Source organism: Bicyclus anynana, chromosome 8 (genome assembly GCF_947172395.1).
Source record: "Bicyclus anynana chromosome 8, ilBicAnyn1.1, whole genome shotgun sequence".
In the NCBI taxonomy this organism is placed as follows: Eukaryota; Metazoa; Arthropoda; class Insecta; order Lepidoptera; family Nymphalidae; genus Bicyclus; species Bicyclus anynana.
Genome location: NC_069090.1, coordinates 16097260 through 16169348, shown reverse-complemented (window position 1 = coordinate 16169348; position 72089 = coordinate 16097260). Strand labels below are relative to the sequence as shown.

At 36.5% G+C, this 72089-nt stretch overlaps 2 protein-coding genes across 3 annotated transcripts; one reads left to right on the top strand and one right to left on the bottom strand.

The window, feature by feature from the left end:
* The first annotated feature begins 6873 nt into the window (after nt 1-6873).
* Nucleotides 6874-11044, top strand: LOC112045900 (uncharacterized). The gene has a single exon (XM_052882762.1). It carries the CDS (start codon nt 6874-6876, stop codon nt 7384-7386), a length of 513 nt encoding a protein of 170 aa, XP_052738722.1. The 3' UTR covers nt 7387-11044.
* Nucleotides 11045-13716: 2672 nt separating this feature from the next.
* LOC112045923 (rho GTPase-activating protein 9) lies at nt 13717-70038 on the bottom strand. Of its 2 annotated transcripts, XM_024082314.2 has the most exons (13): nt 68537-70035; nt 41432-41560; nt 36253-36385; nt 34538-34752; nt 33280-33426; nt 31774-31886; nt 30760-30874; nt 29832-29946; nt 22712-22849; nt 20095-20270; nt 18751-18889; nt 18168-18273; nt 13717-17705 (listed from the first exon to the last, which is right to left on the bottom strand). In XM_024082314.2, exons 1-13 carry the CDS (start codon nt 69665-69667, stop codon nt 17504-17506), a joined length of 2859 nt encoding a protein of 952 aa, XP_023938082.2. In that variant the 5' UTR covers nt 69668-70035; the 3' UTR covers nt 13717-17503. The 2 variants fall into 2 exon arrangements, with proteins under 2 accessions (XP_023938082.2, XP_052738721.1); XM_052882761.1 differs by lacking the exon at nt 22712-22849 and having other exon boundaries at nt 68537-70038.
* Nucleotides 70039-72089: the final 2051 nt, after the last annotated feature.

Sequence of the window (72089 nt, the reverse complement as noted above, 5' to 3'; positions counted from 1 at the left end):
CGCCTCGGCTGTAATTTTCAACTTACCGCACTTATAATAATGTATTATCATATTAATGATAATGACCGGGACCACCGCCTTAATTAATGAATTTCCGTGGCACGGGTAAGACACCTTCCAATTTCTGCACTCTGTGTTACTAAAAGACAATTACCTAAAAGAAAGAATAACTCAACTCAACTTCACAGCTCAAACCCAAGACCTAGTGAACCAGAACCACAGGCTTCCCACTGGACGCACGAGGTAAATTTTCATTAGCAGCCCTTACTCGTAGTAGAATCGCGTCAGTCGCGTGCTAAGAGGACGTTAGCCGGTCCCGGTCGCGATCATTTTGGTAGAGATCGTAACAAAGTCAAACATTATCGCCTTAAGCCCTCCATTGTATCAGTGTGGTGGAAAAACCACCACACTGATACAATGCCCACAAACATCAGTTTTGATTAATTCAAGAAGGTTTAGTTTCTTAGTGTCTCAAAGTAGACTTACAAACACTTTTGTAACGTCAAGTCTGTCTATTTTACTCGAAGTAGGCTTATAAGCACTTTTATAACGTCAACTTTGTCTATTTTCGTCAAAGTAGGCTAGCAAGCACTTTGTAACGTCAAGTTTGTATATTATTGTCAAAGTAGGCTAGCAAGCACTTTTGTAACGTCAAGTTTGTCTATTTTTGTCAAAGTAGGCTAGCAAGCACTTTTGTAACGTCATGTTTGTCTATTTTCGTCAAAGTAGGTTAGCAAGCACTTTTGTAACGTCAAGTTTGTCTATTTTTGTCAAAGTAGGCTAGCAAGCACTTTTGTAACGTCATGTTTGTCTATTTTCGTCAAAGTAGGTTAGCAAGCACTTTTGTAACGTCAAGTTTGTCTATTTTTGTCAAAGTAGGCTAGCAAGCACTTTTGTAACGTCATGTTTGTCTATTTTCGTCAAAGTAGGTTAGCAAGCATTTTTGTAACGTCAAGTTTGTCTATTTTTGTCAAAGTAGGCTAGCAAGCACTTTTGTAACGTCATCTTTGTCTATTTTCGTCAAAGTAGGCTTACAAGCACTTTTATAACGTCAACTTTGTCTATTTTCGTCAAAGTAGGCTTACAAGCACTTTTGTAACGTCAACTTTGTCTATTGTTGCCAAAATATGCTTGTAAGCATTTTTTGTAACGTCAAGTTAGTAGTGACTGTACCACCGTATCTATAAGTACTAATATTATAAAGATGAAGAGTTTGTTTGTTTGATAATACGATAAGATATATTTTATTCCCGTATTCCTACGGACAAGGGATGAAACCGCGCGGCGTCGACTAGTATAAATATATATTAATCACTGGAATCTTTATTAAATGATAAAGATTGTCTTATTTTGGGAGAAGGCCCGCCCTGTAATACACTTTTAATCTATTTTGAATGATGATGATGTTACTGGTCTTTAACATATCTACTTTACCTCAGACAGTTCGTTTGACTTTGGCTAAAGTTGCAAGATTTTTTTTATTTTTAAGAAAGAATACAATAAGGAACTTAAGCTAAGTTATCCTAAAAACAAAACAAATCACGCCCACTTGGAATGGTGGCAAGAATGTTGGCTGCATTTGTAGATAGAAAACACTAACTACAGTTCGTTTCGTATAGCATGGTGCGGGTGACAGTTCGTTTCGCCCTTTGAAGTTGGCCGCTTTTCGCGATAGTAGTACGTATTAGGGACGTCATAAGGCAACTGTCACCGTACCTATGCTAATAAACACTATGAAGGAACGTTAGCATAACAGGAACGCGTTGTTAAATTATTGTTTAGAGCGATATAGATGTAGAAGTGTAAACACTTATTCACGACACAAAGTGGTTTAGCAACCTATAATTCAGTTACCAATCGGCTGACAATGATAGTCAATGTTTTTTAAAAGAATATTTGCCATATTTTTTATAATATGACCAGTATTACCATTGCCCTTCAACTAGTCGGGAAAGACTGTGGTAGGAGTGAGTACTACAATAGACCAACCGGGCGGGGATCGAATCACCACCCGGTGATGAGTCCAACCGCACTTACAGTTGAGCTATTGAGGCTAATACGGTATTGGTGATTGTCAAGTAGACAGGCCACCAGGAGAGAAAGTCGTTCAAGAGTAGGTACATCAAATAAGAAGCAAACGGAGCACAAAATCGCCACTTAGCGACTCTTCGCTGACAAAAGAATCCCCAGACGGCGGCTCTGTAATTGGCTGTTAATGCCACTTAAAGTATTTAAGCCTCGCTTACAAGGGGATAGTTTCTTTAGTGGCTTGTCGCGAGGATCGATATTTCGGTATATTTACTGTATGCAGATGACTAGACGTGATAGCCCAGTGGATATGACCTCTGCCTCCGATTCCGGAGGGTGTGGGTTCGAATCCGGTTCGGGGCATGCACCTCCATCTTTTCAATTGTGTGCATTTTAAGAAATTAAATATCACGTGTCTCAATCGGTGAAGGAAAACATCGTGAGGAAACCTGCATACCAAAGAATTATCTTAATTCTCTGCGTGTGTGAAGTCTGCCAATCCGCATTGGGCCAGCGTGGTGGACTATTGGCCTAACCCCTTTCATTCTGAGAGGAGACTCGAGCTCAGCAGTGAGCCGAATATGAGTTGATGACGACGATGACTAGGTACGAAGGAAGAGGTTGTTATCACTCATGTGGCTCAAAAAGTTCACCGGTGTACCAGATCGGCGAAGTAACATTTGAATCTGTATTACTTATATATGGCAACTATAATATAAGTCTTAGAAAAATGACGTAAAGCTAAGACTGTATAAGACTGTAAGGTCAGCGATCTTTGGGGACAAATTAAAGATGAATTATAAATGTCGTAAAATATTGTAGTACACTTTTTTTGTTATAGTAATGATTTCATTAAGTCTTGATGATGAATTGTAGAACTTGATTTTTTTTAGATATCAGTATATTGCCGGGTGGTAAGGGTAGGCCAGGGCCGGGGATGGGCTTTCCCTTCATTTGTGAGCTGTCTGGCTTTCCCTCTAGGCTTCGTAAAAGTTGGTTTTGTCTATTACAATTTAGTTTATGGCAAACAAACGTCTTAACGCACTCTCCGAGGCACGGGAATGTACACCATCAACTTACCAACTACCCAGTTCTTCTATAGCTTTAAAACCCCCCTTACACTTACGTGTACCTGAAAGTAAAATAAATAAAATATAATCCACAATCTCCTTTGGTTTGAAGAACCTATGAACTCCCGTATTCTTATCCCGTATTAGATTCTTCAAACATCTATCTTTTAAGAAATCTTTACCCTTCATATTGGACCCCCCAACTAATTTTGATCCAAGGCAGGTTACGCCACTGGCCTGACCCACGAGCTCGTGATCCAATAGGCCCACAAGCAATTTAATATACTAAAGTAGGTATGTTTTTAATAATATTTTCTATTTCAGTGAAAACGGAATTGCTGTTGATTTACTAACCAATGTCGCCCGAAGGCAATTTCCTGTAATTTCCTCTGAATTTCCCGACTGTCCAAAACAAACGAACCCGCCCGATATTAGGTATGAAAAACGATTCACTGGCGAGTTGCCAACTTGTAAAATGATGTGGAACTAAAAATTGCAGCGAACTGACATAGATTGATTTTAATTGGCAGTTTTGAGTGAATGCAAGATCTAAACTCTATTTTAAATTACTAAAGTTCTAACTTCTAACTGACTACATAACCGAAGTGCTAATCTAACTATGGGTTAGGATAGAGTTATTAATGAGGACCGCTTAGATTTTATATGTATAGTTAATTAATTAATTTTTTGTGTCGATGTTCTTTGAAACTAAAAATGTCAAAGGTTTCTACGCGAGCGAAGTCGTCGGCGTTTTGTTAGTTTAAACTGCAATTAAAGCATTCCTCGATGACGCGTCTCATTAGAATCTGCCGTCCAAGCTTCTTTGTGCACTTCATACATGCAAAAATGCACTGTTTATTTCATATATCTCCCACTGTACTCATTACATAAGTACTAGAGAAGGTATTTTCCACTTTGTACAATTCAGTGACGATTAGCTATAGTACGTAGTATCGTACCTAGCGTTACATTATGGTCACGGTAACTCGATCGACACGTAGTGTAGTATAGTAAAGTATAGCCACGCTCGGAGTAGACTACAACCAATTTTCAAAAGTACATCACCCATAACCAATTATTTATCACAAAATAAATAATATCTGGCTGACCCGTGTGTTCCTTTTTAACCTACTTCCAAAAAGGAGGAGGTTCTACGTTCGGCTGTATGTATGATTTTTTTTGAAAATATTTTTTGGCTGTTTACAAACACTGTTAGAAGACCAATTTGGTAAATAATAGGATCTAGAGAAGGTCCCACAAATAAGTGTTCGAAGTAAACAAACAATAAAATACTTCTTTATTATCAGAGATCGAATCACTGCCGTGACTCGAACGTTTCGCTGGGACAGGCTTCAGATAAAAAGAAACCATAAAGTTCACTTCTCACGAAAACGTGACATCGTAAAATTAATCCCCTAGTACGATTGCTACGTCTTGAAACGATCAAAGTTTTCGAGACGTCGAAATTCGTCGTGCCGTCCAAAGGTTAGCTTACCGATTAAGCTATCCTTTGGACGGTATGATGAATTATGAAAGGAATAGTCTGCCGAGTTCGTTGATGACATGATATGCGGGCGATGGGGGAAAGACCACGCGGGTGTGAAATCGTGCGTGTGGGGAAGTGATCAGTCGTGGGTTTTTCATTCATTGCTACATGCCCCGCGGGCCATCGGGAGTGTTACGAACAAAGTTGCCAATCTATAATTCATGTCCCGAGTCAAACTAATATTCCAGTATCTTTCTGTGGGCCTTAGATGCGTGTAAAAAGCTAATATTGTCTACGTTTGTCTACATATGGCTCGCGCTTTTGTCCTATCGCAACGAGAAAGAGATATTAACAAAAATGTTTTATAATTTCTGAAAAAAGTAATTTGAAAATATTACACCAATTTCAAAATTGTTAATTTAATAACCGGTCAAGTGCGAGTTAGACTCGCGCACGAAGGAATCCGTCCTCTAAAAACGGCAAAACTTATTGGGCCACTAATTATTATAGACCTAAAGATTTTTAAAAATCTACATAAAATAATCTCAACAATTTTATAGAGGTTGGTGCCAGCTAAATAAATATAGGTTGTAACGCCTCAAATAAATTCAGAATTTTAATTCATTTATTTCAGCTAAGTTAACTTATTTTTCATTCATTTTTAAAACGTCAAGACTTTAAAACGTCTGACATTTCGGTCATCGGTCGAATTGATAACCTCCGTTTTTGATGTAGGTCAAAAAAAGTAATTCAAAACAATGATTCGTGCTAGGGTTACTGACGTTATGATGTAACAGGCCGCGCATCGTAGGTACATTTGGCGAATTTTATGCCAATCTCAGCGAGACAGCTACAGCGGTACATAGAGCCCATCGATCGGCCGCAGCACGCTACACCATAAATTACTTTTTACGCTCACTCCATACAATACTATTTTCGAAGAAAGTAGTGCATGATTTGCAGACAGTCAAATCTCGGTCGCGGCTCGCTCGGGACGGTTCGATCGATTCGCTTTATAAAGACTTCGACAGTCATGAAGAAAGAAAAACCCGATGCCCCTTTGAGAGCCAAGAGTGTCTGCTTAGCTGAGCGCCCCAAATCCCAGTACGGTCGAAATATTCGTAGCGCTGATACCCTCCGCTCGCGCTTCTCCGACAAGCAGTACGTCCACAGGCAACCCTCGACGGACCGGGTTAAACGGAACTCCAAAGCTAACGTTATTGTTAAAAAACAAAAGCGGACCGTCGTAGAGAAGATCCCCTGCGCGGTCTCCGTGCAGACCTTGTCGATACCGATGTCGTACGACGCCCACAAACATCCAACCTCCAAATCCGTAGGGAGCTCCAAGAAAAACGATAACCTAACCAAGTGTAATTCCAAACAGGTCGAGAGGAAGCTGTGCCACGCCGTGTGCGGGAGGGAGACGGAGAACAAGCTGCTGTTGCAGATCAGCGAAGCCGACCAAGTGTCGGACTTTGAAAGGATTCTTAATTCCAATGCAATACTCTTAGAGCGCGCGCGACGGCAGGTGTGGCGCGGCAGCGTGTCAGCGCAGCCCCCCTCCGCCTCACTCCTCCCGCGGCCCCGTTCCTCTTACTCCCTGCGCGCGGTCAGCCAGGCCTACCACACTCTGTTCCGCCAGCACGAGGAGTCCCTCCAGCAACTCGTCGACCGCCAACGCGAGGAGACAGCCGATCACAAGAAAACCACATCGAGCTTACTAGACAGCAATTGGTTCGAGAACCTCCAGGGTCTCACGGAGTTCTACGAGGACGATCCCACGCTGCAAGCGGAAATCGAAACGATCACCGATCGCATAATAACCGACGCGGCTCAAGCGCAGGGCGGGGCGACCGCGCGTAGCAACTTCAACGTCAATTTAGCCGGACTGATCAGCTTGCACGTGAGCGGGGAGGGCGTGTCCCCGACCTTCCGCGACGACCTCGCCCCGTCCCCCGAAGTCGACACGTTTTACAGTTCCGACGACAAGGAATGGCTCTCACCGATTATGAGTGCAAACTCTATTGATCGACACCTACAGGACAATAAGAACGTCGACCGTCTGGCGCAGGATTTGAACACGGTGCAGATCGACTGCGATGGGAAGGTTCCGACGATAACCTTCAGCAATTGTTGCGAGGGCCGCGGCCAGGCGGACAATCCCAACAATAACGACGTCGTCATTCATCTCGCCGTGCCCTCGGCGGAGAGCGTGGACGAGGCGCGGCCGCCGATGATGTGACTGCCTCACGTCCGACTCAGTCGCCGCGTTCGCTCGTAGAAGCCACGATGATCGCTATAGAGGCGGAGCAGCCGAAGGAGGAGAGAGTGCCGAAAGTGGAGCCTTCGAGCTCGCAGCGAACGCTCACGCGCTCGAGTGCGGTGAGCCAGAGGTCCGTCGACTTGGTGGTCCACCCGGAGAACTCGAACAACCCTCTGCACAGGTCCAAATTAGCCCCCGTCCGCTCGTCGTCGGAATCGTCTTCGAGCAAGAAAATGTTAAACTTAAGGAAGACGAAGAACTCGTCGATAGAGTCCACGATGAGTTTGCCGAATCAGAAATCTCTGGAGAAGAAACACGGGAGCCTCCGGCATCAGAAGTCGATAGGCGCCCACTCGGACGTGACGCTGAGCACGCAGCCCGTGATTTCGGACGACCGGAAGGCTCTGAGGGAGGCCTTGTATCAGGGTATATTTCATAGACATAGACGGACAATTTTCGCAGTGGGCTCGTTCCTTAGGATGCTTAGAAGCAAAACGTCCAACTACGACTCGATTAGATCAGAGTCGGACGAGATTTAGCATTCTTATCGTAAGTTTGTAAGTGATCGTTTTTAATAATAATTCGGTAGTGACACCACAGACTGCGAATGTGCTTTTTATATAACAAAACAAATGTTATTAGATTTAGTAATTTGTAATATGGTAATTGTTTTAGATTAAAATGTTCCTAAATTTAGTTCGGACGTTTTAATTGTTGCCGTGATTCCTGCTTGTCCCGTGTCGTAGACATAAGAATCACATCGATATGATTGTTGCGTCGTTGACGTGCCGTTACAGAATAATATTATGTTAAATACAAGTGTGCCAAATTACATACCTACCTATACCTATTTAATAAAAGGAAATTCTATTACAACTTTGTGTTATAAGTAACAAGAACAATTTGGATATAGTTGAATTAGGTACGACATTGATTTTGTTTTTCATTATGAGGACTATAATAGCTAAAGCTTACGCACAAGTGTGTGTAACTATGTGTATACATGTATGAAACGAACAACAGTCAAGGAATTAGTTTACAACAGCGAACACGCAAAATGGCGCTTACATCCGCTTGCTATTACTTAATAAGCGAAATAAATAATATTGAATCGCTTTGTAACCACTCCGGTTACATGATTCGGATTTGTTCTCTATTACGGCATCGCGTGTCAAGGCCCAAGGACAGTCCTTGATTGCTGATTACCTTGACATTATAATGATAAAAAAATATTTTGGTACTTAGCTTCGAAATTATTGGGCTTTCACAACTTCAGGACTTTGTCAGGCTACGAGCGAAGCTTTTGAAAAAAAAACGTTATTCAGTGAATTAAAAGATGGATTATTTATCGATCATTCCTAGTCTACATCTACACGATTTAGAGTCACGATCTAGTCTTTCTTGGTCAGCAATCTAGAGTCAGTCGGCTTACGATCCATTCACTCTTGGTCTACGATCTAGAGTCACTTTTGGTCTACACTCTACAGGAATCTATCTCTGGGATACTAGAATCCCTCTTGGCTTATCTTATCCAAATTCTTTTGGTCTACAATTTAGAATAATTTCCGGTCTACGATCCAGTCAGTCTCGGACCTCAGTCTACGATCTAAAGACACTCTTGGTCTACGACTTACGTCTAGTAGGTATTCCAAATTTTTCAAATATATATTTTAGCGGCAGTGCTTTGTAGATTTTTTGTCATCTCAACGAAAAATAATTCGTAATATTTTTTCAATAACTTTTATTTTTCTAAAAATTATCCTATTTGTTTCGTGTAAATTGGGAGGGTAACCATGATTTTAATTTTTTGTTAATTTATGTTTAAAATATTTTACTGTGAAAAATAAAAATCATAAATAAGTGTTTTTTAATTTTTTTAATTTTTAAAATTTAATTTTAATTAAATTTATTATTCATTTATTATTTTATAATAATTTGATATTATAGTGACAATAAACATTATATTAAATGTCATTGTATATTTGAATAATGTTTTTCTGTAAAGGTGCTTATAGGAAGTATATTTAAGCGTATCATCGTAACACATGATTATGTTTAAGTTATAATGTGTAATAGTTTGTGAAATAAATAGTTTCTTGTTTTATTCTTTATTCGCATTGTTAGATTTAGTGTTTTAAATGGATTTAAATTAACTGTACCGCTGTAAAATTGCGATAACTTCCATCCCATCCCATCTGTTCCCTATTTGATCGCGAATCGTGATGCTAAATATAAATATGTATAATGATAACGAATATAGAGCTTAGATAACATAGTTTTAATATACATGTATTCGTTATTTAGTTTTTACATAAAGCAACGTGTTTTTTTATTTCATTTTCTATACAAGTTTTAGTCATGGATGCTTACCTATCTGTCATAATAATTTAAAGAATATAATTGTAGTAAAATGACAAATGCTGTAAATTTGCAATTGACTTAGACCCTCAAAAAAACAAGCTTGATTACTTGCTAAAATTCAAAAGATAATATCAACCGAATTTGACATTACCATTTCATTATGAAGTGATTTAAAAAAATATTTCAAACGATTTGAGCTTCTTTTAATTTTTGAATGCCACTGAGTTAGCGAATATCTATTCAGATTAGATTACCGTTTGCATGTTTACCATCATTGGAACATCAAGCAAAAGACGTTGCAATTCTTCAGAATCAAAATTGTGTATATTTGTTGCTAAATGTAAAAAATGAATGAATGATTCTTTGGGTAGTTTTAATACTTGTTTTGCGAAGATTTATATAAAATGAAATATAATGTATTAAAACATGGTAGATGGATTGTTGAGAAACACATTTTTGGAACGTTTTATGCACTTTTATATATTTGTACATCTGACGTTTTTGTATATTATGCTGTTGTAAAAATAGGATTAAATAAATAATTAAAATAATACAGCTGCTTTTATATAATATAGCAACAATTATTTTTGAACCATATAAATTGTATTTTCTTTTATGCTTAATAAACATTTCATATTATATAGATAAAAAAATATTATACGAGTATATAAATATGAATTACAATTTATTCCAAATCATTGAAAGAAAAAACTTGGAACAATATTTGAAATATACAAAAAATAGATACCAGGTCATGTTGATAAAAGGCTTAAAGTGTATAAAGAATTCTGAATTTTTTGTTTGCGAATTTGGTTAACCTATTTTAAAAAAAATATAAGCAAACAATTTTTCTGCAGCCAATAAAGATTTTTTTAACATAAAAAATTGTATAAAATTTATAATACGAGCTTCGTGTTTTAATTAATTAATTATTATTATTAGAAATAGGTTTTAACCAATATAAAACTTTAGTCAGTAGATTTTGTTTTCATTACTTTAAAATGTTTCCAATAATATACGTAACTTAGCCTATAAAGTAATAATAGTCATATTATTTGTACATCTATCTGTAATTATACAATAGTTAAGTGTTAACGAAAGCTAAACCTATTATAAGTTGTTTATATTTATTTTGTTTATTTCTAATCAACAGCGTTACAGATTATTAGAATACATTTACTTATAAATAAGATCACAAAGATTGTAGTATTGATTATATTGTAAAGTTTTTGTATTTTTTTTGTTTTTTTATTATTTAAAAGTTTGTAGTAAGTTGTAGATTATATCTTTTGGCCCCACAGTTAAAGGCCGTTCAGAAATTTATTCAGTAGGAACAAGTTCCTCTATATAAAACATCTACTTAACCTATATGAACTTGGTTAAAAATAGTGAATATACAAACATATTCGCGGACATGTTCTTATAAATTATTTTTGAAAAAAAAATACCTTGGTAGGTTTGTTTTTAATTTTATGTATTTAAAAATTTACGTTACTATTAACTTACATTAGGTTTAGATTTTGTGAATACAAATTGACTATTGACATTGTGTTATGTTTATAAACTATAGTAAACTTGTTAATGTTGTGTAAGATTTTCTTGTTTTTTAACTTTTTGAATGTTTGTTTTGAATAAAATTATGATACTTAGGTACATTCCTAAATATATTTGATATTAAAACACTGTCCGAAAAGAATTTACTCGTAGTAAAAAATAAGACTGCGTAATAATAATAAAATAGCAGAAAAGAATCCTATTCATCTGTAAAAAAATCAGTTCGTTTATTGAATACATCATACTGGCGTAATTAAATTTGTTTTTATTACAAAAAATAAACGTTTTTTTATTTTCCCAAAGGGAATTTCACCAGTTTTATTTAACTAGATAATGCATATCAACAAAAAACGAAAAACCCATAGGAAACAACATATTATGTATGTATTTGTAAAAACAATTGATTTTGATGAACTTTGTCCTCAAATTTTAACACGAGGTCGAGGCCACCCTACCTTAAGTTAGGTTATAAGACAAATTTTAGAATGTCAAAATTAATACAAGGAAATATTAACAATAAAAATATTCAGCTGGGTATCTCTACTTCCAAGATGAACTTACTCGTACTAATTTGACTGCATCACAGGGGCTACTAGAGTAGTAGGTACACGTAGCGCCATCTGTGATTAAAAGATGTATCGATGAAGGGTTCTGTTTCAATTTGGATATTCGAACACATACAGAAAGAAACTGTAATGGCTTGGCAGTATCAAGGACGTTGGGAACTTAGATCAGCTTTCCGAAAACTGACTTACTGTTTATGATAGGACCCCCGTTTTTGTACGTACGTTATACTCAGACGCAATCTTTATGACGTACCCAAAATAAGCCGCAAGTATCCTTACGCTCAGGTCATACATAAAGTACCTACTTATTTCTTATTCTTATATTATTCTTTACAACTTACAAGTAAGCCCTTGATTACAATCTCACCTGATGGTATGCAATCTAAGATCGAAGTGGGCTAACTTGTTAGAAGTTGGAAGAAAATCTACACCCACCACTGTTTCTACACGACATCGTACCGGAACACTAAATCGCTTGGCGGTACGTCTTTGCCGGTAAGGTGGTAACTAGCCACAACCGAAACCTCTCACCAGCCAAAAAACCAATAAAGAAAACCTCCATCGACCCAGCTCAGGATCGAACCCAGGACCTCCGTCACAGCACAAAGGATGAACAAACATACAAACTTTCACATACTTACTTACTTACTTATACTAGGTACTCAATAACGTGACATCCTCAATTTTATTCATCCTGAAATTACGCTCGACTTACAAACATTAGCACCTGCCTTTTTAATATTAGTAGGTATTACACTGTATTCGAGTATTCTAGAAAAATCAAATCAAATAGCTGCAGCGGGATATAGGAAGGTCGTTGGATCAATTTAATGAGGTAATAATTTGCTAGATATAGAAGTGTTTACCTCCCACCGGCCAATAAACTTCCCTCATTATTTAGAGTGGTCTGGCATTGACGTAATTGCAAACGTCTCTGGATACCATTAGCTGAATTAACTATTGTCAATTAATTATTAATGTACTTACGAATGTGGTACTTACTTGTCTTTACTTGCCTCATTTGGGTTTATCCATAAACTACACACTTCATGAATTTTTCAATCTCTTCCCCTTCGTTCCCTTTTGTAAAACACACCCTCTGTACTGTATCACATATTTTTCACTATGTTGCTCCATTGCAGGTTGGCAAGCTTATGAGCCGTGATAGCCCAGTGGATATGACCTCTGCCTGCGATTCCGGAGGGGTGTGGGTTCGAATCCGGTCCAGTGCATGCACCTCCAACTTTTCTCTCAGTTGTATGCATTTTAAGAAATTAAATATCACGTGTCTCAAACGGTGAAGGAAAAACATCGTGAGGAAACATACATACTGCATACCAGAGAATTGTCCTAATTCTCTGCGTGTGTGAAGTCTGCCAATCCGCATTGGGCCAGCGTGGTGGACTGTTGGACTAACCCCTCTCATTCTGAGAGGAAACTTGAGCTCAGCAGTGAGCCAAACATGGGTTGATAATGATGATGATGATGAAGCTTATGGCAGACGTCCACTGATCCGCATCGTACTCGTACGTATCGGACACATTGCATCAAATCGATTTTGAATTTTACAGTAGATATAAAATTCGCACTTGTACGACTTTCTGTACAAATAATACTAAAATCCGAAAATTTTCTATGAAAAAAGAAAAGCTCTGTTCATTGCCCGACCCAGGACTTGAACATAGCACCTTGATACCAACGATATTTTATACTATTAGATATTAGCGTGTCGAAACTGCCCCCCTAGCCAAGTGGCACGTCGATTCTCTTTCTACGATCGCAAACGCTTCGAAAACTAGAAAAATGTATGGGAATGACAGATCTTGATCACGTGACCTTTGGATAACAAATGTCATTCCCATACATATTACGTTAGCGATCATAGAAAGAGATACGATGTGCCACTTGGTTAGGGGGGCTGAGGCGAAAATAGGCTTAATAGGTTTAATTTCATTTAGTCACGTAGTAATCAACGAAAGTTTTTTGAGCATAATATAATAACACAGTATTATACAGTAAAGATGACGACTTATAGAATATATAGGTAGGTACTCGGCGGAGACGGAGGTCCTGGGTTCAATGCCCTACTGGGGGGCCTATTGAGGTTTTCTTAATTAGTCCAGGTCTAGCTATAGGCTTCGGCCGTGGCTAATTACCACTCTACCGGCAAAGACGGTTCCGGTATGATGTCGCGTAGAAACGTGGATCTTCATCCTCTTCCTAACAAGTTAGTTTGCATCATCACTTACCATCAGGTGAGATTGTAGTCAAAGACTAACTTGTAAAGAATAAAAAAAGGTACACAGCGGACCATAACTTGTAAAAGCCAATCAGTTCGATCGACTAAAAATTGTTTTTTACAGCGGATGAAAATAAAACAAATCAACATAGAATAAGTAATTTTTAATTTTTATTTCGTGTCATTTTTCTCTATTTCCAAGCATTATTGGCGTTAAAATATTATTTATTTTATTATTTAATATTATTATACACAATATCTATACAGTGACGTAGTGACCATCAGCCGAAATACAAAACTTTGGTTCCTAGCTTATTATGTTATATTAGTGCACCCAACAGGGTCCTGATCTTAAATATTGACAAGTGTCAAACTTGACGCTAAATACATTTACCGTATAGACATAGATTTACGAGTCGGTACAAGTGTACATATATTCTATGCGTATAGATACGAATTTTGTCATAAATTCAATCAGAACCCCGATTTATAAGTGTGAGGGGCCATGAATGTATTTTTTATCGTGGATGTATTAAACATGTGTTCTTTGTATCACTTCGTATCTGCATTTAAATTTATACAATTCTTTTTCACCAGATTAAAAAGGAAGAATTGAATTAAAAAAATAATTTATCCTCTAAATAAATAATTCTACATTTTTGCATCAAATTACTTTCTATAATTATTTTAATTTATATCACATGATTTTTAAGCAACGTGTATTATGTGTTTCATTAACTTATTCAAAATCATGGAAATATATAAAATTATTTTAATTATTATTAATTAAACTACTATTGGACTTGTTTTTACATTTTCTTTATATACAGTATACAGTATCAAGAGAAATATTTTCGATAAATTATACTTTAATTTAATTTAACAAGTAATGATTATTGACGTAAACAATTAATCTATTAGTAGCAGCACATTGTTTAATAACCCAAATAAAAAATACATATCATAGACCACACTAATTTGTCGGCACCTATAAACCATAGTAGTTATGGTAGATTACTAATAAAATCCCATACAACGTATTAAGTTTTACAAGTATACGCTTTTAAAAAGATATATTTCGACTCACAGCAGTCCAGTAACCAAGAAACAGGACTAGATGTTTACTTGCAAGCAATTTGATATTTATTTCACAATAACATTTTTTCCCCCAACTTCTGTTCACAAACTATTAAATTTTAGATTTTCAGCGTTAATTTGATCGACTAAAATATGTTAAAAATGAAGTTTTTAAGTAAAAATAACACAAAAAAATCTTGTAACGCTGTACAACAAAATTGGGGAAAAAAATGTATGGAACGGTTACTGTGTACACAACTTATAAACAAAACGAGAAACTAAGAACACAACAACAAATATTTATTATCACAAACTGATAAAATCATCTATGATGACTATTTACAAGGCCTTTTTGCTTAAGGCACGAAAATAAGTTGGCTTTAAGCCTAGGCCCTTGTTGTCTGTGACATGAAACGGAAAAGCCCTTTAAGAGCACAAACTTGATAATATGTATGTAAAGATAGATAAGACGCCTAAAATCACAAAAATATAAAACTAAACTGTACTATTCTGAAACAAATGTATATTACTTTTTTCACTCATTTGTTTATTTGTCTTATTTTAAATTTTAATAAAATAAAAAAATATAATACAAAACACTAATAAAAATATATTATGTTCATTGTTTGTATATTTTTATCAGAAATAAAATATAAATCGATTTTGGTAGAATACGAGACCTGTGAATCTCTGTGAGAAATATGAATGTTATTGAAAGTTGCTTTGAGGATCACTTTGTTACTATGTTTGTAACCTGTATTGGATTAATACGATTTATATTATTTATTTCAAACACTTATAGCTTCAATGTGTGGAGCTTACAATTCTTGTAATAAACACATGAAGTATTTACAACGTTTCTGTCACAGACAATAGGGCACTACTCTACGCAGTAGGACTCGATTATATTATACAGGTTTGGCCCCAAAATAATGGTGTTCATTTATAAATCAGATTTAAATTTCATATTATGTATATATTTCAATTTATTTTTTACACAAAAATATATCGACACTCGAAGTTTTATTTCGCAAGGGACACATTTATTTAATTAAGTATGCAAATTAGTTAGTAATCGCCTGCGCGATACAGGGAGCGGTAAGCATTTTCTTTTTTTAATAACTGTCTTTTCGGCAATGGGTTCTAGCCCTTTTGAGCCTGGAGCGTCTTCTTTAAATAATCATTCATGCGCACGTACTACCGCCCCCACCTCTCTCGCTTTCCTCTTATCCTAACTAGCTCCATTGTACTAACCGATGACTGAGTTAAACGGATTATCTCTGTAACTTTTATTTTCAATATTGATATTTATTTCTATATTAAAACAAATATTTTCTATGAGTGAAGTATTTTGTCCCTTACGTAAATAAAGATTGTCCGTCGATATTCCATTAAAACTACGCGTAAATATAACTGTATTCTTTCTATTTATAATATAATTATTTATTTAAATATATTATATAATATTTACCCCTAGAGCCTCGCGCAGTCTTTCCATAACAATATTGCTTACAACCATAACGCACACCTACAACTTCGATTCACTTTTTGGACGAACAAACTACTAGTATAGTTTGCTTAAAACATGTATAGTGCACAAACGTCATAATTGCTATAGTCTAATTAATTTAACCTGGCGATAACTCATTCACAGATTGTGCTTTTGTAGTGTCTATGAATATGAAGAAGTCAAGGAATATGCTGAAACTGAGCCCGTACACTCAGGACTTGCACTAATCACTAAGGTGTTACGTTTTGCGTTTAATCATCGATTATACAAGCACAATGCGTGAATGTTTACGAATGACTTACCAAATGAATTACAACATTTATATATACATACATACATTATTCGATGTCATAACTTTTGTTTAATATAAAAATAGTTCATAAAATATTTGAACGTCAAGTTGAGTGCTAAAATTATTGATTTTATATTAAAATAATATTCACCATGACCATGACTTAACCCCTTATTCCAATAAGTCTCAGTTGTCCCTTCTAGGGATAACTGAGGCTAATTGGAATCCCTAGAATTGATAATTAGTGCAAATAGGGGGCACTCAGAACCTTTACATTTTAGCAACTGTTGTATTGTTGAGACATAAAGCAAATATAATTTTACAGAGTAAAACAATAAAAATTATGACGTTTCTGCACGTAACGCACTAAATAACTTTCATTATGCCGTCAAGTAAAGTAGACACTTTATTTTAATTCTAATAGGTAAAGAGTTATGTCTTTTAAACATTAAGTATAAGAGAGATCATACATCTAGGCATTTCGTAATATCCTTTTAGGGCGCCACTGCATTTAGAACTTATTAATCCTCACCTATGAAGCACAATAATAAAAAGCCAAAAGTTGTATTCCTGATGCTACCTTATAAAGAAATTGTAAGGTTCTGTACTTGAAAGATGAGAATAAAGGCAAACGGAGCTGAACTACGATACAAACCAATCAGATACCAGAGTGATCACGTGATCATTAAATCGCTTCATCTGATTGGTCGCGCACTTTCGCTACTCCCCACTCAGTCGAAACGAACCAATAATGTCTTTTTACATATATTTTTAGTATAAGTGCTACAAACATTGCTGATCTCACTAAATGCCAGCAAAAAAAAAATAAAACAGGTTTTATATTCGATGTTCAACAATCAGCTACTGCAATCTGCTAAATCTACGAAAATACCATAATACAATTATGTTATTTTCGTAGACTTAGCTCTGTTCTGATTATAGAGCAACTTGTCGGCTATACAATCTCTAGATATTGCCGAAAAACTAGCCCGTTTCTGAGGTTTAGGATATTTTAATTTTTAACAGTCTAAATTCCAGGATGTAAGACTTTACGAATTCACGCTTTCTTCTTTCCCTTTGTCTCTTCTACAAAGATGTCTTTGAAGTCGTTGAGTAAGATGTCCACCACGTTGTTCTGCTGTATGTAGTCGATGGCTATGTTGTGGGCTTGCTCGGCGGGTGCCCACAGTAATGTGGGTCCGAACACTATTGCCAGATTTGCAGTGTGCATTCTGTTACGTTCACTGTATTGTGTAACTCTGAAAACAGAAAATGAAGTATAATTACAAAAATCTCTGAAATCGACCCAGCTATGATAAACTAAACATTAATCTTAGGCCAAACATAACATAAATAAAATGAAATTTTGTTGATGTAGTAGATCAAAAGCTTTATATAAGTCTGTCTAGCTTTTTAACAATACTGAGTTGTATTTAGCATTATAACGGTATTAGGCAGCACAGTAATATCATTTCTTCGAGTTTGGTAATAAAAATATGAATATTAATATAAGTGTTCCCCAAGGAGGTCTTGTAGGTTCATACTTGTTCAATTTAGTTCAATTGTAACTACAGTCCATAATCGTTATTCTATTTTGAATAAAATTAAATTGAAGTTTAAGATAGACTTTTTTTGTTACTAAATAAATGCAAGTAGGTTATATCACAAAATATCTATACATTTTCTGGGTTCAAAATAAACGTTGATGTTGTAACACTCACTTCAAAAGATGCTCCAGTAGAAACTTGAGTGTGTCCCTGTTGCATTGTGGTAATGCCTGTATTATGCTCTGAAACTCTTTTACCCTCGCTTCTCTAGGTTTTATTGCTGTAAACAAAAACATCAGATTACTGTAATACGAAATAATAGAAATTGTTTTAATCTCTCCTTTAATTAAAAATGTGAATAGGATGTCTTAGTAAATATGTCCACAAGTTACGTCATTACATACACAACAAACGATTTTAAAGAAGTAAAGCAATAAACAGTTTATTTTTTTAAGATAACAGTTATCTTCATAAATAACCATGACAACTTATTTCTGATATGCTAAAAAGCTTATGAGCTTGCAATACACAAAGTCCGTAACAAATAGTTAATAAGTTAACTACTTCATTTTGTTAGCTATTGGCTAGCAATTGTTAATAATAGATTCAATATCAATATCATTAATGTTGTATTTAATAATCTTAAGTTCAAGACTACTTAAGTTTATCACAATAACAACAAAACCTGACGTTTAAACGTGCTAGTATACTATGCCTACTTAAAATGAATGAATTCAGGATTTGGATCTGTACTTACAACAAGCTGCAAGTATCCTGTCGAACAAGGTGCAGGGGATGAGGGGCTCCTTCAGCTCTCTGAAGAACAGCTTCAACGAGCCCGTTAGCACGTGGATGTCTGTGTTGTTCTCGATCACTCCCAAATTGTTCTGATCGATCTGAAAAGTAATTATATTTTGTTGATCATCATCGTTAGCCGATCTATACTAAGTCCAAGTCGAGCTGGACTGTTTATCACTAAAAAAAATTAAAAACGAAGGTACAAATCGCATGTCATTTCATACCTAATTTATTTAAAAGTGGACCCGGTCAAACTTCGCTTTGACTCATTCCCTACCCCTATCCTATTCTTCTCTAACCCTTCCTCTACAACTACCCTACCATACTCCCACTCAACACCTACCCCACCATACCCTACTCAACCCTACCCCTCTACACCTACCATAAGTATCATATTTCATTCTTCTGGTTCTAATCTACCTCTCCACCAATTTTCAGCAAAATCGGCCCAGCCGTTCTTGAGTTATAAGTGTTGTAACAAACTCGACTTTCTTTTATAAATATAGATTATGTATTGTCTTCTAACCTCCTTAAATTCCTTCCTTCCCTAATAATTCTAACCTCCAAAAATAAAATTTAATGTCATTAATTCAGGATCAATTGTTATTATTAGACATAAAATTACTATATTAACCTAATATAGATAGATAATAATTGCGATATTAATCCTCATTGATTAATTCCAGTTCGGTTTTAGTATAGCTTAGACTTCGCGCCACGAAAGAAGTCGCTGTCAATGACAGCGCTTTACATTTTTTTTTATTCTTTACAAGAAGATACCATCAGGTGAGATTGTAGTCAAGAGTCCCTTGACTACAATCTCACCTGATGGTAAGTGATGATGCAGTCTAAGATGGAAGCGGGCTAACTTGTTAGGAGGAGGATGAAAATTCACACCCCTTTCGGTTTCTACACGGCATCGTACCGGAACGCTAAATCGCTTGTCGGTACGTCTTTGTCGGTAGGTTGGTAACTAGCCACGGCCGAAGCCTCCCACCAGCCAGACCTGGACAAATTAAGAAAATCTCAATCTGCCCAGCCGGGGATCGAACCCAGGACCTCCGTCTTGTAAATCCACCGCGCATATCACTGCGCCACGCAGGCAAATATATGAATAACAATGCCATTAGGACATTAGCGCCGCGTCTACGAGACTTGTTTCGTGGCGCGGAGTATAGCTTTCTAGGAGTGTGTTTGGATTGGAGCTGGTTGGATGCAACACCACACAAATGACAAACGCCAATATGTTCTTTGACGATACTGGCACCGTCCATCGCCTGACATGTCAGGGTAACGTCCTCACCTCGAGTCTTATCTTCTGCACCTGACTGAGGTTGCCACTGGCGCGGTACAGGCCATCGGTGCACATGTTCTCCTCACTGCTCTCGATCTCCCGGACGCACGCCCGGACGAAGTCAGGCACGCGTGGACTGGACGCCGGACAGACTTCCTCCAACTTGCGTCCAAACACGGGCTCGTCTGTAACGGTCAGGGCACTATGAAATATGTGAAGAATTTTTTATGGTGTAAGGTACCAGACTACAATTACGCCTGAAGGTATAAGATACATACAATCCTTTAAAACCTATCTCACGCATTCGAGGACTCGGATGTGCGTTCTTCACTATTCAAGCTTTATTTGTTGTCAACTTGGTTCAAGATTTCGTGGTTTTGTGATTAATTGTTATTACCAATTTCAGTAGGTAAAATACTAAAAATACATTTCATTAATATGGGAATTACGTATTGTGACGTTACACTTTAATAGATAGGTACGGAAGGAAACGGTAAGTCTTAATGACGTAACAGTCTTAATAAATACAGATTAAACACTAAGCATTTTTGTTGCACAAAAATGAGACTCCATCAAAAATATTTACAATAAACTACCTACTCGCTAACTAAATTAAACTAGCAGACGTCACGCGGTTTTAGCCGCGTAGTTCCCGTTCCCGTAAGATTACAGGAATAAAATAGATATAGCCAATAGCATCCGGGGATAGTGTAGCTTCTTAACAGTGAAGTTTCAAATCGGTTCAGTAGTTTCGGAGCCTATACAATGCAAACAAACAATCAAATCTTCCCTCTTTATATTGTAATATTATACACATATTTACACACAATTTATACACATTGAGCCGTGATAGCCCAGTGGATATGACCTCTGCCTCCGATTCCGGAGGGTGTGGGTTCGAATCCGGTCCGGGGCATGCACCTCCAACTTTTCAGTTGTGTGCATTTTAAGAAATTAAATATCACGTGTCTCAATCGGTGAAGGAAAACATCGTGAGGAAATCTGCATACCAGAGAATTTTCTTAATTCTCTGCGTGTGTGAAGTCTGCCAATCCGCATTGGGCCAGCGTGGTGGACTATTAGCCTAACCCCTCTCATTCTGAGAGGAGACTCGAGCTCAGCAGTGAGCCGAATATGGGTTGATGACGATTATACACATTAGGTACATACCTCCGTACCGACTCTTGAATTTATGGTAAGTACTTACCAATATAATTACACATTTTACTTAGTATGTATTTGTATCGTGTTTGTTTCATAATATGTATTATGTATGTAAAAAACATACATAATATTATGAAAAAAAAAATGGTTAATTTAATATAAAAAAAAAATAATAACAACCATCCACCGCTACGGAAAAATTAGGAAAAAGACAGGTTTTAAAAGAAAAAATAAAACACCAACTAAATTCCACTACTTCTATTATATACAAAATTACTTAAAAACACACAAAATCACACTATGATACATGTTTGATTAACTCACCATTTTATAATATCCGTAACTTCCAAACAATCATTCCAAAATCCATAGAAAAATCTTGTGACAGAAACTATTTTGTTCAATTCAAAATCATTTAAATATTTTTTTGAAAACCATGCAATCATTGATTTTTGGAAAAGCTATAAAATTATATTTAAAAAAAAACCAAGGTTAAATTCAAACTCAAATAGCATGTTTTTGAAACGGCCAAACCACATAAGCTTACAAGTATTTAATTAAACAAAATCACAAACCAAATTTAAAATCACTCAAGAAAACACTCCCAAAAACACATACTAAACTCAGCAATTATTTAAATTTTTTAACAGCATTTCGCCCTCAAAAAATGAATGAATTTCGAATTTTCGAAGGGAAGCTCACATAAACATCAAGATTAATACAAAATTAATTTCTAGAGTTCAAACTTTATACAGAACGAAATTCAATTAAACTTTACTTACGGTAAGTTTTATTTTTGTTAGGTTGGAATAAATAGGTATTTAAATTCATTTGACATTCAATTATGTTTATCTTAATAATGACTTATCCTAATAACATCGATGTTTTAGTTTAAAGTTTTAATGAAATAATGTTTGTTTTATTTACAGTGTATTTACAACATAAAATAAAATTTTATTTACAAAATATTAAATTATTTAAGTTTTAGTTATTAATTTGAAAATTCTTATATTATAAAATATTAGCATGTATGGCACAAAATATACAAAATGTGTATTAAATATTTGTACTTTTAAAAAATGTGTATTAAATGTTTGTACTAAATAAACAATAAGTTGATGGAATTTTTGATGTTACGAGTAAGTGATTTAAGAAGTAGAGACATCCTATTTATCTAATCATATTTTTTTTATTTTATATTTTGCAAACGCACATTTATATTTATAATAATAATTATTGATGTTATTATTTGTGAATGACGCTAATGATAATCAAGCAAAAGTACCAAGTATTTAAAGTAAAATTAAAATTATAAAAATCCAATCTCAATGCAAAAATACCATTTGCAAACACCATAAATCTATGTTAAGCTTCTAAAATAAAGTGCAACTAATTAAGTGAGCAATATATTCTACGTCAGCACAAGCTCTCCCAATCTACTTGATAATATTGATAACCGAACCTTTATAGATCCCTTTCTTGACTAGGACCTCCATGGCGGGCCGCTTGGCGAAGAATTTTCTAAGCCTACTTCTAACGTGGGACCTCTGTATGGAAACTTCGGTGGAATCGCTCAAATCTTCGTTGCTACTACCGCCGGCTGAAATGGACAATACACAAATAGTAATACGGAAGAAGTTAGAACAACACTAAACAATAGAGAAAGGAAGCGGGAGTTTAGTACAGTCAAGGCCGATGAAGAGATTAGTAATAAATCAAATTAGAAACAAAAACAAAAAGACTTCGTCCATTCTATTATTATCAGAGTTTGAATATATTTATAAACTTGCAGAACGAAACTGGAGTAAATAGATTAAAAAATAATTCGTTAGTTATACACACAGAGAAATTCTACTCAACCAGACTTGACTGCGCCATAAAAAATACATAAATAAATATCCCATAAAATAAAGATTCGTCGTATATATTTAGTATAATAATTAAAGGGGTTATTAGAAAAAGTAGAGAAAAGAAGATCGTAGTTAAATTTGTAAACAGATAAGAGTGTTATTCACTGTTGGCAATTAACAAAATAAAATGACATTGATTTTAATGCAATACAATAAACGTTAATATAAATAGATCCTTACACCGTGTTTGGAAATAAGACAAGACAATTGAAATGACTATGAAAAACCACATACTCTATTTTGATAACAGGAGAATAAAACATCAATTTTACGGTAGAAACATAAATATTTGCTAGCCATAACTCAGACAAACACAATTTGAAATCTGTAGCAACCAAAACTTCGTTACCTTTCTTGGTGACTCTTTTACTTCAAAACACTTGTACGAAAAATTTGGAATAACATTTTTCTTTTCATAGTTATAAATTTGAAAAATACGAAGTTCATTTAATCACATTACTTAGTTCACAAAATAGACGCGTGTTAGAAAATATTGAAAGTGTTAAAAAAAAACAAAAATGTGCTACAGTAAATTTAATTTTTGATGTCTAATATTACGTATATGGCTGTAATAGTTTTATTGTATCGAGTATCGACGTTATATTCGTTAAAGATAAAAATTAATGATAAAAGTACCGTATCATCGATAAAGATAGATACCCAAGTACCATTGACGAATATGTTTAGCGTATCTATGCTTCAGTACAGATTTTCAATAAACATATGGAAATAAAAGCAACTGCGTTTAGTTCCATAGACATTACGAAAAGTTCCCAATCAATTAAAAAAAAGAGAATATCAAAATAAATATTAGGCGATATTTTACGCAAGCACTTACAAGTTACATTGGATGGTTGTTATCTAATCGTTTAGATAGTCATCAGTTTTAGGAATTATGTTCAATGTAGAATGAAAAAAATTACCTAACGTTAAAAAAGTTTAATCAATTTTATGTTTGTAATTTACTAACTATTTTGAGATCGTCTCTAAGTAAAATCCATACCAGTATTAAGATAATCCTAGAATATTTTTAATATTATAGTATGCGCATTATCATCTGAGTCGTCCGGTCATAAAAGTCAAAAAAGATAGGAATGTGCAGCGCGCCTACCTGCGCACCCTAATTATCGATAAACGGCTACCTGCGCACGTGCTAATGATGAGTCAATAATGATTTGGACGATTCTGATTGGTCGGTTTCTAATGTAATTGCATTGCGTATTTTTTTTGCTATAAATGTGTTTACTGCAATTAAATAAATACATTCATGTGTTACTCGTTGCGCACTATGGATACTAATATATAATAAATTTGGCAGAAGACGAAGATTCTGATGATGAAGACTCAGATGAAGATTAATTTTATTTAGTTAATAATTATATAATATGAAATATGTATTATATTAAATCAAATATTGTTAATTTTTTTAATTTTGTGAACAAGATACGATAATAAACTTTACTTATCGATAATATGTCTTTCATTGTTACACCCTTCACTAGACGGCTCCATAAGACCCATAAGTGCAAGCGAGATAGATATAGAGAAATGATTTATGGCCCTAAGACTCAGTTGTTAATGCTATTAGTATAGTGATTAACGATGAAGTTTCAGGTATTTGGGCGAGTTGCTATGTCAGTGTAACATTGATCATCATTTCTAATAAATCATAAATTACAATAATTAGAAATGCCGCAATATTCAGTAAAACAAATTGCGTCAACACTTTACCATATTTGGAAAACTATCTTCGTCCGATTTATCATGTTATACCGTGAAATTGGTATAACGAAGATTGGTATAGTGAATTCATGATCCTGAGCTGCGTATACCACTGTGCCAATATTTTTTTATTGAATGCCAAGTTAGACATTGACTTTAATTTATCATGATGTTAATTGACGATGATGTCTAGATAAGATGGAAGCAGATTACTTGGAAGAGTTAAGACTACATGCCTCTGACGGTTTCTACGAAGCACCATACTAGAACGTTAAAGCTCTTGGCGGTACTTTGGCCAGCACAGTAGTAACAATCCACGATGGATACATAACACCATACCAGTCCCTGTAGCCAAGTGGCATGACAATTCTCTTTCTACGATCGCAAACGCTCGAAAACTAGAAAAATATATAGCAGAATAAGAAAAATATATAGAATGGCAGACCTGAGCCAATTTAGAAAATATAAAATCTAAAATTGACCCAAGTTGGGTATAGAACGCAGGAATATATTGAAAACTACAAGAACTATGCCAAAGACGTCGTCTAAACAAAATTAAGTGGAAAATGCTCATACGTTTAACAAAAGTAAAATGTTGGGATCCAAAGAAGCTTCTCAGCTTCGACGGTGAAGACGAATGACTTTTTTCGGTCGGGCTTCGTTTACTCTTCATATTCACTTCGAAGTGTATTCCTTGTAAGAACATCCAGTCACTTTGCATCCCAGTCGACATTTTAACGCACTTCGTAATAAGTTCCGCTTATAGTCAACAAATTCGCATTTTATTCTCAACAAAACACATTGTGTGTATTTTTAAGTAATCTAAATCAAAATTAATGTAATTCACGTTTTTATACTGTAATTTTACTGTATTTTTTTAATATGTTAATTTTAGTTTAGTTAATATTTTTTTGACTAAATTATAGGTAATTTGTAACATGTTGTTAAACTATGTACGTAAAATTATTTAGGGAAAGTTGTACTCGTATCATATAATTGAGTTAAAAAGTCATTCATGGAATCAGTTATTAGGTGTCTTTAAATTACTGTTCATTTAGCACATAATTAGAATGCTACAAATGTTTAAAAACACAGTTTTTTTTTGGAAAACAATTCTCAATCGCGTCGCGAGAATCATATTGTGACTCAATTTAATTTCATCCACTGTTTATAGAATAGTTATTAACATGTAAACAAAATTCCACAAGAGTTTTATATAAAATATTTATTTCGTGTTTTTTCAAGCACATTTATTTCCATCCACAACACTTTTTTATCAAATTCCCTTCAAAAAATGTTTATAGTCTTCACTTGTATTTCACTTTAGTTGCAAAAAATTGGATTTTTTTTTAAAAGCACCGTTTGTTTTTTTCGATATATTGGATCCAGTGTGATGACCGCTGGTTAGTGTATCACTGACAAATAATCTAAATTATATCAATAAGGCACGTTATCTGATAACTGACAAAACGACCGCAATATCGAACAGTTATCTGAGATAGCAATTAATAGCATAAACTTAACAAGTTCAAATGTACCTACTTTAGGTTATCATAAAATTAAACTATCTCTTTTTAAATAATATATTTGAGATCCCCTTAATTACCTCTTTTATTTGATTGACAGTGCAATTTGCAAAAAAAAAACAGTTTTTTTTATTTTGCCTCTCTAAAGTGACCCTCATATTTCGATATCGACTATTTATGTCACACCTTTGCATTTGTGTCATAGGATTTGATATTTCAACTCTATTGTATTCATATTTATTTAGTTTTTTTTTTCATATTTAATGGTCCAGTAGATTTGGAGAAAATTTACTGTGACAGACGCGAGTAATCTTTTATGGGTACCGTTTTGTACGCGTGTACGTATGTTGGGAACCCTAAAAATATCCAAATCTTTATCAATAAATAGAACCTTCGCAATGTGAAATCGAATCTGAATTATCTCGGATTAGGTGAGATTTAGTTAGATGGATGTAACGGAAAAAAAAAACAATTTTATTCCATTAATTTGGACCTTTACCAACTTTGATTAGAACTTTTCAATATCTTTTACTCTAGACTGAATGAGGTCTAATTTTGAAAATATACCGAAAAACATGTAATCGCGGACAGTTGTCGTCCGCGATTACATGTTTTTCGGTATATTTTCTGTATCTTTAATTGAATTGAATGTAATAATTATCTTACTTGAATCCAGACGATTGATTCCATTCACACATCCACAGGTCAACATCACTTGTAACGTATGACTAACTATGTACTCACAACATATTCAATAACACTTATTTAAATCTTAAGTTAAAACAATGGCTAATAATTATTACTTAAATAAAATTAATAAAAAAAAATATTCAATAATTTTTTAAACAATGCCAGATTTTGAAAACTTCTCTGTGCTCATCATTTAGAACTAGATAAACACACAAAAACAGTATGTAAATTAATAATTTCTATTTATTTTATAGGTTTTCATTAAGCCCAAAGGAATGGGTAACTATCTTAAGGACTTTTTAACTCATAATTTGTATAAAGTTAACTTTAATTCGCAGTTAAACCTTAAAACTCAGTAACTTAACATTAACTGGCATAGCTATGACTACATCATGGCATGACATTTAACTGAACGAGGAAAAATTAATATTAATTGAACACTTTACCGGGAAGTGTTCGTCATTGGTAATATCTCAACGAAAACTGGGAATACAACACTTATAGTTTTTTTTTGAATAGTCATAAATGTTGAATTGAATAAATATTTGAATCATTAATTCTAAGGCAGCATCCACATCTGATGTAAAGTCATTTGGACTTGGTTTATACTACAGTCGTTATGTCGGAGAATTCAGCTTAGAAAAGCAAATGAACGGAGAAAGCTGAATTTTGGATATTTGGAATTCTCGACCAAGATTTCCTATGTGATTTTTTTTTAAAAAAGGTTTGAATTTAGTTTTTCAATAGCTCGGTTCTTCGTTGCGATACGAAGAAGTTGGTTCAATATTTTTGTGTCGCTCTTTATAAGATCCATATCCAAAATTCAGAATTATCAGTTTATTTGTATTTCCAAATGGATAATTAATAATAATAAGTGGACTGTTATTTATTTTCTATGTATACTTAACTTTTAACCGCCTTCATTAAGAGGTTCGGTATTGGATCCATATGTATGTTTGTGTATTCGTGTTTTTGTCAAACTACTACCTATAGTAGAAGCAAAGGCTAATAAACTTACACCCTTCCTAAAGTAAGGTATATCTGGTTAACGCATCTAAGTCCAATAGGTGCGAACAAAAAACAACGGGTAAGCACTCAGAGTGCCGAAAGAAGTGAAAACTTGAAGATTTTTTTTTCCTTAAAAAGAATATTTGCCATATTTTTTATAATATGACCAATATTCCCGTTCCCCTCGGAAAAGTCGGGAAAGACTGTGCTAAGAGTGGGTACGACAATAGACCAAAGACCAATAGGCAATAGACCGCTCTTACCGTTAAGCTATTGATTAACGTTGTGCATTTTTGAATATTTAGAAATCGTTAGGGAATTATTTGAAAGGAAAGCTGGTGAATGTGTTACGAAAAGAGTAATCAGGCGAGGCGAACGAATGTTGAGAGGGAAAGCTATTACGCACGCTTGACTTAGGAGTAAGTTGGTGGATGTGTTACGAAAAGTGTAATCGGGCGACACGAACGAACGTTGAGAGGTAGAGCTATTACGCATGGTTCACTTGAAGAGTAATCTGGTAAATGAGTTACACAAAATGTAATCGGGCGAGACGAACGGACGTTGAGAGGGAGAGCTACGCACGCATCACTTGAAGAGTAAGCTGGTGAATATTGGATAGAAGCAGGCGTTACTTTGCGGAAGTTCATCATGATTATATAATGATTTATTTATTTTGCTATCATCCGCGAAAAGTCGACGAAACCATGCGACAACGTCACCCAGGTCCGACAAAATACTCTCTACGTACGTTTCACCCCGAAACCAAAGCATCCTTAGGAGATGTTGACTCTACAACGTGCAATTGCAAAGACTTTGCAATTGCACGTTGTAGAGTCAACATCGCAGATGATAGCAAAATAAATAAATCATTATATAAGCTGGTGAATGTGTACGAAAAGTGTAATCGGACTGGACGAACGGTGTATATAACAACAGTCATTTTGGTACCAATTTTGCAACGTGATTCATGAGTTAGCGCCGGTTGAGTTTACATTTTGGTGGTTATAGAGCGGTCGAAGTCTTGCGAATTTTTGATTAGAATCACGTGAGTCTGTCGCGAGCTTATAATTTTTTACCAATCCCAAAAAAGGTGCTCAACGCTGCTAAAGAATTGCTCTTCAAAAAAATTATAATTTTTCTCAAACTTTTCTGACCCTCCGGTGGCTAACACTAAAACTAACGTCACGGAGTTCGCCATTTTGCAAAACATTATACTAAAACCTCAGACCAGTTACAAAATGGACCAGTATCGCTCCCAAATTCACCAACAAAATTGTCTGTCATTTTTTGAGAGGAGGTAAACTTACACATTGAACTACACAAACCGTCATTTTTGGAGATCTTTACACGACGAAAACGATAATAATGAAATCATCGATTCTATAGAAAGTTTTAATAAAATCGTTATATCGTTGATCTTATACTTTGACAGAGGGGAAATGTCTAGCGAAGCTGGTCCTTTTATAATTGATCTGAGTAGTAAATGCGCGACACCAGCGACACCCTCACTGGGTCAGTAAATTCATGGGTCTTTATCAGCAATTTGCAACGCCATCTCGTAGTAATATCTCAAGATACAGTGGTACTTCAAAGCTCTACAAGATGGCGCTAAAATAATAAACCCCTTGCTAAAAATAGGGAATACGGTTGAAAAAAAAAACTAACACACTATCCATACTATATCAGTACTTAAAATAAGTGTTAGTAAAGTGAAGGTAGTACAAACCTTTTTGCTTGCTCCTTGTAGCGTGTCGCGACACCGGCGGGGTTCGGCCGAGGCTTTCTAAGTCTGTGTTGCTACTTTGGTACGGACTGGGGCGATCGTCCAACGGTGGTGGGCCCTGGGAAGAAAGTACCTTATTACCGCTTTGTGGGTCTAACAGCTTAATAGCCTTAATAACTAAACAATTAAGCGTGTAGTGTGTTTTTTATACTAATATTTTAATAGAGTAAATAGGCACCGAAAACATTTAACTAATTAAAAAATCACTTTTTTTATTTTTATTTCTTTCAAGTTAGCCCTTGACTACAATCTCATCTGATGGTAAGTGATGATGCAATCGAAGATAAAAGTGGGCTAACTTGTTAGGAGGAGGATGAAAATCCACACCCCTTTCGGTATCTGCACGACATCGTACCGGAAAGCTAAATCGCTTGGCGGTACATCTTTGTCGGTAGGGTGGTAACTAGTCACGGTCGAAGCCTCCCGCCAGGCAAAACTAATCACTAATGTAACTTCTTTACCATAGGCTTTTTTATACTCATATTCCCACGGTAATTGATCAAAGTAGATCACCATTTGTGTGTACATTTGTACACACAAATTTCCATAATTATAATTTTATTTTGGCATAATTATCTATTTTTAAAGTAAATAATGTAATTTAATATTCAGTGTCAAATATCAAGCATCTACCTGTGATACCGTTATCAATAACGGGCAAAAACAAGCAAAAAAAATCACGTTTTTTGTGTGGAAGCGCCTCCGGAAGTGATTTCTAGTAATTAGTATATGTTGTCATAAACTCAACGGCTAAAAACTACAATTGTCTAACTATCTTGGTTCATAAAATACATTCCGGTGACAGACGGACGGACGGACAGCAGAATCTTACTAATAGGGATATAGATGTACAAGAAGCTAAAATACTCACAAGTTTATATATGACATTCTGTATGCATTTCAAGAGTCGTATGGCACCTTCCTCAGTGAACTCCTGCAGTAGATACTGATCATGTTCCACGGTCAGCAGCAGAGACCGCATGTACCTGAGGGGAAAAGCACGTTCAGTGGCGTAGCCTGACTGGCTGGGCCCACGGCTTCGTACTAAAAGGGGCCTCGTTAGGCATTGCTGGGCTGATTTGGCTTTTTGCGGGGCTGTTTGGCATTTTAAACAATTTCAAAAATGAGGAGGCTCTACTCTACTGCTAGCGTCAGTTTTACACTTCATATCCATGATATCAGACATTTATCCATGATATCAGTAAATGGGGTGTAAGGGGGAGGCTAATACCAGTCAGCCTCCCCAACTGCCAACCTCACTTGCTCGTGGTGCACCCTGCAGATGGACCGACGAGGCTCTGGCGACCGATAAATGACGGTATAACATTTTCAATTCAGCTAGACTTCATAAGTATCACAGACCGGTGTCGGGCAGCAGCACCTCTGCGTGAAGTCTAGGATTGCGAATGACCAACCCGCATGCCCAGCGTGGTCATTCTATGGGTATCAACCTTCATGGATAAAGCCAAAAATAAGCCCATAGCCTAGTCCCCTAGTCCCCGGTGGCCCCGCTATTCCTGGTTCTGTCAGCGGTTGTGGTAACGGCGGGGCAAGAGTGTCAAGAGTCTCCAGGGGAGATTCCGCTGACCCCGCACCCAAAATTCAGATTCGAGCTCTCGGGCCAGTAGACCTAACACGCGACCAAAGACATATATCATGAAGAGAAATAGAGAAGTGTCAATGGCGGCGGAATAGTCCCAGTCCCATCTCTTTCGTCCTATCGCAATGAAAGAGATATTTTCGGTAGGGCCGCTATCGAATGATATATATTTGTCATATATCATATTGACCTAAGATATTTCGATGGTCGCTTAGGCATAAATGGCTATTGCCAGATGTAAGTCTTTAGTTACGCTACTGAAATATGTTTAGGATAGTCAATCACCTCCTAGTATGCTGTTGTATGCACTGCACGACGTGCGCGTTTAGTAGAGGCAGCTCTAGCTCCGCGCGCGGGGCTGTCGGGCTCGGCGGCGTGTTGGTCGGTTTTAGCAACCTCTGGAACAATACGAGTATCATCATTATCATCATCATCATCAACATCATCATCATCATCACTATCACTATCTTTAGGCCGGTGGACATCCACTATTGCCGCTGTAAGGTTTTCTTAACAACATTACATCTGCATTCAGCGACTACGTAAATAGTTTCAAGAGTAAGGTTTCTAAAATGCTTATGGATAAATGTTTCTATAACTTAAATGAGTATTTAAATTACAAATTTTAATGATATTCTTTTTTTTTTTTTTTGACGTATGATAAATATTTTGACATAATTTTAATTGACATTTTAACATTTCACTGGTAATAATTACTTGACTTTGCACTAAATTTAACAAGGTTTAATAATTTTGACAGTATATATTATGACTATTATTTTATTTTATCTGTCACAGTAGTTTTGAGTTACATTTGTCATAATCATTGAATCTTAAAATGTTAAATTGTATAAGCTATTACATATGTTTTCTTTTTTATTTGTTTGCTTTTAAATTAGGATTATACATAGTCTATTTAAATTTTTCATACACCAAATTATTATGGTAGAGAGTGTCAGGGTCTTATTATATTTAAGTAATCTTTGTAAACCTGCTTTCTGATGAATAAATAAATTATTATTATTATTATTATTATTATTACGTCACATTTAGAACGTGTTCCTTGTATGTTTAGCAAATTGATGCTTTGCATATAGACGACGGTCAGTGTTTATCTGTTGCTATATTTTTATAATAATGTGAAAAGGTGATAACAAAACGAATACCTATTTGTTGTGAGTTTTTTTGAGTTCCGAACCCTGCAGGCAGAGAGCTATAGGCTTTAAGTTTCACACAAAAAGTTCTATAAACTTTTCAACAAACATTGTACAAATTACACGTTGGTCTCAACAAAAAAGTACAAGACAATTAGGTGCATCCGTTCTGAATCACTTCAGACTGAATTCACAGAAACTCTACATTATAAAGTTTTAATAAAAAGGAGGAAAGACCTGCACTGTTTCTCAATAATTATAATTTTTATTTTACTTGAAAAACATTAGTTTCTTTTAAATATTGGATAGAAGCAGGTGTCACTTTGCGGAAGTTCATCATGATTATATAATGATTTATTTATTTTGCTATCATCCGCGAAAAGCCGACGAAGATGTTGATGACTCTACAACGTGAAATTGCACTTTGTAGAGTCAACATCTCCTGAGGATGCTCCGGTTTCGGGGTGAAACGTACGTAGAGAGTATTTTGTCGGACCTGGGTGACGTTGTCGCATGGGTTCGTCGGCTTTTCGCGGATGATAGCAAAATAAATAAATCATTTTATGAACATTTTTTAAAGGTAATAAAAATAGCTCCTTATAAAATTGTGATTTTCAATTGAAGCAAAGAAGCTTACCGTCGCCTCATAACTGCGCTGATCCTTGTAGAAGCTGAGCTTGTTCGGCGTGAGGATCATGTAGCTGTCCGTCCAGTTCTTCTTGCTCTTCTTGCCGCCCTCCATGAACTTGGTGCGCTTCACCGGCCCTTCTAATATTACTGGCGCCTGGAATTACATAGAGACGAATATTTTAGCTTTCCATGGATTCCCGTTCGAAGGTCGGTTCCATCATGTGGTCGAGAGAAAAACTTCGAGCAGAGTTCGGGACATGTGACCTTAGGGTGTAGGATTAAGGAATTAATTAAACCTACCACCCATAATAACATTAGAAACGTGATTATTTTCTCAGAGACTTCTACACCTCGGGCCTGCTTCTCGTGCTCTTAAAATCATATACGCCCACATGAGGGCGTTACCGCCCAAGTAGAGAACCTATGAATTAGTCTATAGGTTCCCTACTTGGCAAAAAATGCCCAAAGTCGTTTCAGACTTTTGGATAGACAGTATAAAACCCCGCTTATATATCATAAGTACCATAAGTGATTTTTGTTCTGTGATAAAACCCAGAAATTCATGTGGCCTTGAGATATCATAGACGAGTTGTGAACCAATTAATTGACTCCATTAAGTAGTTGATTGACGCCCTAAATAATACTACCACACTTGAATAAATCCGCAGAAGTGTTACCGACATAGCTCAACGAGTTGCAACACTGAAGCAACACATAAATCGCAGAGCCGACGTAGGAGTCCCAAGGTGCTGGAAAGGCGACCACAGAGAGGAAACCAGTGTTGTGCCTCTCTTGATGGGTCGATAACATTCAGTGAATTAGAGAGAAACGCTTGACGTAAGCGGCTCAAGACTGATGTTTAGAAGTCATTACAAGGTACCTATATTCAACAGTGGACTTCCACCGGCTGACAATGATCATAATGATTAAGCATTTCCTAGCTAGCTGTGAGCCGTGATAGCCAAGTGGATATGACCTCTGCCTCCGAATCCGGACGGTGCAGGTTCAAATCCAATCCAGGACATGCACTTCCAACTTTTCAGTAATGTGCGTTTTAAGAAATTAAATATCATGTGTCTCAAACGGTTACGGAAAAACACCGTAAGGAAACCTAAGAATTCTCTAAATTCTCTGCGTGTGTGAAGTCTGCCAATCCGCATTGAGCTAGCGTGGTGGACTATTGGCCTAACCCCTCTCATTCTGAGAGACTTGAGGTCAGCAGTGAGCCGTGGGTTGAAAATTATAATGATGACTTCCTAGCTTACCTCTATAGGTGGGTGCATCAATATCTTAGGGTTGGTGACCACTGGTGGCCTGGGCCTCTGTTTGGGTGCCACCATGGACCTGGACTTCCTCTCCTTCTTGGCCCCCGGCTCTCTCTCTCTGACCTCCACATCTAGACTGTCGCCTGATGAGGAGGGCGGCAGCTGGAGATGGTTGGGCCTCCGTGCTACAGCCAGAAAGTTTTCTGTTGAACCACCTGGAAAAAGAGAATTATTTTTGAGTGTTTCATATGAGGAATCTGATGGCTTCGAAATTTTAACGATACGATCAATAGGTACTTTGTTACTTTGTTTGTTTTTTTATTATGTAGGTGTACCTTCTTTTGATTTAAACACATTTGTCAAATCTCAACTAGACATCACTAATTCAAAAGTGTAGATTGAACAAAAGATAGAAGCGCTTGACTAGGTTTGTGGAGGTTTTTAAAGTGTTACAAGGGATCCGATCCTATTGAATACGTTGGTATTTTGACACAAATCAAAGGAGTTTCTAAACAAAAACACAAAAACACAAATCAAAGAAGATCTAAACGTTGCAGTAAAAGTATCTTGTATGAAAAAATTGTGTTCTTGCGTATAATATAAAGTATTATTAAGTATATTCTTGGGTGAAAAATGAGTAACTAGTCAGGTGAAGGTGAACGATTCCAATAATATATTCAAGTAGATGCGAATATGCAATCAATCCTACATTTTACGTATGAACCTACTACATAGATGCGTGTTGTAATGGTTATTAATGCCTCTGTCGTGTAATGAGGGCCATTGCTATTGTCTTTGAATAGTATAGCAGACACGACACAGTGAATTGAGGTACTAAATCCACGCTTATTTCTGCCGTTGCTGGGTTTTGGTCTAAAGGATATATAGTTGCCAAATCAACCAGAGTGTTGAGGCGATTCAGTCCACTTGCGTTGCAATAACAATCGCTGTAGAGGTGAAGTGCTACAATTAGGTAGTATCAACCGGATTTTGCGATAGGGCTGGACAAACGTCTAAAGTCACAAGCGTCCACTAGTAATTAATATTTTTAACCTCCATGATATTATCAACTTGCTACGCTACTGGCTGAAATCCCTTTGATAGTATTTGGTGTATCAGTAAGTTGGGGCCGATATTTAAATGAATTTTAGGTCTGTTCTCTTTAGTATTAGTATTTTGTATTTGACACTAACATACTCGTAGATAATAAGGTAATAACAATGTATGGGTCAACGACCTGAAATAAATAGATTTTATTTTTATTTATTTAATACGGGTTGTCAGGATAAAATATGTCACTCCAGCCTATTTGAATGAGTACCTACTGTTTACCAACAAACAAATTAAAAATGAGGGTATAAATCACTAGTCATTACACACCTAATAATAATTATAATTAACTTGTTCTTAAATTAATCAAAATAAATTTGATTAGCTTAGAACAATTAGATATTGTTAAAATATTTTATGTAATATTATAAGCAAACCATACATAGTTTAAAATAATAGTTGAAATAAATAAGTTATGAAATGACATGCGTTTTCTACCTTAATTTCTAATTTCTTTGTTGCTAAACAGTACTCATCAATAAAGGCTGTAGTATAAGCTGCTGAGCTTCTTGACGTCTCTTCTCGATGGAATCTGTTTTCCACAGGTTTCAATGATATTCTTGATTTATCACAAATATGACTTGGAATTGATTTTGAATAGTTACCTAGTCGTTTGTGCGCCCAAAACGGCGGGCTCTCGCAGTTGGAGTTGTTGAAGCTGCGCGCGATGTCCGCGCGACTGCGCTCCGACGTCGGCGACCAGTTCCACGAGCGGTCCGGCACGTCCTGCAGCCGGTCCTGACAACGGTACAACGAACGAGATCATGAATATGCACTTTTGGCGAATTTCAAATTTCAAATACATCGTCAAAGGTAACATAACTCTTTTGATAAACCAAAGTATGCATTAGCAACATCGATATAAAACCTAGAAGCCAGGGTAGGACTATAAGCTGACAAACTTTCTACTATCCTATAATGACATACTCGTATACCTTGCTAATCATCGATCGTAGATCGTTAGATGGGCCTTAAATTGTCATCAGTTCTACCTAGTTCTGTTCTATCTAGTTGTCACTAGTATCTCATTATAGGAAAGTAGAAAGTTTGTCAGGTCCTAGTGTCCTACCCTGGGTCCTAAGGCTATGGACTCTGGAAACCTGCTAGCTTCCAAAGCTATGATGGTCCAATATCCAATTAGCCGGCTTACTTTACCAGATGGCTGAAACATAATATACCTACACTAAGAGCTATTCAAGACCCAGTTTGATAAAGTTTCCTGAAGAAATCTCACCTGATGGTTAGTGATGGAAGCGGGCTAATTTATTAGGAGGAGGATGAAAATCCACACCCCTTTCGGTTTCTACACGACATCGTACCGGAACGATAAATCGCTTCCTCCCACCAACCAGACCTCGACCAATTAAGAAAACCTCAATCGGCCCAGCCGGGGATCGAATCCAGGACCTCCGTCTCGTAAATCCACTGCGCATACCACGGAGGCCGTCAAAAGAACTACTAAGAAATTCTTTGAAGAAATTATAACTCAGTCTTTCATAGTCCGACCTTAGATCCGAATTCGCATACCACTGGACCAAGATTCAAACCCAGGACTTTCCAACCCGTATAAGTTCGTTGGTCTAGTTAGTTAGACCATCAGTAGTTAGCAATATTACGCGCAAGCCCGTAATTGTGATGACGTGTTACGCCCACAGATTTTCATCGTTTCCCGACAACCTACTATACATATATACATTTACATACATACATACATACACGTTACGAAACTTTACCTCGCGAAACCACGTCTTGGTACGTTTCAAATGAAACATTTTTACACTACACAATAAAACTGGTCCTTGTCACCATTTTGTTTTGATCACTACAAAGCTAATTTCGATGGGGAAAAATAATTATTATATTAATTCCGTTTAATAATAACACAACATGACACACCGACATTCGTGAGCGAACAACACTCGCGCACTGATATTGCGTAGTGTTGTAACGTTTTCGACATCGATATTTTATCGCGGTTGCCGGTAACCGTAATTATACATAGTACGTGCGGTTGCAAAATGAGTTATTGCCCATTTTATTGGGTTGAACGATGTATCTGTAATACAATTTATAAGCAACTCGACCTGGATTGTTAGGTTGCAAAAGTTATATGCTTTGAAGATGGTTTTTTATCAGTGTAGCATACCGTACCAATAAAAACTATCTTCAATTAGCTTCACACTTTATATTCGCGATTTTAGACTGTACTTTTGCAACGTTTTGGTAAACATAGCCAGTTTCTCTGGTAGCTTGCTTGGATTTTTGAATTCCTGAATTCTGACCGGCAACCCAGTCCACCCAAGTTTGATACATTTGTGCTTTATTTTATATTAAAATAAGACAGATTTTAAAATTAAGCATTGTTATATACACAGAAATTTAGTTTTAAAAATCTTTTACTAATATAGGATATTAGTTGACTAGAACTAAAACTAGAATTGGTCGAAAAATACATCTAAATACATATTTACAAAAACAATTACATCATCAAGGTTTTTACAATATAAATTGTCTTTAATTATATTTTATAATTTGACTTGGTAGATATAATTTACACTACTACCAGTCCATATGTAAATTGAACCAGCTCTTTAGCATTCATACAATAGATAATTCATACAGCAATTGAAAAGTTACCGCGAAATACTGACTCAACGATAGGGCAGTGCGTAGTCGAGTATATCGATACACTGATTCGACTCCATCCGAAATATCGATAAAATGATATCGATGGATTGCGCATCACCATTCGCCTCTTATCTTTGGTCGGTCGACGAATCGACGTTAGAAAACGTTCGCCCTCCTTATCTTGGTTTATTACGCGCACTGATTATATTGGTATTCAATGAAACCCACATGCATACGGATTGTAAAAAACAATGCGTAATCATAACGTAGGAGGAGTAGTAGACCTATTTGTAAAACAAAACTTTTGCTTTTTTTTACTTAAACGCCGTAAAAAACCGGCATATCGAGATGTAATTAATGCCTATTCAAATAATACAAACAAACAATCAAATCTTTCCTCTTTATAATATTAGTACCTATAGTCTATAGATAAGTTTCTTCGCTACGTCTATCAGTCTGTCTGTCCTCTGACCAAAAAACCACTAAAAGATATTCCATTTTCATCAATAGATAGTGATTCATGAGAAAGGTTTAGGCATATTATACCACCATTATTACCAATTATAATAGTTAAACAAAAACAAACATTGATATTTCCTTTTTAAGTAAATAATATAGTTTCCTTCATCCAGTGTTGTGGATCATCGCTTAGTTATTTGGTTGTGATTCATAATAAATACATTAATTGTTCAATTTCTTACATTAATTGTTAATAAATACATTAATTGTTCAACAGAAACCACAACAACTAATACTACTCAGTGGTCTAGTATAACAGTGTAAGATTTAAGGGGTTCTTAAACGTCCCCAGAGGGTAGATCTTTTGTCTAATCAGTTCCTAAATATTATAGGTAAAGTATATATGTTTGTTTGTTTGTTACGCTAACCTAAACCAATGGAAAGATACATTATCGGCGAGTAACATTGGATATATTTTTCCCGTAGCGCGTATTTGGCTATATTTTAGCCAGTACTCCCACAGGAACGGGTACTACGCGAGTGAAATCGCGAGTCAATATTTAAATTAACATACACGTCCTAAAGCATACTTAAGTTTATTTTAGCATATTTTGATTGCGGTAAAAATTTGTTATTACAAAATTGGACTGCATTGAACTACTTGTTTCATTTATTTCAAGTTATGAGGATAAAATTATTAATAAGCCGCACTGCAGGACGAGAGGAAAACATGAGAAAAACATGCAGAATTAATATAAATTACAAAATATTAAACTACTAACTCCATCTATTAACGATTTGTTATACGTTTATAATATGGCGCGCAAATTAGATGGCGCTAGTTACAAGTGGTTTTGCAAAAACAATTAAATTTTGACCATTGAGGAAGTATCGTTAAAAACGTCCTAAAATTAAAAAACGGCACATGGCATTTATCCCACGGATAACTAACGACCATGTTAATTTATATAAAAATGTGCTTAAATAATAGCGTTTTATTTTTTAAACTATCTGCAGAAATAAAAATTACTTATTGAATCCAAAAATTAAGTTTCAATACTTAATATATCATCATCTGAAAATTCCATAGACTTAATATTTCGTTATGAAGGGGAAATCTGTTGCTCGGAGGAATTACTTTCCTATAATTTTCATAAGACAGAAACAGACTCCTAGAAATTATAAATATCCTATCCTTAATAAAGATTAACGATAGTTAAGTATTAAGGTTGGAACATATTTAACACCGAATTTCCGAGCTATTCTCCTAGCACTATAAAAGTGAGGTTTTTTAGAATTCATTGAAGATGATACAAATTCATATTTCGAACTTCATTGAACGACGCCATTAAAATTCGCACCAATTCATTCAAGACCGGATGCGTGTGTTGGCGCGAATTCCATTTTCAAACGACATTGTATGTTCACATAACTCAACACAATTAGGAGTCCCTACAGACTATCGGAACGTTAAATTATAAGAAGTGCACTGCTAGAAAAAATATATACCCTTTTAATTCTGTGATAAAAACACAATATCTCAAAGATACTAAAATATATAATATCGTCTGTTTAAAGTCAAATTTTTATATGATATTTTTATGGATTTTTGTACATTCCCCCAGATAAGATCAATTATTTTTTTTATTGTCAGAATATGCATAACTTCAACGTTATCCATCGATATATGAGATTTGTGTTTAGAGAGATCGTGTAAAGCTCTACAGTGTGTGACGGCCCTTAATTAAGCTATCTACCATATTTGGTGACCAAAGAACATTTGACTCACACTGGACTGTTTGCAAATTATATGCCGTCCCTTTCCCGCTAGTTTAATATCCGTTTTATACTTACATTCTATCCTTTTTCAAGTGCTGGTTGATTGATTGTACGTATAAGGTTTGATTTGTAACACGTAGACTTTTGATTGAATAATTAAAACTACTGAATCATCTTCAATCAGCGACTGTCGAAAGATCGAGGAGGTCGACATTCGAGGACCATGGGACACCAGAGTCCAAAGCTTTTCGAATTATGTGCCGAAACACAGATTAATAAATAATTTAAAAAAACTTTGTGAAGTATATTACCTATTCAGTGATTCCCAGATTTAATTAATTAACGACAAAACATAGCTATGAGGATATTTATAATACTATATTGTAATATATGTGATAGTGTCACAAGTTATAACGCATCCTGTTTCCCTGTCAACGCGGAGCAAGTCTCTTTACCACGTTTCACAAAATAAAAAGTATAACAAAATGGCAACTAAACAAACTCTTTTATCTAAAAAGAATATTAGTCATGTACGGTACCTATATTAAACATGGCCGGCCCTTCAAAAGAGCTAATAAAAAGCACGGTATACTTCAGAAGGTCGAACAACTTCAAAAGTCAAACAGCTACTGAAGTTACACTGCGTAGATTCGTTCGTGCTTGAGAAGGCCTAGCGAGGTAGAACCTTGCTGCTTGGGATTCGGGGGACCATTAGGCTAGAGTCTTACCGAAATTACTATCATTATAGCATTGCCGAAAGCTTGCTGTCGGTTTTCTAATTCTAAAGACTTTGTACAAGAATTTTCCGATCTAGTTCTGTCACCCGTCCATTATTGGACCGCCATGCTGGCGGGCGGCGGTCCCTGCTGTACAACTCGCACTGCTCGTGATCCACTGCAACAACAGACGATCCCTCACCTCGGTGTACATAGGTATCTGCGGCCGAGGGTCCCGGCGCGCGGGCGGGCGGTACTGCGTGATGCGCGGGATGACCAGCGGCGGTCGGCGGTCCCTGCTGTACAACTCGCACTCCTCGGGCGTGATCCACTGCAACAACAGACAGACTATTTCATTATACTAGTAGTTAATGCTATAAAAATATGACTCATCTGATCTTAAAGTAGTCTGTAACAGATAATCGCCTCGCAACTTGCAAAACTTAGAACACGCTAGTTCGTCACTACTGGCGTATAATAATTGGTTTTTAATGTTTTTCTTAACTAGGGGCGTAGTTACCGCCGTATCAGCCGTATCAATGATACGGGGCCCCTGGACTACTGGGGCCCCTTACGTGTGAAAACAATAATAAGTAAAATGTAATCCACATCTCACCTAATCTGATGCTCCCCGGGAAAAGAAACATAAAAAACTGCAGAGTTTTCACTTCAGAAATGACAAAAGTATCCTACATATGATAAATCACTCACAATTTATTTTAACCGAGAATTTTTGTTTTCTTTATGAGTAAGCGTTACCCTTTATTTGCGCCCCCCCCCCCCAACTAATTTTGATACAAAATAAGCTCTAAGGCTCTAGGGCTAGGCTAGGCTCTAAGGCACGCTACGCCACTGTTTTTAACAGAAATAGTAGTTACTAGAAACACACAAACTTGACGTTTCTAAAACTTATAATATTAACGAATTTGATTGGATAAAGCTAGATAAGATAACGAAATAAATAAGTTTAATAGAGAAAAGCTTCGACCTAAGTTCGCATCGCAGGCAGACTGGCACTTTAAATTAATTTTATTTATGAATACCTAAGAGTTAAGACTCCGGATGCAGTACAAAGAACTTTGATCTCGTAACCTAAGCTTTGTGAAAGCGCGATCTGTTCGCTGCAGTTAATGAGATTAAACTAAAGCTCCGGCTTGAAGTACGGTAAAAGCTCATAATATCGATGACTATCAGATAAAGCAACTCAGAACCCCATTTATTCACAGACTTGATTTACAAATATCATTTTGAATACCAATATTAGCCTTGGTTGCAATTGTAGTCTATTTTATTGAAAAAAATGTTGAAAGTTATTGCATATTTTGACCTCTTTCTCAGTCAAAACTTAAATTTTTTTACACTGCACTTTGCTGTTTTACCTCTCGGATACGGATAATTAAATGGAAATATACTTTACAAAGATTTAGCCCCTTAAGCTACCAAACAAGTTAAGAAACTTCCGCTTGGCCATTGGATCAAAGGATACGGAAGGCAGTACGAGTCCTAGAGACTTAAGTATTGTGAGGAGGTTCACTCTGAAGCCCTGACCACCGGTAGATTGGGCCCCAAAAGTCAATTTATAAAAATTTAATAACAAAAGAGGAAAAACATACAGATGCAGATTATTTAAACATATAGCTGATGCAGCACGATATCACCAGCGTGGTTCCCGTTACCGTAGGAATACGGGGATAATATATAGCCTATAGTCTTCCTCGATAAATGGACTATCTAACGCTGAAAGAATTTTCCAAATCGGACCAGTAGTTCCTGAGATTAGCGCGTTCAAACAAATAAACAAACTCTTCAGCTTTATAGTAATGTGCCTTTATATTAATGTGCCCCATCTCACTATTCCCCACCCGTAACGCCATCTAGCGTCATCACAAATTGACCGAACCAACAATAGTCGAGTGACGTCATATCCTTTTCAGACTAATCTTTCCTAACTATATTATTAAATATGTGTTACATACCTACTCGTACCGAGCCACATACGAAGCCGATCGGCCATGAAATGCAATAGATGTAAGCCGCGAATGTAAACACAAACTCTAGCACAACCAGTCAGAGATCGTGCCTGTATGCGCACAGCTGTCGCGGGACTGGTAACTGGTTGTTGGCGACACCGGGTCTGCGTTTGTATTTGCCGACTGTGACACTTACGAGATCGGCACATTCCTGAGTTGAGACCTTAACGTAGAGTTATTAAATTGACTCATGGAGCGAATACTTTGGTTTTCATACAGAATATAAAACGCTTAACGTCTACTTCTTATATCCGTGTAGATAATTTAGTGAAACGTATGAAAATACGTCTTGTTCACGAGATTACAATTTACGGTTCCCTGTTGAGCACGTCTCCTCTTAAAATAAGAGGTTGGGCTAATAGTCCATCACGGCTGTGAATGTAGGTACTAGAGAATTAAGAAAATTCTCTGATATGCCGGTTTCCTTACGATGTTTTTCCTTCACCGTTTGAGACACGTGATATTTGTATGATCATATAATATGATGATGATATGATTGATATGTAATATGAAGAAATCGTTACGTAGCGATAAGACCGCCTTTTGTATCCTACTTCTATTCTATACTTTTTTCTTTCTTGTTATTTGTTTTTTCTTATGTTGTGGTGTACAAATAAAGTATAAATAAATATATATTTTATTTCTTAAAATGCACATAACTGAAAAGTTGGAGGTGCATGACCGGATTCGAATCTGCGCCCTCCGAATGAAGGCAGAGGACATAATAACATAGAGCGCTATCACGGGTCTTATTTCTGACATAATATGAATACTTAGAATCAAAAGTATGAATATCATATTTAATATCAACTACACAGTTGTAAGTACTTGCAATATTACAATGATATTTAGAAGTCAGCGCTCGCTCAGACGAGTTCCGGTGACGTTGTCTGCTTATTAAAATTTCAGTTCCGGGTTCGATTCTCCGGCGTGATATCATTGCGAGTAATAGCATTTTTGCCCACGTATGTACCTACTGTTTGATTTAATTGTATTGTTGTTTAAAGTAATTTGTTTTTCTTTGTTATGTTTGTTGTATAACCTATCTATGAGACGCGCTATGAACTGTCCATTACGTAGTATTTTTTTTAATTCTTCACAAGTTAGCCGTTGTTAGCCCTTGACTACAATCTCACCTGATGGTAGCGGGCCAATTAAGAAAACCTCGTCTTGTAAATCCACCACCACCGTCAAAATTAAACCTTCTAACGGCTAAACCAGTAGGGGAGCCGAAGAGGGAATTTTGCAGTTACTCTAGCGCGGCAGATGAATATAAGGAATGCACGTTGCTCAGTACCTCCACCAAGTAGCCACCAAGAGCCCTCAGGTGTGTACGTTTAGTGCAACGAAAAAAAAAGTATAAAACCATTTATTCTTTCTATCATCTAATCTACCAAATCTAATCGCATGACGCTTTAGTAATTGCAAATTTAGCAAATATTTAGACTTTGAATCAGAATAATATGTCACTTTTTATCCCCGAAAAAGCCATGGTTTGCATAGTGTAGCAAAAAAAAGAACACAGACGCGACTAAAATAAAAAGCAATAAAAAAGCTTAGATTACTCATCTGTCGTGATGACATCCCAATTCCGTTGGGTTTAGCGTTACATCCGGGGGCGGCTCACCAGGTCAAGGTCGTCATGGCAACGGAACTGTGGGCGCTGTACAACCGGTTAATACCTACTACGTTTACGTTATCTTGGATTGCGTGACTCATTGATTGTCTAACACAATATTTGGACTTTCGCGTTAGACACAAGTAATTTTTGCAATTCATTTTAGTTATTCCATCGGCGACGGAACGAGCTATGTTAGGAGTATCTCTGCGTGATCGAATCAGAAATGAGGAGATCCGCAGAAGAACCAAAGTCACCGACATAGCTCAACGAGTTGCGAAGCTGAAGTGACAATGGACGGGGCACACAGTTCGAAGAGCCGATGGACGATGGGATCCCAAAGTGCTAGAATGGACCCCGCACTACTAAAAGGCCTATATCCTGCAGTGGACGTCCATCGGCTGATATGATGATGATGAGTTATTTGTGTATGGTTTTGAAATGCTCATGTTATTGTCGTATGAAATATGAAATGAGTATGTAAGAAGAAGTCTGAAAGTGGCTCCAGTGACAGAAAAGATGAGGAGGAACTAGTAGAAAACATAATATTCGCAAGTATATGTGCAAAGGCGGTCTTATTGTCTATAGCAATATTTGCCAGACAACCTTTGGATAAAGGATGGGACATCCATGCTCATGGCAAATATTTCCCAATTGTGGAAATCGAACACACGGCCGTAGATGCAGATAGTAGGCACACTACCCACTGCACCACCGGGTCGTAAAGATGGGAGCAGACAAAAAATATTAAATAAATACCTACTTATTCATCATCATTCGCTATTTCCCAGCACTTGGCCTTAATTTATCTCAGTCTATACTTGATTCGTGATTGACCTCAGAGTCAATGTGAATGAACGAACCATTCATTCATTGCAGCCATCTCCCTCTAACTCGCGGGCTATACATGGTGTGCGAGCGAGAGGTGTGAAACGGCGGAAATGAACGCAATGAGATAAATTAAAGAATGGATACGAACAAGATGTTAATTGTTTTAAACGGTAGAAAGTTGAGTTTGTTCGTTGAGTCAGAGTTTTGTTACAGATTACCGATTTGTTTACTGGCTTACAAAAAAGTGGTTGTGTATTTAATCTATATCTAAGTAGGTGTGTTTGTTTACAACTTACTTGAAACTACTTTACTAAGTTTTCGATTCAGACGGCAAACGTTTTTCAAATAAAAGTAAAGGGTACCTCCCTTTACAATTAAAAAGTGGCTGCAGCACTGCTGGTGCAGGCAGAATGACAGGCAATGCATAGCAGTGAGTTATAGCGCACCGTTTACTCGCTTACGAATTTGTGTGTTTGACTACTTTATTGCAGAAAGAGGTTTCTGTCTGTTACTCTATGTTTTCTGTGCCTAGGAAAAAAGTTATTTTTTTTTTTTCTTTTAAAAAAATATTTGATCCAAAACACAATTATATCCCTAATATACAAAGTAGGTACTTATTCTGTGTCCATAATTAAAACTATATGTACATTGGTGGATACATTTTCCATGTAGGAGGAGCGGGAGGCAACTGCAAGATGCATAACATCCTATATCCTACACCATCTCGGCCTTGTTTTCAATTTACAACTAATATCTACTTATGAAGTACAAGAATGGTTGTAACTGTTTATTTATATACAAGGTTCCAGATATTTTATACTAGTGTATTAAAACTGAGGCGGACAAATGTGCACAATTCGCTTAAATTCATTTACCTAGTCCCATAATAAAAAAGTTATTTGAACACACAATACCTATGAAAGTTAACCACGATCTTTAAATGAAAAGCATAATAATTCTGTTTAAAAAACTCAAAACAAATGACAATAAAAAAGAAAAAATAAAACTAAAAATTTGCATTTAAAGGCGGCCTTATTGCTAAGAAATGAAATACCACGTGTCTCAAACGTTAAAAGAAACACATCGTGAGGAAACCTGCATTCGTGTGTGAAGTTTGCCAATCTGCATTAGGCCAGCGTGGTGGACTAAATTGGCCTAACCCTTCTCATTTTGAGAGGAGACTCGTGCTCAACAGTAAGCCGAATATGGGTTGTTAATGATAATTAAGATTGCTATAAGTAATCTCTGACATGCTTTTAATGATGAAAAAGCCCTTATTTAAGTTTTAGTATCTTGGTACTATGACAGGGAGACTCTGGATGCTGGCGGCTCGAGATCGTTGTGCTTGGAGGTCCTTGCAAGAGGCCTACGTCCAGCTGTGGACGTCTATCGGCTGATAAGGTAAGGTATCTTGGTACTATTGCCAAAACTTTTTCTGAAGCCAAAACTATAGTTTATGCTTCCGTATAAGCATCGAATTATCCTAATAAAGTGATTGGAAAACTAATTACCATGTAACGGCGTTCAATCAGCCGTGGCCAATGCATATTTACAGCCGCCATTTTAATTTCAAATCGGTGGATTATCACGAATAGACGATGACGTTTCGATTTTAATTGCGTTAACTATTTGCACAGTTTTGTTAAGCAAATTGGGCAATTAAAAAATAAACGCCGTTAAAGAACGGTAATTAAAATGGTAATTCTTTTTTTTAAACAGTTTTAGGAATACATCCTAACTAATACAATAAATGCAAATGAATTAGTTTGTTAGGTTTGTTAGATTGTGTTGTAGAAAAAGTTCACTTAATAAAGTCTATATAACAACGAAAATAAACTTTAAAAATAATAAAAACAACATAAACCTATATAGCAAACTTAGTAGTAACTAGCCCTGAGCAGAGCCATTATCGAAAAAAATATTCTTGTATGAAAGATATATCTTATGTTACTACTTATCAGAAGAAGAAGTAATACTTTATTGTACACAAAAATACAAAAAAAAAATAACTTAAACTAACAAATTAGCATGCAAAACCGGCTTTATTGCTATAAGCAATCTTTACCACGAGGTGGTGAAACTAGCCCTTAATTATCCTAGATTTTCTAGTAGGATATCATCCTGAACACAAGACTCTTTATCCAATGAAAAGGTCGAATAATCGAATCAAATACCTATTTGAATCCCGCTGAAAAAAACGAAAACAAAACCATCAAAGTAAGCCCATTTATGTAGCAATCACAACAAAGTTTCAAAGCAATTTGTCTGCGTCCGTCAGCAATCAGCGTTTAGAGCCATCACTATTTACGAGTAAGTGCTGGTTGAACAAACAAACAGCGTGTCATAACACTTCACTGAGGGCTATGAGATGTACCTATTGATCTACACTTTGAAGTTTAGCCGTGGGTTTGAAATCATTGCTCTTCATATATAAACATTGTTTCACCATTTTAATTTTCACACGCATGATTCTCGTTCAAGTGGGAATACGGGGATAATATAATATAGCATATAGCCTTCCTCGATAATGGGCTATCTAACACTGAAAGAATTTATTAAATCGGACCAGTTGTTCCTGAGATTAGCGTGTTCCTATCAAACAAACTCTTCAGCTTTATAATATAAAGTATAGATTGGTATTTAGTATTTACTATATACATAATTGCTAAAACAACTCTTTTGCACATAATCGTAAGCCATGTGGTGTAACAATGTAAATTCATTGCGCACGTGTCACTACAGTTTCTATTCAACAGATAACACGAAAGTTCCAATTAGGTATATTTTTATACTAAATAGAAATAAATCAATTCTTATTAACATTCTAGATCCAAATTTACTTTATATCTGCAATTATTTACCTATTGAAAAATTTAATGAAAAAAGGATATTTTTTGTAGGGAGTGGCCCATGTGGGATCGGATCATATCCTGGATTTGACTTTGAGTCATATGCAGTACTGAGCTTTTTAAAAAAAAAGTATGACAACAAGTAAGCGATAGATAATAAAAGACTAGCTGAAACTGCGCGGTTTCACTCGCGTGGTTTTTGTAACCGTAGGAATACGGGGATAATATAATATAGCCTATAGCCTTTCTCGATAATTGGGCTATCTAATACTGAAAGAACTTTTCAAATCGGACCAGTAGTTCCTGAGATTAGCGCGTTCAAGCAAACAAACAAACTCTTATATTATTAGTATATAAGCTTTATAATATTAGTATAGATTCATTATATTAAAAGAATTCGATAAGTGCGTTTAGATTAGTAGGAATTTGTTTTAATTTCATCACAAATGATTAATGCAGTGTTGATAGGACGGCGACCGCGCGACGCCGCGTGACACAACCAGTGACATCATAATAACTGCACATAGAGGTATTACGATCAGAAACGCAATTCTTAATTGATTAGTCAAGCAGACATAAAAAGCTAAGATCACTTGCACATAAATAACCAAATGATAAGTCATAATAGCTGACATTTTATAAGATTACTAGCGAAACCGGCAGGCGTTGGCCTTCCCGGAGCTTTGTTTCGATAGTCTGCAATGAGAGATCAACTGGAGCCAGTAATTTTTAGCCTAAGTAGCTTCGGATCAAAGTTCGTAGATTCGAGTTTTGGGTCGATCTATAAAAAACTGTATTTTTTTAGTAAACATTTTCAGCCCGTAGTCGAGAATTTTGTGGTGTTACACGACCAGTGCGTTACGTCATCGGTCTCGATTAATATCAATATCTAATAGTGTAAAAGTAAATGTGATCGTCACAATACTCACCCTTAGCCCGCAAACCCATTGCATTGCAATGGAGCAACCTTGTAATGGAGCAAGGTGCTAATCTCCAAATCTTATCTCCTATTTTAACATCCCAAGCTAACAGTACATAACCAATATGAAGTTTTATCAGAGGCCCTGACATTTCACATACTGTCAAACAGACCACCTGAATTTCGCTTCTACACATAATACCTCTATGAAACAGGATTAATAACAATAATTAATATAAGTTCCTAAGGACATAACGCCTTGCCGTTTGGCAAATGACTCATGTTACTCGTAGTCTGTGGTTTATTTTTAACCGACTTCCAAAAAGGAGGAGGTTCTACGTTCGGCTGTATGTATGTTTTTTTTTTTTTTTTTTTTTTTATGTATGTCCAGCGATAATTCCGTCAATTATGGACCGATTTTGAAAATTCTTTTTTTGTTTTGTAGGGTTTACTTCCAGGGTGGTCCCATTTTTTTCATGTCAGGATCTGATGATGGCATCCTGGATAAATTGAGGGGAACTTTCGAAAGTTGTAGAGAAGGCTAGTACGTTTGTTAGTGTTTCCATAAGGTATTTTAAACCACTACAACTTTATGAAGGTTTGGAGTTGGTCTGATGATGGAGCCGAAACACAGACGATGGAACTCGTCAAGGATTTACAGCAGTCACCTTTTGTTTGGGCTTGATTAATTTGTATTGATGAGTACTTTCCACCTATATGGTTTGTGACTGTATTAAAGGTCTGGTGATGAAGACGAGGGACAGTGAAGAGAACTCCTCGACGGTTCACGGTAGCTACCTTGTGTTTGGACTTGATAAATTTGTATTGATGAGAACTTACCACCTAGATGGATTGTGACTGTATTAAGAGTCTGATGATGAAGACGAGGGACAGTGAAGAGAAGTCCTCGACGGTTCACAGTAGCTACCTTGTGTTTGGACTTGATAAATTTGTATTGATGAGAACTTTCCACCTAGATGGATTGTGACTGTATTAAGGGTCTGATGATGAAGACGAGGGACAATGAAGAGAACTCCTCGACGGTTCACAGTAGCTACCTTGTGTTTGGACTTGATAAATTTGAATTGATGAGAACTTTCCACCTAGATGGATTGCGACTGTATTAAGGGTCTGGTGATGAAGACGAAGCACAGTGAAGAGAACTCCTCGACGGCTCACAGTAGCTATCTTGTGTTTGGACTTGATAATTTTGTATTGATAAGAACTTTCCACTTAGATAGGTTGTGACTGTACACACGCAGTGGGTATGCTAACACTAAAAATAAAAAAATAAAAATTTTAATAAAAAAAATTCAACCGACTTCCAACTCAAAAAATAACTTTAACTAAAAAGGAAAAAATAACATCCTACCTATGTGCTACCTTCTGATCAGTTTGAACGCGGTGCCAAGCCAGTGTCGTGTTTTAATTAAAGCTGTTTCTTCACAGAAATTTTGTAGTTTAAACATATTTAATTAAAACATCACTGGCTTGGCACCGCCTTCAAACTGATCAGAAGGTAGCACATAGGTAGGATGTTATTTTTTCCTTTTTAGTTAAAGTTATTTTTTGAGTTGGAAGTCGGTTGAATTTTTTTTATTAAAATTTTTATGTTGACTTTGAATTGGTCGTGGTTTATTTTGTTCCTAAAGTTACCCGTTCTTTCAATAACATCTTAATGAAATTTTGAATTCGTTTTTCAACTGACCAAAAAGATCTAAGCTAGAGAACCTAAGAAATTTTCAGTACAAATTCTCAGCATAGAGTTGGGAATTTGGTGCTCCCATCCTTTTTTTGGTCACGTTTAGCTGTCGACCTCAGCCATTATCATTAACATCTCATAGTGGTCGTTAAAGAATTTCACATTAAACTAACCCCACCAACCCGCATTAAAGCAGCTTGGTGGGTGCTTGCTCCATATCTCCACCCTCTCCTGTAAGAAGGGAAGCCTGGCACTGTAGTAAGCTGTTAAAACTGGCTGATAATGATGAATGTAGCTAACGTAAGTTTTCATTCATTCACTCTATAAACCATGCGCTAGATACTTATCGTATACGATATAATTAGGCGAATCATCGGTTATCAGATAACAGTTATCAGTGTTGAGTGATGACTAATAATCTGGTGTTTACAGTGTTATGGGAGACGGTATACAGTTCTATGGCCAACAACCTACATTACATCGACCTTTGCGTCACTACTTGAACTCGAAAGAGTTTTTAATCTCGCCTCATTAACACTGTTTTAATCATCTACTACAGTATCAGACATCTCTACGTATAGAGGGGATATGAAGCCATGACCCACCATGCTGCGTAATTGGCTGGCTTAGGGTGACAATGGTTGATTTTGTAAACAGTTGTTAATGATACGGAGTCTACGATAAAGTGTTCTATCCAATGATGAAGCTATAACACCATAAACTTCCCAACTCTAGGCTGATATGTTTACTGAGAAAAGATTAATAAAATAAAAATCATACAGTTTCTAATACATTTTAAAAGAAAAACTGTAACACGTGAGCAAGTTACCGCAACATTTGTAATTTTTTGTCTCCCTTTATGAACAAATACCAACAAAATATCGACACAAGTGGAGTGCTACAAATTTTGCAATTAACAAAAAATTGCAAGTTTGACTGGTGAAGACTGGTAAAAGTAAGTGTACAAATACATAGATTTATAGGAGTAGATTTGTACATTGTAATTTAATTATAAACTGTAATATCCTTTAATACAAACTACAATATGACAGAACTAACTAACTATTCAAATTATTTCCTTTGTTAATTTTTTACCTAACAAAAAAAAGTTCATCATCACAAATCGTGACGTGACTTCCAAATGAGTTAACATCGAGAAACAATAGTAACGTCCGTATTTGTTTAGTTTTACAACATGCAGGAAGTACTATTTTTACTACAACGTCTACGGGCCACAGATAATATTTACAATGCAAGCACAGATTAAATTTGGGGGATATTGTACTGTCTGTATATAAATCTAAATTATGGAGGGTAGAGTTCAAAGTCAAAGATACCCATACTCTAAATTAGGTAAGGTAAGATTTTATTTTTTGTTCGTGATTGTTATGATTTAACTCAAAAACTACTCGACCTATTTTAAAAATTCTTTCACTATCAGAGAGCTACATCTTCACCAAGTAACACAGGCTATATTTTATTTTCGTATTCCCACGGGAACGGGAATTATGCGGATAAAACCGCGGGTCGTCTGCTAGTTATAGATGCTTTGAAAGTGAGTTTGTTTACGTTTGTTGCGCATCCACGCGTCATTCACTAAACCGATTTAAAAAATTAGTTCACCAATGTACTTACATTATTAACGAGTATTATAAGCTACTAGCAGACGCCGCGCGGTTTCACCCGCGTGGTTTCCGTCTCCCTAGTAATACGAAATGAAATAGTGTAGCTTCCCAACAGTGCAAGAATTTTTCAAATCGGTTCAGTAGTGTCAGAGCCTATTCAATGCAAACAAACAATCAAATCTTTCCTCTTCAGAATAATAGTATAGATATTTCACCCTCGATTTTTCGCGGGAACCTAGGGTATCATATATTTTAGTTGGATTTCAGAATTGTTTCCATTCCTATTCAGCGCTATGAAGCTGTAATTACAGTCGTTATCAACCCATATTAGGCTCAGTGCTGAGATCGACTCTCCTCTCAGAATGAGAGGGTTTAGGCCAAAAGTTCACCACGCTGGCCCAATGGTTAGCAGACTTCACACACGCAGACAATTAAGAAAATTCTCTGGTATGCAGCTTTCCTCACGATGTTTTCCTTCACTATTACAGACACGTGATATTTAATTTCTTAAAATGCACACAACTAGAAAGTTGGCGGTGCATGCCCCGGATCGGATTCGAATCTACACCCTCCGGAATCGGAGGCAGAGGTATCCACTGGGCTATCACGGCTGTAGGTAGATATTATTTTTGTTTCTTAACTTATAACGAACCCACCATTCACGACACGAAACAATAAAACGAAAGGTTTTGCGCAACAGAGAAAGAGCTTTAATCTAATAACGATCTGCATTGTGGTGTCGATCACACGCTCGACCTTTACAACATAAAACCACACCATACTATTGTTTCATGGACCCATAGTCTGTGTACAACTCGTGCGCTTTAACTTGACGCCTTGCTACCAAACAAACACGCACGAGCTGTAGTACCAATTCTTGACTTAGCGTTTTTACACCTTCATCCTACTAACATTATAAACGCGAAAGTTTGTATAGATGTTTGTTTGGATGTTTGTTACTCTTTAACGCTGCAACTACTGATCTGATTAGGCTGAAATTTGGAATGAAAATAGATTTTACTCTGGATTAACACATAAGCTACTTATCATCCCGGAAAAATCCATGGTTCCCGAGGAATTTGTGAAAAACTAAATTTTACGCGGGCGTCCACTAGTTTAATATGTTTAACTGATTCACAGCATAACAGCGCCTGGTCTATAGCGATTTGAGGAAAAGGAGATTATGTATTTGCTGTGCATCGTTCGTTTCAATGGTAACTTCGTTGTTACACTACGTGCGCTGTAGCATGGTGCCGGTGACAGTTGCGTTATGACGTATAATACATACTATTATCGTGAATCGCGTCAAACTTTCAAGAGTGAAACGAACTGTCACCCGCACCATGCTACACCAAACGAGCTGTAGTGACATTTTAATTTTGGCATCCTTTTGGCAAGCGTTGGATTCGAAAACATCATTCTCTTGACCGCGCACATGACACATGTGACTTATTTTATAGAAAGAAGCATACTTCAGAGGGCCTAGTGGCAGTTTGATACTGTGACGATCACGTTAACGTAAACGCGAATTTCTAAGGCACTACTGCACAACTGTTTAAATTCCATATAAATTCGCGTTTACGTTAACGAGATAGTAACAATATGAAAACTTTGAAAACTCCCACTAGACACAGATAGGTCTGAGCTTCGGAAAGAAAATTCGACAGAAATTAACATATTCAAACTGGTTGAACTGTCAACTAAAATATCATGACTAAACAACGGAATATTGCGTTATTAACTAATACCTTCTGAATTACCAGCAGGCTTTATAATAGTTTGGCAACTTCGTTTGTAACACTCCCGATGGACCGCGCGGACTGGGGGGCGAGTAGCGATGAACGAAAATCCCAAGACTGACTCACTTTCCCGCACGCACGATTTCACACCCGCGCTGTCTTTCTCTCCGTCGCCCGCATATCATGAGAGTGTAATCAAAGAACTTGCCAGATTATAATTCTTTAACGTATGCTAGTTGACGTATACGAAATTGAGATTATATGTAACAAATAGAACCCACTGCGAGTCCACTGCTTAGAAATTGAGAAACGCGCTACTAAATTGAGGAAAATAAACTAGGTACTTTACCCCAACCACACTAACAAAAGGAATGCTTATTTTATTACCATCATACAGGCTTACCAGAATTCTTTTAACTACAGTATATATAGTAGAACTAATAATAAACTGTTAGATTTAACTCCCAACAAAACTGACCCGAATATGCTTTGTACTGAATGATCTTTTTATGTCTCGGTTTTATAGATCATCCGACAGATCGTTGCATTAAAACGTTTATAGTTATCTATGGGATGCATGGTGAATGTGCACGAGCTATAGAATGTGTGTTTAGTTATTGGGGTCCATCAAATAAGAGTTAATAGCACACTTTTATAATAAGACTAACTGACGCCGCACGGTTTCATCCGCGTGGTTCCCGTTCCCGTAAGAATACGGGGATAATATATAGCCTATAGCCTTCCTCGATAAATGGGCTATATAACACTGAAAGAATTTTTCAAATCGGACCAGTAGCGCCTGAGATTAGCGCGTTCAAACAAACAAACGAACTCTTCAGCTTTATAATTTTTTTTTTTGTGACTGAGTAAGTGCCGTAGGCTCCTCCGTGGGACCTAGAAACCGGGCGTTTGGGCGAGCGCAGAAGCATCGTCCGGTGAGCCCTCAAGACAGAAGATAAGAAGTGAAGAAGAATATGATCTGAGCCTCATAGGTTAAGCACTAAGCCAATGAGGCAAAAAATTCAAAATTCATTTATTTTAATTATGCTTAGTTTACAAGGATTTTTGAAACGTTAAGTTATTTTATAATTTAATTTAATGGTGGTAATTATAGACGAAAACTTAAAATTAAAGTTATGAGGGTTCCAAACGCGCCTTGGTCCGAGAAGAGCCCACAACAAAACTAATACGCTTCTGCATTGTACATATCAAGTTTGTCAAGCAACTCAAACAAACAGAGTGATTGCTCGCAGCGCAATAAAGGTGACAAATACCCCAACGGCAAATGTATTTATTAGCATAACACTTGCGTATACTTAGTATTCAATGAGTGATCACGTAATCACCTACGCAGATAGCCTTTAGACTAGCTAGACACACACAGAACACACGTAGGTAATAAGGCGATTTACTTTTTACCCGACTGCAAGAAGGGTTATGTTTTTCGCGCGTATCTTGTATGTAATATTCTTTATTACCTCATATCTTCCAAACCACTAAACGGATTTACGTAAATAGGATATCGTTAGATTTGTCTCAATAACCCAAGTGATCTTAGACAGGTGAAACTAAAAAAAAATAACAAGACGACTGTGAGACGACTGTTTTCTAATTGCTTTCTACAATTTTGAACTGAGCTTGTTTTTTTTTTCTTTTCAGATCTTTTATACTTTATGCAGAAGGGTTTTTTTATTTGTTTAATTAATTTATTTATTTACCTATACCAGCAATCTTACTTATAATAAATCAAGAGAGGTCAATTCTGTACCTGAAATATATTTCCAAAAATGCAATCAGTAAAATTTTTGTCTGTCTGTCTGTATGTTCGTTCGTTAGGCCAATTATAAGACGAAATAGACAAAATATCAATAGCGGCGTAAACTGAATTATCGCTCTCTTTCATTGCGTTGGGACGAAAGAGATAGGGCTGGGACAACTCCGCTCCACATTTCTCAAAATAATTTATTTATTTCAATTATTTGCAAAGACTTTACTAGGTACCGGTTTGGATGGCAGGTTCTGCTGAGAAGAGCCGGCAACGACATATATCTATGGTCGCATGCTTGGTTGCTGGTCTACTGTTTTTTATTAAGATCTTTTGATTGAATACACCATACATATCGTGTCGTTGTCGTTACATACAAAAGGTACCGTTTGAAAACAATGCCTGCCTTATGTGTAAACCGAGGTAAGAAGGTAACAGCTAAGCAGGGCGACCGACTGTCTGCATCTGAATACGTGACTGGGCGCATGCTTTCAATACATTGTTGCTAAAATTATAATTAGTTGACTTTACAGGTGAAATATCTTTATGTATAACAAATATTTGTCTGTCTGGCAGTTCAAACTATCGCGTATTTGTTACTAGAAAACTCGGCAAGCTTCGCTTTGACTTATCTGCACTTCTACCCTCACCCCTACCTACCATTTCAGGCATTTTTTTTCTCTCTTTAAGAACCAACGTCGTACTTCAAGGAATAATCTAAAAAATAATTAGCGAAATCGGTTTAGCTGCTCTCGAAATTTGCGCATAGCAACACTTTCAGCGATAAATTTTTATAAATCGTAAAAATTTAATTCACTTAGCAATGACAAATTTTACAATTATTTACATTAACTAAATACAATAGAATAGTATTTAAATTACTAGTAACTAACCTAACCTAAACTTATTATAAAAATAAAAGGAAATATAAATAAATAATAATTATACACTTTGAATGTTTAGAGAAGTGTATTTAAGTCACTGAGAAAAAATATATGTTGCAAATGATAGTTGTTTTGTCGGCTTTTTTCGGTAGAACCTTGTAAACCTAGATAGTTTGCAATACCTGGCCCATAAAATGCAAAACTGCAAATATGAACTGCTCCAGCTTATTATCCAGAGAAACATATAGGGAAAACGAATGCCTGATCTTAGACATCTTAGCTCAAGAACTTACGCGAATGTCCCGGCAGTTAAAAAAGTTAAACCTCCGTTATATATTGCACTGGCAGAAGAAGAACGGGGAGACGTCTACAAACAGATTAACTTGACTTTTCAATGGTGCTTGTAAACCGACCCTAAATACCTTAGATAAAGGGTAAGTTAGAACTTGAACTACGTGTAAATTTTATTTCGGAAAAATACAAGATACTTGTGTCGGAAAAATAAAAATTCCACGGCTTGTAAACCAAAAAACTATTTCCGCAATAACGGCATAACTATCCGGTTTGCCGCAATAAATCTGAAACCACTAATTTGGACACTAATTTAGGAAACGATCCTTACTAATTAAGTACCACTAGATAACGTACTATAGATAACACTATCTATATTACTGTATCTAGTGGTTAAAAACGGTATATGAGCGATAAAAAAAATACTATCCATAATACATCTTGTTTTTGACTGCCTCCTTTGTCCATACATTAGAGCTTAGAGCTAATAGGGATGATGACAGTTTTTTAATTTGTATATAAATTAAGAGTATACTATTTTTGTAAAAGCAACAGGGTATCTGCGATCATTACTTTCGGAGCTACAGGGATTTAAAGGGTCAGATTTGCGGCGCTGCCGCGGATCCCTGAAAAACGCTCTATACAAAATGCACGATTTAGTGACGTCGTTGGCTCGCTGATCGTTAGGTTTGTATGGGCGTTCAAACAAAATTACTAATATCTTTGTTATTTGTGCGTTTATGTTTATAGTTCATTTATTGAAAAATGTCACATTTAATGTAAGGAAAGTAAAACTGTATGAATTTTCATCTAATTACATTAAAAAAAATTTAATACATTTTGAAATTTTATAATCTTATTTATTTTGCAAATATCCAGACAATCTTTGCTTTTTATTGTATAAGTTAGTTAACATTGACCTTATTTACCCGAATGTATATATTTCATAAAATCAATATATTCAAACCTAGTCATCATCCCCATTGTTGATCTAAACTACTACAGGTAGTTGAGCCATGATAGCCCAGTGGATAAGATCTCTGCCATCGATTCGGAGGGCGTAGGTTCGAATCAGGTCCGGGGCATGCACCTCCAACTTTTAATGAATTAAATGTGATGTGTCTCAAACGTTGGAAGAAAATCATCGAGAGGAAACCTGTATACCTTATATTTTGCTCAATTCTGTAAGTGTGTGAAGTCTGCCGATCCGCAATGGGCCAGCATGATGGACTATTAACCTAACCCTCGCATCCTGAGAGGAGACTCGTGCTCAACAGTGAGCTGAATATGGGTTGTTATGATAATTTTTTTTTTAAAAGAATATTTGCCATATTTTTTGAATATGACCAATATTCCCATTCCGCTCCAACTAGTCGGAAAAGACTGTGCTAGGAGTGGGTACGACAATAGACCAACGGGTCGGGGATCGAACTACCACCCTCGGTGATGAGTCCGACCGCTCTTACCGTTGAGCTATTGAGGCTATACTACTATAGCCTAATTCGATAAATGATGATCGAAGCCAGGTATTAGTAGTAGATTAAATTCTAAAATTAGTAGTAAGTAGCTATGGCTATTCGACATGTTAAAGTATGCTATGCATGCCAAGTATACAAAGAGTTAAGTATCTCTTAACTAACCTTTTTTTGTCTACATAGATGACTTTTTTTTAAAGAAAAGGGTTAGCAAACGGTTAAACGCTTGGCTCTATGGTTAGGCGCTAGCAACGATAACGCAACAAGTTTTTCCCTATAGCAAATAGATAAGGGGCGGAACCATGCGTCAGTGACACCGTACTAACTAGTTAGATAAAGTAACAAAAATTACGTGTGACTTCAAAGTATGTAATTTAATTTATACAGTAGGTAGCTTGTAAGTTTAGAAAAGTCCAGAAAAATAGTAAACAAAAATGAATCAGTTATTATTAGCAAATTCTTATATCAATTATTAATTAAGCTACGGTTAAGAGTGCAGTCAACTAAAAGATGAAAGTTCATTGAGTTGATTCCCATCTGACTTAGTATTTACGCTTGGAGGGGAAGGAAAGAATTAGTCATTTATTTTTACCCGTTATTATTGGTTCAAAAAACTTGAACTCAGGAGAGTTAAAGAACATTTCTTTTAAATTTGTCTGTCTGTCTGTTAACGTTAATTTGTCCCACATTTGTGAGGCACATGTTGCCTTAATCTCGCACTTCACAAATTATATCTGAAATCATTATTTGCTTATTTATGAACTGTCTGCGGCGAACCAAATTTATAACTGACATTCATAAACATTGCACTAAATTGTGAATTAATGATTGGTAATGTATGAGTCGCAGGGATTCGCTGCAGGCGGCTCAGGATCGTGATTTTTGGAAGTCTCTACAAAAGGCCTATGTCCTGCAGTGGACGTCCATAGGCTGATATGATGATGATGATTGTCATGTAAAGCTTTTGTGTATTTCTTTTTAGGTAGAAGGTAATCTTTTACCAAAATTGCAAATATGTCGTCTAAATAAACGTAGCATTTAGACAATATATTTGCCCTTCCCAACCCTTCATCAGGGGCCTTACCATTACCATTCCACCATTACCATCTTATTACAGGATATTTTCGTATAGAAACATCCCTACGATTAGCTTTTAGGCCTAAGTTTGATATCTATCAAGGTCACACGATGGCTGGTAGGTATAAGCATGATAAAATATAACAGACACTCACAAATAACGTACCTTTTTAGTTGTGAAATAATCTTCAAAATTGGTTTCGTAGCTGATTATATAATATTAATATAGAATATAATCTGTAAACCTTTAATCGATGTCTGTGACGCTACATCTGTGGTAGATAGGTGTAAATATTCTCTGTGCGATTAATGTGCTCTAATTGTGCTATCATTAAAAGTATTCTTTCAATCACCCTAAGGTTTTCCTTTAAAAGACTATTCAACTCCAACTAAAGGTATCTTTGATAGACATGACAGAGTTAATACTTAAATAAAATACAAAGGTAATTAACATCAGTAGTCAACAAGTATTTCTTTATTCATAAGCCAATTTTATGTAAATACAGCTTATTAGACAATTAAGTAGCTTAGGTACATAAGAAAGACCATCATGCACATTTTTTTTTATCTTCACAGGTTCAATGAACTGTGAGGTAAGAGTGACATCAACATTGCAAATAATTTCATTCTGTATATTAACTTTGTGTTGTCGTAATTGTTAGGTTATGAACGAGTAAAGAGTAACCTTGTATTAGGTACTATAGGTAATTGTAATGCGCAGATATTTAATCCCTCGTAATGCTCAAAAGAAAAAAAAATAGTAGCTTGGAAAACTATGTTGGTCAATGCTTTCTGTCGGTTCTATTAATAAGACATGTTTTTTTGTGTGTGGAGTGTTCATATACATATTAAGTATTCTGTGTATGTAATGTATCATACATTAAAAAAATGCTTGCTTTTAACTTCCTTATGTTTTAATAGATTACCTATTAGTGTGATAAGGTTATACTAAAAAAAAATGGGACCACTCTGGAATCAAACCCTTCAAAACAAAAAAAGAATTTGCAAAATCGGTCCATAAATGACGGAATTATCGCTGGCCATACATAAAAAAAAGCATACATATAGCCGAACGTAGAACCTCCTCCTTTTTGGAAGTCGGTTAAAAACTTGTGTATTCTTCATAAAACAAGTAATAAAAGTAATACAAGGCATTTTCTTAGTCCATATAGGTACTTATCCGACACCACCCTTTGGTGTCGGATAAGTCGTGTCGGAAGAGTATACCAAAAAATTAACAACATGCAAATCTGCATGCTTTTCTGAGTTCAAACTAAACAGAATACGGTCCTCACAGCGCCTGGTCTATTTGAGACGTACGCTAACTAAGAAATATTTTTTGGAAATGTTAACGGGAAGAGGGAAAGTGATGTTTCTAAATTTTCAGTCTTTCCCTGACGAAGTCGCGAACCTCGTAGCTTAATCTTAATATATAAATGGTCATTCATTACGAAATCCCTTGATGAAAACCGCTTGATGTACAACGCTGAAATTTGGTAGGGAGGTAGTTTATATTTAGTAGGTATCCACTAAGAACGGATTTTGCGATAGGGCCGGATTAAAGAGGTCACCCAGAAATGGTTGGCGTCCGCCAATATAGCATAAGTGCAGCTTGAAATTTTAATATTATCGATTGCCCCATGCAGCCCCATAGCCCGTATAGCTTACCACCATAAACTCACTGTTAGGGAGAGTGGGGTACCTACTAATGATTTTTTATCAATTTCAAGAGTAAATCATCCGACAAAGGCATTAATTACTGTGTTTTATTGTTATCGTTCTTTATTGCTGTGAGATAAAAGACTTTAGATTTATTGGTGTTAGGTCAAAATGGGCGAGTGAGTTTATTTTGTTTTAAGAATTTGTATTATCATGTTCATTAAACTTTATTGCTTTTATACACATAACTGAAAAGTTGGAGGTGCATGCCCCGGGCCGGATTCGAGCCTACGCTCTCCGGAATCGGAGGCAGAGGTCATATCCACTATTAGAATAACCAATTAGCATAATAAATACGCAGGCGAAACCGTAGACTGAGCATTAGTCCTACTAATATTATAAACGCGAAAGTTTGTATGGGTGTTTGGGTGGATGTTTGGATGTTTGTTACTGTTGAAGCGATTTAACTAAAGGAATGGAAATAAATTTTACTCTGGATTAACACATAGGCTACTTTTTATCCCGAAAAACCGGTTTCCCGAGATTTGCGAAAACTGATGATTTTGATGATATGAATGTTTGTTACTCTTTCACGTCTCGACTATTGAACCGAATTAGCTGTATTGAGATATATTATAGCCTGCATTAACACATAGGCTAGGTACTTTTAATCCCGGAAAAATCTATGGCTCCCGAAGGATTTGACGGCCTACGTGGCGCAGCGGTATGCGCGGTGGATTTACAAGACGGAGGTCCTGGGTTCGATCCCCGGCTGTGCCGATTGAGGTTTTCTTAATTGGTCCAGGTCTGGCTGGTGGGAGGCTTCGGCCGTGGCTAGTTACCACCCTACCGACAAAGACGTACTACCAAGCGATTTAGCGTTCCGGTACGATGTCGTGTAGAAACTGAAAGGAGTGTGGATTTTCATCCTCCTAACAAGTTAGCCCGCTTCCATCTTAGACTGCATCATCACTTACCATCAGGTGAGATTGTAGTCAAGGGCTAACTTGTAAAGAATAAAAAAAAAGGGATTTGTGAAAAACTAAATTCCACGTGGACAAAGTCGCAGGCGTCCGCTAGTGCTTTATAATTGCATAACCAGCAGTACTACAGTTCTAAATGCAAACTACCCGGCCCTGTCAAATAACTACTAGTGTACAACCTGAACATAAGTAGTTCGACTACAAATGTTGTAACAAGTAGGTAGTTGGGCTAACTATCTAAGTAATCGAATATTTATCGCCTAGCGCTAATGATGCGAAACGGTCTTTATGTTACGATAACAAAACTGGTTACTTTAGTTATTGTTTTACCTACTTTAGCAGTTATTTAAATGAATGACTTTAAACTAGACAATAACTACGAATTCATACGGTTTAAAAAAGAGTATCACACGAGTTGTAAGCAGTTGACAATAGCGTAAAATTATGAGATTTTGCACGATAAAGTCTATCTTATTACATATATAGTTGATTATTATCTTATTACATGCATTAATTAATTATTAGGATGATTTCCACACGGACGACGTTGCGGGCGTCCGCTAGTGTATAATACAAATCAATATATTCAAATGTAGTCATCATCCCCATTCTAGAGAACGCTCTAAAACGATGTAGAGAAGCTTGGCTCAGCAAAAAGCTCCAAGCAAATCTGCTCGCCAAAACGCTCAATAGAATGCTCGTTAAAATAATCTCATAGTTTTCTGTGATGTAACATACGCACGAATGCTCATTATTATGATTAGAAAATTATTTATTGTCTTGGCGAATGCATTACCGTGGAGCCAGATTGCTTGATTGATGAGCCAAGCTCAAGTCAGAACTTGTATGGAGTACTGCAGTCACCTTTGGGATGGTTCTGCAAAATATCAGCTTGATGCATTAGACTCGATAGATCGCCGCGCTAGAAGGATAATTGGTAATGAACCGTTGACACAGGCGAAATTGCAGACCTTGCAACATCGTCGCAATGTAGCTTGTCTGTCGGTTTTTTACCGGATATACTTTGGCGAGTGTGCTCAGGAACTTCACCATCTAGTTCCTCCTTCCCCTTTCTACCACAGAACAGCAAGATGTCGCAAACGGTGGCATCCATATATTGTGGATGTCCAGGCAACTCGTACGAAAAGATTTGCATCTACATTTCTAATTCGTACAGCAAAAATTTGGAATGCCCTTCCGGCGTTTGTGTTTCCTGACAAATACAATTTGGACACCTTCAAAGCTAGAGTGAATAGGCATCTTCTAGGTAAGCGCGCTCCAACTTAGACCGCATTAATGCTTACCATCAGGCTTAATTGTAGTCAAGCGCTGGCCTATATTGCATAAAAAAAAAAAAAAAGATTACTTGAAGATGAACACGTCCTGGTAAATGTTGACTTAAGGCGTTTTCAAGTTGTAATTTAAATAAAAAACAAAACAGTTTTACGACATGTCGCGTAAATTAGCAAAATTCAAATACTAGTATAAATAGTTAGATCGTATTAGAAGCCATGGATAAGCGCAACTTTAAGCTCCTTCACAAAAGATCTAATCCCAGCAAAAATTTTAGGTAATCTCAGATAAATGAGCAGGTAAACAACTTCTTTGAAATGCATGTCATACAAATAAATTGTTATTCCTGGAATGACAAGAAGTAACAACTATTATATTATATGAATTAAAATATTTAAAAAAAAAAATACTGCAAATGCATTATTCATTGATAATACATTTGATAAGCTCTCACGTCATGTTTTGTAGTGTTTCAGCTTTTTTGAAATGCATTTCTATGAAATAAATTTGTGATTCCTGGAATGGCAAGACAGGAAACCATATATGTATTATGCATTGAGAAATATCTACCGTAAATGCATTATACATTGAATGCATATAATAACTTACATGTTTTGAGTATTTCATAACTTTCAAATAAAAAAATCTTATTAAAAAAAACAAAAACACATAAAAAATTATGTGTAATGAACTGAAAATAAAAAAGAAGTATTACCATACCTGTAGACAAATAACTATTATGTTGCTGCATGCATAGACAAACATAAATAGTTTAGGCAGATCATCTATACTAATATTATAAAGCTGAAGAGTTTGTTTGTTTGTTTGATTGAACGCGCTAATCTCAGGAACTACTGGTCCGATTTGAAAAATTCTTTCAGTGTTAGATAGCCCATTTATCGAGGAAGGCTATAGGCTATATATTATCCCCGTATTTCTACGGGAACGGGAACCACGCGGGTGAAACCGCGCGGCGGCAGCTAGTAGTAGTTAAAAAAGTATTGTTGTTTGTAGTAGTATTGGACAATTTAAGACCCTTTTTAAAAAGCGACGCCTATAACAAAGTACAGTGACACAGTCGCCGTTAGTTATTGTAAAGAAAATATTAAAGTATACAACGTTTACAATAAACCTGTAGCCAAGTGTCAAGTCGATTCTCTTTCTACGATCGCAAACTCTTCGAAAACTAGAAAAATGTATGGGAATGACATTTGCTATCGTCAGATCACGTGATCAAGATCTGTCATTCCCAAACATTTTTCTAGTTTTCGAAGCGTTTGCGGTCGTAGAAAGAGAATCGACGTGCTACTTGGCTAGAGGAGCTGTGCAGTTTACAAACAAAATTACTCACAATAGGTTCGTACATAGTCGTCATTAACGCATGATCTTAATGACAATGATTCATTTTAATTATTGTTATTATTATTAGGTATACATTAGTCCGCGCATTGTTATACAAAATATTTAAATTGTAAGCGTATTCTTTTTATTTAGGTACTTAAACTAATAATAAATAATAGGAACATAAATAAAATGGGATTTTCCAATTAAAAATAACCTTTCGTCAGATTTCAGAAAAACCTATCCTATAAATGCGGATGTAAGTTAGTTAGGGTTTTACGCCTAAGCCACTGAACTGATTTTAAAATTCCTCACATCAATGGAAAGCTACATTCTCAGCGGGTAATATAAACTATAATTATTCCACACTATGAACGCGAATATTGCTCCAAGCTACGCTTATTCTATCAGTGTAGTATATCATTTTGTATTTACAGCGGTTTAACCCGCGAAGTTCCCGTTCCCGTGAGAGTACGGGGATAAAATATACTGAGACTCACAAATAACGTTGCTTTCTAGTGGTAAAAGAAATTTTAAAACAGGCTCATAGATCCAGAGATTACCCCGTCTCTTTATAATATTAGTATAGATGATCCACAGCATACAAAAATATTTTCGTTAATCGTAGATTTAATTAGCTTTCTCTATTCTGAGTATCTTTTTATCTTGACACTTCTACATATAAAAGTTTGTAGAAGTGTCAAGGTAAAAATTATTATTGAATGGTAAGTCTTCCAGCATTCTGTTAAGTTACAGCGATGTGACTTCGTTTATTTCCATGACAACATCGATGTTAGTGACATTTTATTTTATTCTTTACAAGTTAGTCCTTGATTACAATCTCATGTGATGGTAAGTGATGATGCAATCTAAGATGTAAGCGGGATAACTCGGTAGGAGGAGGATGAAAATCCCCATCCTACTGGAACGCTAAATCGCTTGGCGATACGTCTTTGCCGGTTGGGTATTTTCGACATACCGTATAAATAAAGTTCGAATTCTAATAAAACTTATTATAGGCGAATATTAAAACATTTTGAACTCTTCGTCTTCTTCTATCATTAAAGTATTTTGCAACATTATTGTAACACAACGAATGTCTCAGAGGTTCTTACAATGGATTTGGCGCGAAGGTGCCCGTGAATATTAATCGGCCGCCATTACGCTCGTCGCAAATGATTTCCTATAATGGCCCATCGGCTAACGACGAACGTACCTACTTTATTAATACCAAGGCTTTCTGCTACTTACTCGCAGCTACACAATAAAGAATCGATACTTGGTCATTTTATTTAATAACTAGCCGACGCCCGCGACTTCGTCCGCGTGAAACTCGATGTAAACTTTCAACTACCCCTATCCTACCCCTAGCCTACCCCTACCCTACTTTTCTGGTTGATTTTTTACACCTTGTGTCCGAAAAACCCAAATATCTTACGGAACCCTATTTTTTTCCAAAATAAAATTTAGCCTATATTACTTGTGGATAGTGTAGCTTTCGAATGGTGCAAGAATTTTTTAAATCGGTCCAGTAGTTTTTGAGCCTATTCATTACAATCAAACAAAAAAACAAATATACAAACAAAGTTTTCCTCTTTATATTAAGTATAGACTAGCGGACGCCCGCGACTTATTTCGCGTCGAATTTAGTTTTTCACAAATCCCGCGGGAACCACGTATTTTTTTTCAGGGTAAAATCTATTTTAATTCCAAATTTCACCCAAATCGCTCGGATTTGACCGTCCGCTCCTACAACGTAACACTTGGCAGGGGTACAATAAATATGTCCTACGGAGAGCAGCACTTTACGTCGTGCTAGCTAAACTGTCGCCCTCTGTTATAAAGAAGTTTATTATCTGTGTCCAGGCATTTGAAATACAACTATTTGAGCATGAGAAATATGAGCATTCAAGGAGCACGGCCTACAAAGTGCCTTTTGTTCATCAATCTGAGGCAACCCTTCAGTCCGGAATGTTCTACTTGGCTTGGGTTTCTATCTAGGGCCAATTGAGAACTCTATAACTGGGAGAGTGATAGCTGGCCACAGTTTAAGTCAGATCAGCAGGCTAATTCACTATCTTTAACTATGTTAATTGACACATACGATATTGAGATTCCATGTAACAAATGCCACCCGGTGTCTACTGACAACCCTTCAATCCGGAATGTTCTACTTGGCAGTAGAAATGAGAATGGCAGTATTGCCACTGGTTTCTATCTGGGGCCAATTGAGAACTCTCTAACTGGGAGAGTGATAGCTGGCCACAGCCCACAGTTTAAGTCAGTTCAGCAGACAAATACACTATATTTGACTATGTTAATTGACACATACGAAACTGAGATTCCATGTAACAAATGTCACCCAGTGCTTACTGATACCTTCATGGATATCATTCAGTAGGTAGATGAGATTTCTCAGATGTTTATTTTAATATGTTGATAATAAAGAACAAATTAGTGAACAAATAAAGAACAAATTACTTTACCTCTTTATAAAATAAGTATCGAAAAATAGATTAAAGTAGTGCATCAACTCAAGGCAAACAATTCGATGCCATGTTTATTTACTAAAGGGATCCTTAATCGTTGGATCAATTAAAGTAAAGATGTTTACTTTAAGTGGTCCAATTTGGATTACAAGCTTTTTTGAAGATAGAGACTACAGTGTAATGATGATTTAGTCATTTTAAACTAAGGGTAACAATATTCAATCATCTGCACTTAATAATTAATACAATGTAATTAGGCTGAAGTAAGTCGTACGAAAACCGTATGAATTACATATAATTTGTACGGTTTACGTGTAAATAGTCGCCATGTATTAATAAATACAATTTTTAAAATCCTACTATTGTTCTGCAATTTTCCTCATGCATCGACCTCTACGTACGTTGGTCGCACTTATTATCACCAAGCGATAACACGAAAATACAGGAGTTGTTTATCCTCAAAAATTGTGGCAAACTGAGCTTGCTTGGGTTTTCATAACTTAAATAATGTTTGTTTACTCTGTATCTAGACTCCTGACAAGTTACTATTAACATCTATCATATGTTTCTTGTCTATCTTATACATTGTATATGCAATTATACATGGCGGTAAGCGATGGTGGAGCCTATGGTGGAACGCGCTTACCTAAATTGCCTATTCACTCTTGGCAGGAAACGATACCCACGTTGTAGGTAGGGAAAAGCATTCTCTCATTAAAAATTATACAGAAACTCACCTCATCTTCCTCGTCGTCGTTATAAAAAGGGTCCAGCAAGGAGTTCTTCCAGAAAATCACATCAGGCGGGATCGCGTACGCGTCGTGATCCCGCAGATTGGCGTACAGGGGGCTCTCCCTGCCGACGCCTTCCGAACTGGCACTGATAGAACAACTCTCCACTTCCACACTGCCGCCACAAGAACACCCCTCGTCCGTGTAACTGTACCCGTATTCGATTTCCTCGTAAATGTTCTCGTCTGTCGCAGCGATCGCGTCGCGGACGGGCTCGTAACCGTCGTCGCACGGCTTGTCCGGCGCCATGGCGGCAACTGGCGGCTCGTCGCACCTGTGCACGTCTCCCACCTCGTGCAACGCGTACACAGAGAAGGGCTGCGGGGAAAAGTCGCTCGCCGTATCGAAAGACAATCGAGATATCGTCGCCCGTTGCTGCGCCTGCGACAAAACTCGACGCAAAATCTCGTCCGAGTTGTGAAACCCCGTCGAGTGGGACCACACCGCTGCGTACGTCTCCTTCCCCTCCGCTTCCGTCTCTATGTTGCAGTCCTGGTAACTCCAGCACGTACTCGCGGAATCCGTGTCGGATTCCATTTTGTCTGTCTCCGATTTAGTCGGGAATTCTATGTTGTCGTAAACGGGGGCCATTGCAATTTTCCGCGGCGGAACTGGCGGCGGTGTGTTCCTCATTTTCACATTCACACATTCGGGTGTACTCGTAACGACAGAGACATCCGATGTACGATCACTGCAATCCACGTTGTTTTCATTTTCGTCTGACGTTTTATTTTGACAGATCACTTTGGTTTCGGTTTCAGTTTGGCGGTTCATCCCTTCGAGACACTCGTCGAATATGTTCAAGATGCTGAGTGAGACGTCTTGGTTTTCTGACGGACTGAGGTTTCTTTGGTATTCATCTAGCTTGTAGATCTCCTTGCCCAGTTGGGAGAGGATCTCGTCGAAGGCGCCGTCGGGGTCGGGGGCGTCTGTCGGCGGGGGCTGCACCACTATGAGGGGGTCGTACTCCTCGATGGAAGCGCGCAAGTTCGTCAGCCAAGCGACGACGGGCTGCGCGGAACGATCGCGCAGTGTTTCCACCACGGCGTACGGAATCCAACTTGTGACCTCACACATGTTGCTCGCAGCAAAACACGATAACCGGTGTATGAATCAACCGTGGGATTCCGCGAACGGTTGTCCCTTAACCACTTTGTTCTCCGTACTCGCGACACCGTTAGTACATGCCGAGTGTTGTGATCGACTCCGCAGCGCAGATACGGGCGACATTTGCACTCGCCCGATTACTTATCATGATATTTCTTCCTAATATAAACGTTACGAAAACATCCCGCGACGGCGAGACCCATGTTGACCTTACTGATACGCGAATCGCTTTGTTTAATTGTGCATTTTATTTAATTAGGCACGATAAACGCAAGTCTTTGCCGCGGGGATTTAAAAAAAAAAAGAAAACAAAGTGAACGTCGAGCGCGTTCGCGCGCTTTTTACGAGATTCAAATGTCGAACGGAAGCGTCCGCTCGCGGCCGGTCCAGCGCGATAGTGGTGTACCGTCCAGCAATTAACGAGATTCGTTCGTTCAGCGCCGGGTATGTGACCGATATTCCACGTTATTTCTGCCGCGAGGCGGAGCGTGGCGTAACCGCACTAAAAACTAAAAGCAAATGCACATTGCATTAGATAAATGAAGCAGATCGGGCGCCGGGACGTACGCGCATACTGTGTACAATGTACATACATGCGCTGCGTGCAGCCATGTGCGCTAAAACATGGCTCCGCTATATTTATTTCAGAATACGAACTTGTTTCAATATGTATAGCTAGCAGACGCCCCTGACTTCATCCGCCCTCAAACCTCCTTAATCCGGCTCTCTCACAAAATCCATTCTTAGCGTACGTCTACTAACTATAAACTACCTCCCTGCAAAATTTCAACTTAGTAAGTCTAGCGGTTTTAGATATTTCGTGATGACCTTTAAATGTATGTATTTAGATAAATTATTATGAAGTAAGGATGAAAAAATTCAAAATTTATCTAATAACTAAGCTGCAGTACCGCTCGCATACATACATATAAATATAGCCTTAATTTTAGGGTTCTAAAGGTCCGGATACAAAACGGAAATCTTCACGTATCTATCTGTCCTTGTTTTACAGTTATTTTTTATATAGATACGTATTTATTTGTTTATTATTGGGATTAAGATAGACAAATAACAATTCCTATTATGAACATTCATAATAGGAATCCACCAATAACAAGTTAGTAGATAAATGATGACTTTATAGAAAAAAATCATACGTAATTAAGTACCTCTTCATGGTTAAACTTTATAACCAAGAAGGAGGTAAGGTATACTCTGTCCTCCTTACCATTCCACAAAACCAATATACATATTTTTATTTGCACATTGTTATCTGTGTTGACACACAATATATCTTTGCAAATATTACGGTAAACGATGCCATTGTTAGTTTAAACCTACGTAAGCTGTAAAATTATACGTAATACGATGTCCAGTGAGATGTAATTAAATCTAGAGACTCTCATGGTCTGACTCTTTTATACTGCTAACTATCAAAACATGAAGATAGCCTACTCAATAGCTTTCCACTGTAAAGGGGCCTGATTCAACACTGAGAGGTCATGGATTCGATTTCCGATATACACTATTGTCATAGACAAGCTAATCACAGATTAATTTCTTATTTGGACTGGAAAGTCGAATAATGATAAGAAAATGTTATCTAAATTTGGCTATGTCCTTTAATCAATGTGAGATCGATATTATAAAACAGATGTATTCTAAGGTTTATTGGCTGCCCCGTTGGTCCAGTACGAGTAGTAGAGCCTATGTTTTTGAAAAAGAACAATTCTGCTTAATTCAAAATTCCTTTATTTAAATTCGGTTTTGTTTACAAGCACTTTTGAGAAGTCAAGTTATGTCATGATTTAATGGTGGTAAGTAAAGTAGAAAACTTAAAATTAAAGTTACGAGGGTTCCAAACGCGACTTGATCCGAGAAGAGCCCACAACAAACTCAGCCAAGGTTTATGAATTTTTGTCGGCTCTTCTCAGCTTATACGGGCTCCCAAACTAATGGTAGAGTCTATACAAACATACAAATTTGATGTTTCAAAAGTACGTGTAAACTAATTAACTCAAGAAACTAATTAACTAAGAATCCTGCTCAGCCTTGGTCATTATCATTAAAAGTTGATAGTGAGCGTAACAGAGTCAAATAACTTCGCACAATGCTGTTTTAATGCTAGCCACTCACCATCGCGATGTGCATGACATCATGCAGATTGCACCAACATACGATCCGTTTTATCGGATGTCAAGCCGTTAGCGCTGCAGGCATGTGAGCTTATAGACTGGTGAGTATATATATATATATATATATATATATAGCATAAGAACTATGCTGTTCTTATGCTAGCCACTCACCAGTCGATAAGTTGTAAGTCTCAGAGCGGATGCTCGTATAAGGTGTAGTGGGGTATTCAAATGACGATTCTAGATGTAATAACACA

What these genes read in the sequence shown, in the direction of transcription:
- LOC112045900 (XM_052882762.1), top strand. Translation starts at nt 6,874, where the DNA reads ATGATCGCTATAGAGGCGGAGCAGCCGAAGGAGGAGAGAGTGCCGAAA.
- LOC112045923 (XM_024082314.2), bottom strand. Translation starts at nt 69,667, where the DNA reads ATGTGTGAGGTCACAAGTTGGATTCCGTACGCCGTGGTGGAAACACTG. An exon ending in TTGGGCGCACAAACGACTAG is followed by an intron (nt 34,753 to 36,252) that starts GTAACTATTCAA and finishes CTCTTTTTCCAG; the next exon opens with GTGGTTCAACAGAAAACTTT. An exon ending in TGCAGAAGATAAGACTCGAG is followed by an intron (nt 18,890 to 20,094) that starts GTGAGGACGTTA and finishes ATTACTTTTCAG; the next exon opens with ATCGATCAGAACAATTTGGG.